Source organism: Lepidothrix coronata, unplaced genomic scaffold (assembly GCF_001604755.1).
Source record: "Lepidothrix coronata isolate B3197 unplaced genomic scaffold, Lepidothrix_coronata-1.0 Scaffold90, whole genome shotgun sequence".
Taxonomy (NCBI): domain Eukaryota; kingdom Metazoa; phylum Chordata; class Aves; order Passeriformes; family Pipridae; genus Lepidothrix; species Lepidothrix coronata.
In genome coordinates, this window is record NW_016690270.1 from 3,651,198 (window position 1) to 3,711,665 (window position 60,468).

Here is a 60,468-nt window from a genome sequence, read left to right on the forward strand (position 1 = left end):
AATAATAATAATAATAATAATAATAATAATAATAATAATAATAATAATAATAATAATAATAATAATAGCAATGATAAAATAATAATAAATGGCAATAATAATAATCATAATAAAAATAATAATAAATAGCAATAATAATAAATAATAATAATAAATAATAATAAAAATAATAATAAATAGCAATAATAATAAATAGCAATAATAATAAATAATAATAATGAAAATAATAATAAATAGCAATAATAATAAATTGCAATAATAATAACAAGAACAATATAATAATAGCTATAAACAATAGAAATATAAATTAGCAAAATAATAATAGCATAATAATGGCAAAATAATTATAATGGCATAATAATGATAGTAATAATAATAATAATGGTGGTAATAATAATAATCACGATCATAATCTGATTCTGTTACATTTAAACAAAAGGACCCACATGGGTAAAATTTTAGCCAACTCTGCCCAGGCTCACTCCTTCCTAGTGGATAAGCAGGAATGACAGTCCTAGGCCAAATGGGAACATCAGGTGGGATTTAAGGGGTCTCTCACTTTATTTTACCACAAGGCCAGGGGAGTTGGAAGTTGCTGCTTCACAGCTTCGTGTTTTCTCTGCTTTCCTATTTCGGGATAATTGCTCCGTGTAGCCCTGTAACTTCCACGCCATGGGTTGTTACATTCTTGCTCCTTATTTTTGCTCTCAGAATATATGATGCAGTTTCTGTTTGTGGACTGTTTTAATAGCGAGGTGGCTGAGACAAAGTTTACTCAATAAACTTGCCTTTCCCCTTGAGCAGCTTTAGCTTAGATAAACTGGCTGTGAAGTCCCCGTTTAGCGTGGGACTAGGACTGTTTACCATCCATCATTGTTAGTTAATTGCTGTTTGGTTAAATATTTAGTTTGGATTAAGTTCTTTTATGCCCCTTTCTTAAAAAATAATAAATAAAGGTGTGTTTAGCAATGCGGTAAAAGGCTTTTTAGAAGGCTTTTCAAAGACACTCTGCAGGAGGGAAGCTCCATAAAGCTTCTTTTGGGTATTTTGCATTTAAATTTTCTTAGTTGTAGTTTGCTGTGCTGTTATATTTGTAATTAGCCAAGCTGAAGCAGCAAGGACGTTGGACTGTTCTCTGGAGTGACTGCAGACTTGTCTTTGCTACCAGTGTCATTCTTTATTCTGAGAAGAAAAAAAATCATAGAATATCCTGAGTTGGATCGAGTCCAACTCCTGGCCCTGCACAGGACAGCCCCAAATAGTTTTCATCGTGGTTTGAAGCCACCAAGTGCAACTGGTGGCCTGCAGATGGACCGTGTTTGGTGTAAGAGGACAGTGGGAAGGGCAGGTTTGGGAAAGGCACCGAGGAGGGACTTCACTTAATACACTGAGCCAGCAACAACCCTCCTGCTTTTCCGGCCCTGTGGGGTTTTACTGAGCAGCAGGAGGAGGAGCTGAGTGTCAGGGTTAAGCCCCAAAGCAGTTCTGTGATTTCAGGTGCCAGGTCCTGCTCCCTGCAGGAGAATGGCACCACGAGCATCTCCACTCCAGGGGCATCCCGGTGCCCCCCACCTGCACAGAGCAGCTGGATCTGGTGGGACACAACTCGGGGGAGGCCTGGGAGAGAGCAGGAAGCCCCCACGGCACTGGGGAGGCTGTGGGAGATCAGTGCCCGCTGGAAAGGGCCTTTTTTGGTACAATGCAGCAGCGGTGACCCGGTCGTTACATAAACAAGGGTTTAATTTTGGAACTTTAATGTTTAACAGGCTCACGTTTCTTGTGCTCAGACATGTTCTCATGCACTGCCCCTTTGACAAAATACTTCTTACCTACCTCATTGTCCTGCACTGGGTTCGTGATCCATTGGAGGGAATCTTCGTTCCCGGGACGATTCCTGTTCTTAGTGTGACTCTGTCAGACTGGAGCAGGGTTTTCTAAGGGTGGCCCTTCTGAGCTCTCCTCTACCATGAACAGAACACCAGAGGGTGTGGTGATGCCCAGAGCAGCAAAGCCCAGCCTGGGCAGTTCCCTACAACAACAGCACCACTACAAGCCAAGGCCCTTTGGAAGGCAGGCACAGGGATCCATCCTGAGCTGGGACCTCTACCAAAAGTGACTTGTAGAACTCACAAACTGTAAGTTATACTTCACCAGCTCCTGCAAGGAGAGAGGCTGGAGGGCTGTTGATCCTCTCTTGCTGCCTGTGGCTTTTCTCTGCAGTCAGCAACCATCCCACACAGGTTGGTGAAGGTAACTCAGGTATCTCCAGGGAGGGAACAGAAGCTCTGCTTGACCCTCGCTTTCAGAGGCAAAGGTGGTTTCTCATCTGTGGTCCAGCCCTTCAGCCTTGACTGTTCTGTTCTAAAACCACCAGAGAAGTCAAGAGGAACAGGAAACAAATTGCACTGAAAGTGCTTTGGAGGAAGGAGTTACCATGGAGATGGGAAGTCGGGTGGTTTTATTTAAGGTTATTAGGAGGCAGTAGGTCCTTCCCAAAGTGGTCTCGATACCACAACTTCTGTCTTTCTTTCTTTCTGAAGCTGTAGGGCATCTGTGTGTTGGCTTTAGGGGTCTCCCTTGCTGCCACTCTCCAGTCATGGAACAACTGCATCTCCAGCTTGGGAGTCTGCAGATACAGTAACCCTGAGCCACTCCAGGCAGCCCCTTGCAATGCCAGGTACCTGAGGGGGAGAGATTTCCCCACCCTGTGGTCTGTGAAATGGATTTAGAATCATAGAAAGGCTTGGGTTGGAAGGGACCTTAAAGCTCCTCTTGTTCCAACCCCCTGCCATGGGCAGGGGCACCTTCCACGTGATCAGGTTGCTCAGGGCCCCATCCAACCTGGCCTTGAACACTTCCAGGGATTTAAAGAAGGAAGCTTTTGTTCTTTGTGCTGTAGGAATGACATTAGTGTTCTGGGAAAGAAACACTTGCCTTTAAACTATGATGCAGCATTTCCTTTATGGTCCTAATCCTTTCTCACCTGGGTGCCCAGGGCGGTGGCCCTCCCACAGCATTCCCAGCCAGGTGGCCGTTTCCATAAGCCACTGGGAGAGGGAATAATGCAGACTTTGCACCCTTTAAATACGTTTTAACGGTGCAGTTCTCAGCACTGGCTATGCTGGGCTGGGAAATGAGCAGGGATTGTGTTTGGCCACGGTGTGGAACTCCTCTGTGCTGTGTTTACCTGGCCTCCCACAGCTTCCCAGCTCTCTGTGACCGTGGGGCCGTCACGCTGCCTGCTCAGCACAGTTTGTCACCCCAGAGGAATGATGCAAATATAAGAATTAGCCCTGCCCTGGGCTGGGACTGCACAAATCCATCATGCCAGAAGCCTGCCCTTCACCCAGAGGGAGCACCCAGGGAGGAGCACCCAGGAAGCTGCAGCCCTTCCCACATCCTGCAGCCAGCTCTCCATGTGCTGCTGAGTTACACCGTGTCCATCACTCCCTGTGTTCACTTAGGGTTTGTGGTTTGGGTTGGTTGTTTTTTTTTTTTTTTCTTTAACCTATCATTTTGGACCTACAAATACTGAATTTAATCAGATAATTTTTTCCCCAGCCACCGCACACCACGAGATCCTTCCTTTGCTTCTCACTGTTTTGCCTCAGTGATTTTGTATCATCTCCAAATGTTACCAGCTCACTGTTACTCCATTTTCCAGAAACTCCCAATATCCTGGCCTGTGTCTTTAGATACATTTGGGCACCAGCATTTCAGTTTTCCCCTGCACTCAAAGTTTGGTGAATGGCTGTCCTAAGGCAGCTCATCTTGGACAACCTCATTTTAACCTCACTCTTCCGAGGCAGGAATGGCTTTAGATAACTCAGGTTTCATCCCTGGGGGTGGTGGGTTTGGCATCAAGGCTGTGCAGAACCCAGTGCTCCCTCCTGCAGTGGCCTCACACACACTTCAGCTGCAGCAGAGAGGGGAAGGAATGATCCATCTCCGGCAAAGGAGCTGCAGGTCTCCAGAACAACCTTACAGAAATCACCTGCTACACGTCACCAAGGGAATTCTAACCAGAAAGGCTGGGAAGCAAAGCCCTGGGAGGCCAGAGCTCCCAGGGGGTAGCCCTGATGAAAGAGCACGTGTCAGAGGGAAGCCTGGGATACAGGTCTCAGTCATTCTTGGCTCATTGATGTGCACATCTGATGGCCCTATTTTCACCTCTCATATCCCATCTCCTTCCCTTCATTCCCCTTGAGCCCCTCTCCTCACCCCATCAATGGGTGAAATAGGGGACCCTAAAAGCCAGAAGGCACTGTCCTGCACATTTCCCCTTTCACAGACTCCTGAATTCTAATTAATGTCTCAGACCTTTCACCCTGCCATAGATGTACCTCTTTGGAAGCCAAACACCCCACAGACCTGCTCTTTCCACAAAATCACACGAGCCACATTCCCGGTGATGCTCCTCTCCCCTGGAGCTGCTGCTGTGTCCATCCACCCTGGCACTCCATCCTCCCGTTGCCAAGGAGCTGACTGTGCTGCTGAGAGCCCTGGACTGTTCCAGCATTCCTGCTCTTCCTCTGCCTCCTCCTCACCTCCCACTTGGCCTCTCCCACAGTTGCGCTGGAAACGGGAATGCTGCAGCCACCACCTCCCATGTCGGGACGTGCACATGGATAATCCCAGTGGTGGGACTGTGAGGAGCAGGGTGTTACTACCACGGGGTGACAGGCACCTCTGCGAGAGAACTCAGGTTGCCATGGTTACAGGTGGAAAATAGGGCTGTGGGTTAACTCGGGCCAGCGACATCCCGTGTCATCCTGGCACACCTGAGGCACTGTGAGCTGGGGTGGCACCCCTCAGAAACCCCTGAGTCCCCACCCAGCCAGGTAGAACTTCCCAAAACTTCCCAAACATGAGTTACTGTGTGCAGCAGCCCCAGGGATGGCATCGGGTTGGGGCAGAGCAGCCTCCTGTGGGTAGGAGCCCGTCCCAGCCTTGGGATCTGTTCTCTCTTCTGGGCACACCCCAAATTTCAACACCTCGTGTAAGCTCTGATTTTCCTGAGCTTTCACACTCTGAATATTTAAGAGGAATTTTCAGTCAGGGAAGCACTTCACCTGGAGACTGTTGTTCCATCTTGGAGGTAGAGGACCAGAGGGCACCGGCACGGGCTCCGATGGACCAGCCAGTGATGCTGTTCCTGGCTCCCAGAGAGACACACCACACAGACTCCATGAACAGGAGGTACAGGGCCTGCTGGAATGATCCCTCTTGGAAGTATTGCATCCCACATGCTGATGGCCCAGCCCTCGGGAATGAAGTGTGGCAGCGTGGGAATGGACCTGAAGAGCAGAGCCTGGAGTCCAGGGCAGCCACAAATAAATTGTGCTCTATTAATCTCTTAATAACGTGGATGAGCTTTGGTGTGCTGTGCAAAACAGATATTTAAAGCAGTCTTAAAAGTCTCTACTGACATCACAGGTGTGATATTGTAATATTCTGTACCTTAATCACCTTACCCCCATCCCTGGAAGTGTCCAAGGCCAGGTTGGACGGGGCTTGGAGCAACCTGGGCCAGTGGAAGTTGTCCCTGCCCATGGCAGGGGAGTGGAATGAAATGAGCTTTAAGGTCCTTTCCAGCCCAAACCATTCTATGATAATATATTTTTATTTTCTTGGGGTTTTTGGGGGGAGGAATAATAATAGAGTCTGTCTTCGAGGCTTAAACCCAGTCCTTGCCATTCCTTAGGGATCCTGTTTGTCCTTCCCACAGAATGAACGTGAATCCTCAGGTCTCCTTTCCCCTTTAAAAGAGTAAAACAGGCCAAGAAGGAGCTGGTTTATGTGGGGGGTTTTTTTTTAAGAGGAAAATAGTTGGCAGGAACATGAGCAAAGCTGAAAGTATTTTCAGCTGTTTTGTTTTGTAATGTTTAATGTTTTGTTTTCTACTTTACCAATTATACAAAGGAATCACTCAAAACAAAGGTCTCCCATTCTCAAAAAGGGAAAAAATATCTATAGTGGGACTAATGTGACTAATGAGAATTGGCCAAGTAAGGAAAATATCCAAAATATCTTGAAAAATGACATATCTATTTTTTCTTCAGAAAAAAAAATAGAAAAGTTCACTCTCTAATTGAGATTTGTTTGCAAAATAATTCCGGGCTGGGAAGAGTAATCAACTCATGCATAAAAACATTGTTTTGAGAATAATTTTTATTTTGTTACTGGTAGCTTGAATTTTAGAACTTACCTGTGATTTCCAAATGATTATTTCTACGTCCCAACTTTTAAATTTGTGGACCCTTGTTTTACGAAAAGCTACGGAGAGAATTGATCAAAAAAATACGGTTTAAAAATAATAAATCTTGGCAGTTTGAGGACAAAACAGCTGGGAAAGGATCCTCTTCCTGCTCCCTTTTTTTTTTTTTTTTTACAAGTATTTTTAAAAGATAACAGCTTAGAATTACTTATTTTTAGAAGGCTCTAGAAGGCTCAGCTGAGCCCCAGAGGCCACTGTGGCTCAGCGCTGTACAAGCAAATTATTTAGGCCAGTTTATCCCCGGCCAAAATAATTTACAATCCCAGTTTCCAGGCTGAGACAAGAGGGAGAGAGAGAAACCTCAGCCAGAGCTGCCAGCACCAATCCCAGCAGGAACAGCAAAACGCCCCGGTCAGCGCCGGCGCCGGCGGATTCAGCCCAGCTGATGAATATGATAATCCCCAATATGATAATTTTCGGTCATAAAAAGCACTTCAGGAATTTTTTATTTATTTATTTATTTTTTTTCTCCTCCAGATAAGAACAAATAATTTGTGGCATCGAGCTTGAAAAAAGTCCTGGGCGTTCCTTTGGCAGCGGGTGCCGGGTGAGGAGCCGGAGGCAGGCGTGGTGCTGCGTCTGGCAGCTCCCGGGCGCTCGTGGGTGCTGAGCTGGGGTGGGAGTGGGGACTGCAGGGATTCAGATGAATCACAGCACATTTCCCAATCTCTGCTGTGCTTATAGAAGCGCTCACTCCAGGCAGGGGCTGGCAGACACACACATTCAGTGGGATGTGCCCTTGTATCCGCAGGGTTTCCAAGTCGGGGCCAAGGCTCTGCACACACACGCGGCATCACCTCGTGTAGGTACAAGAGTGGGCACAGGGAGGAGGGATGGCCTTGGACAGGCCACAGCAGTGCTCTAAACAAGCTGCTTAGGAATGCCTAAACAAATTTTTTCCCCCTGTTTATTCATTTCCCAATTGGAAAATATTGCTTTGTTACATTAAGGTTGGTGAAACTTTTATAAGGGAGGTTTTCGTGTACCCGGGGCGGCAATCCAGGGAGCTGGGAGGTGACAGCAGGAGTGACAGCCAGGACTGTGGGACAGCCAAAAACTGTGCTACAGCATCAGCTGGGATACAGGCTCTGTAGGACTGTGTTCTGGAGAGACCAAACAGGGATGTGCAGGTGGATTTCTGTCAGCTCAGGTGAGCGCCCGGCAGCCCACAGGTACCAACTGCTCTGCAGTGCCTCTTCCTCATTTAATTAAAAATAAAAAAGCCAAACCCTGGATCTGTGTTTCAGCGTAAAGGCAAATGAACCTTAAAAAATGTAAATTGAAATCCTTTCCGATGAGCTGCAAGCAAAAATACTGTTGCCCCCAGCACATCCAAAGCCTCATCCCCACTCAGAGCAACCTGACAGGTGCCAGCCCTGGGGACGACACTGTCGCCAAACAGATCCTGCCTCTGTCATGGCTGTGTCCTGTCATTCATCAGGACTTTGATTTTTAAATAAAACATCCCAACAGGCTCAGCTGGACACCTCAAATGAAATTCATGCTTCTCCCCCTGCGCTTGCGGGAGTTGTTCCTCAGGTAAACCCAAGATATGGAAGGAGTGTTTGGTTACTGCCACAGGAACGAAAAGAAAACCCATAGCATTCACTCCTGGCTTCTGATTAAACAAAACAAAGTTGTTATAGCTGAAGCGATACGTTTTCTGGCTAAATATTTAAATTGGTAATTAACATACTTCCTTTAGGGTGGGAAAATAGTTGTTTGCCATAGTTTCGTGGACTCGATGGGAGAAATAAACCGCCGGAGTTTGCAAAACAGAGGCTTAAATGTGTTTATTTCGTACTAAACATTTTGTAACTCTGCCTGTGAGGAGCAGCGAGCGGGAATGCTGTCCAGGAGGAAATAAAAGCAGCAGGGATTTATGGCACGGCCCCGCTCCGGGGGGTTTAACCACGCCAGCAGCCCTGGCACGGGACAGGCTCCCCGGCGGCTCAGGGAGCCGGGAGGGTGGTGAGGTTTAAACCTTTAAAACAGCAAAGCACACGGTACCCGAAACCCAGCTTTCCAGAGGTTTATTTATCTGGGGGGAGCAGATTTGCAGGCCGGGCGCTGAGTTAAGCCTGTGCTGATCAGCTGGAGCCGAGGGCCGGGGCACTGCCGTCATTCCCGTGCTCCCTCCCAGGACTCCGTGTTCCCGGGTTATGCAATAACGGGCAGCGTGTGCCCCCCGACCCCGCTGCTGCCACAGGGGGCACCGATCCCCCTCTCCATTCACAGCCTCCCGTGCCCCCCACGTGAAACGGGAAACCTGGAAAAAGCAGAAGTGTGGCTGTAATTAGGATTAATCTATTTTTAGCAGGCTGTCTGCTGCCCTGTCCACGCTCCAGCTGAGATGTTTAATTCTGTCCAGCTCGACTCTTTTCTGCAGTGGCACCCAGGACTGGCACAAAAATTTTCTTTGAATCCTTAGATTTGGGGGGTTTTTTTCCTGTTTTGCTTTGTGTGGATACGGTGGTTTTAAAAAAAGTCCTTTTTTTGCCCACGTGTAATAACTGGAAAATCCAGCACTGAAGTAATACAAAGATTGCTGTATTAAAAAAAAAAAAAAAAGTTATACAACGTTTACTATCATTATTATTCATTTTACTATGGAGTTTGGAAACCTCGTCATAGATCAGGAATGTGTTGTACCCTGGGCTGCACAAACAGCACAGAAGGAAAATTGCCTCTTCCAAGCTATATTGGATAAAAACACGCAGTGATACCAACAGGATTTGTGCTAAATGGCATCGGGACAAGATGTTAAAGACATCCCTGAGCACCTCGTCAGTCACTGACCCCGCATTTTAAATATCTGCTGCGCGGGTCTTTTAACCTTTTTGCGATGTATTTGCGAAGGGAACTTCGTGATTAGCACTTAGGGAAACACCCTGGAACACAGTTGGATCGACATCAATCGACTCCTCCGCCCCCCCGGGAATGTTTGGCTTTTGCAAATATTCCTGCCCGGTGCGAGAGTGGCAGGAGTGGCCCTGGGGAGACACGGCCCCGCATCCCCCGGGAAGGGGAGTGGGACCTTGAAGCACAGAACAGGGCAGTGGTCGAGTTTTCCTCGCCCCAGCCGTGCTCTCCCATGGGTGCTCCATGGCCTGGGGGTTGGGAAGATGCTTCCCCTTAGGGAAAAAGAGCTTCCCCCCAAAATCGCAGCCCGGGGGCACGTCCCGCTCCAGGCACGGGCAGGGTGTTGGTTCCTCCGCACCCCACCTGTCCCCCCGCCCGGGCGCTTGAGTGACTCATGAAGCTCCCGGGTGCTGAGCGTGGAGAAGGGCTATTTCCGTGCTCCCACTGCAATCCCTGCTCCTCCGGCTGCGCTGTCAGGCACCTCAGCACCCCCGCCGGCTCTATTCTTAGCAGCTAATAGCTGAAATAATTCCTTTTGTCTCAGCGCTCTTGGCTCCTTAAGGTTTGGAACTGAGTAAAAACCTGCGGCTCCGGGGAGCCTGAGCTGCTCTTGGGACCTCTCCCAGCGCTGGGAAGAGCGGCCGGGGGTCCGGGGAGCGTTGCTGTTCCAACCAGGAATGCTGAACGACAACGACCAGAGCAGAGCTGCGGGCTCAGGATCCCAAACAACTTGAACCTGGCTCCGACACAGCTCTGCTTTGAAGCAGCTCCTGCGTTAATGCAGTGCCATCTCTTTGAAAAGGATCCCGGCTTTTCCAGCTGGAAGTTTCTTAGACTTCACAGGGTAAATTCCAGGATTCCAGGTTTTCAAAGGGAGGGCCAGGTTTTCACCTGCAGGCTCCCATTTCAGAGCCTGCTTTACTGCGTGGGCTGGCTTTGCAGTGAGAATGCAAACGCTTTATGCAAATATGACTCCCCAATGCCAACACATCCACGACAGCTCTTGGGAAACAAACCCACACCTCTGGCTTCGCAGGCTTTTGATCTCAGCACCAGCTGTTCCATCCAATTCCCTTGAACCACCTCCCAGACAGGACTCTGAACCCCCCACCCCGCTCCCTGTGCCATGTCAGCCCTGCACACCCCAGCAGACGCACGGAATCAGCTTTAAAACTGTTTGAGAAGGGGTTTATTGATATTTATCTGCCTGCAGCTCTTCCTCCCGTTGGTTGGGACCCCAGTGAGAGCAACAGCGTGTTCCAAGTGGAACAGGCTGCCCAGAGAAGCTGTGGCTGCCCCACCCCTGGAAGTGTCCAAGGCCAGGTTGGACGGGGCTTGGAGCAACCTGGGACAGTGGGAGGTGTCCCTGCCCATGGCAGGGGGTGGGATGAGATGATCTTTAAGGTCCCTTCCACCCCAAACCATTCTGGGATTCTGTGATTTTATGTGTATGCACTGGGCTGGCAGAGAAAAGGACTCACTGGCCACACCTCTGGAATTCACTAACTGAATTTGTCTGGAAAACAATAAACCTTTCAGAAAAAAACTAAACGTTTGTTGTGACTCTGTAACTTTTCTCCTGTAGTCACAGTAGGAAAAACATTGTAAAATATCCCTTCATGGACTCTGGTTGCTGCGTTAGCAAATATTCCTATTTTGGAATTCCGAGCCTCCAGTTTCCTGGAAATCTGCATGTCCCGGTGGCTGTCAGGGTGGCACTAAAAGACCATGAACTGTCTGTTGTTCTCTATGCACACGTGAAAACAGAAGGAAGGCTTCAAACTTTTATTTCTGCTTTGCTTTGAAAACTGAAAGGAAGTGTCTCCTCGAAATAATTCCTTATCCATCTCCTCCCAAAGCCAGGCTGCTCCAGCAGCTTCTGTCTCACATGATGGTTATGTCTCACTAATTAACTGGGGGCCTTCTGGACAATAAGGACTATAATTAAGAGGCACAACTTGAATAAAATCTGGGAGCAAGGAACGCCCAAACCTCCCTATCAGCTTTGACTCTGATTCCACATACAATGTGGGTCAAATTATTTAACCTTTATTTTACTCAGCCTTCCCATATGCAAAATTTTATTGATTCTAATAAGAAAACACGAAAAACTTGCCTGTTTCCCTAAGCAACAACTAAAATTCCTTTATTTGTGGTCAATGCAGACAATTGTTTTGCTACAGCAAAGAGTTAATTTAAGGGTTTTTTTAAGGATGATTTTTTATGACAACAGTCAAAAGAAAAATTTAAAAATTGCCCACCCTCCAATTGGTGAGGTTTAGGGGAAATAGTCCTGGCAGGTGGGCTACATGTTCCTGTTTCTGAAGATATTCCCTGAATGGAGCTGGCTGGGAATTCTGTGCCGAGACAGATTTTTGTTGGAAACGGTCATTTCACTGAGGTGGTGAGTTGTTTGTAAGGCCAAAACTTACTTTGTTTGTAAGGACAAATCAAAGGTCTTGGAAAAGAGCTCCCCCACATCAACACTTGAGAAACGGACGACTTTGCATTTTAAAGCAACTTTTAGGACTCGGGGTTGGTAAAGGGAAGGAACTTTTGCATTCCCCTGCCCACCTCTGCCTGGTTCTTTGCTCCCTCCCTTTATCCCCAGCCGCTCCCCCGGGGGTGTGCCAAGACATCCCTTCCGTGGGTGCCGAGGTCGGGGGGTTACAGATTTACAGCTGCCCAGACTTGCTGCGTCTCGGGCAGGAATTTGTTTGGCATAATCAGGGCCTTTGGATTATTTATCTCAGCCTTTTAGTTAAACAGGAACATGCCCTGATTTTAACAATGTGTTTCCTGCAGTGGAGGAAGGTGTGGCCGATGGCATTTAAACCAAAAGCCGAGCCAAGGCTTCGCCAGCAGGAAGCTGGAAGTGCGGGCAGGACCACGAGGGTTTCCTTCATTGTTAAAAAAGACCGAGGGCCTTCCTCAGTGGATGGCCGAGGTTATTTTATCACCCACAAGAGCAGCAGTGATGTGCACGAGGGGGAGATGTCTGGAATGTCAGCCTCCATATGTTATTGCTATTAAGGTCATCGCAGCGTGACGGCGGAGAATCGCACGGGACACGCCGGAGAACTGAGGATGAACCTCTAGGTCCAGTTTGGCGCAGAAGCAGTGCAAGCCCACACTTCCTGTGCTCACTGAGGAATTGCTCCCTGATCCTTTCATGGTGCTGAGGAAAACTGTCAATGACAGCAGACTTTTGATGTCTGGGGGTTCCATCCTTCCCACTCTCCTCAAGATAAAATTTTCCCCCCCAACATCCAGCCTGAACTGCTCCACTTATAAGTTGTGAAATCTTGTTCCAGTGTCTACACTATAAAAAGTTTTTAAATTTTTTTAACCCATGGCCCAGCTGTGATCAGCTGTGAGCCCTCGTTTTGGAATGGATTCTTACACTGCCATTCACATGGAAATACTGATCTCTGCTTCCAACTTCCATTTACCAAGCTTGCTTTCTAGCCCAGGACTTTGTACCCTCATAGGCAGTTCTTACAAAACCAAAGCTCTGTTTCCTGCTTTTAGACTTCGGAGGGGGAAAAAAAAAAAAAAAGGGCAAAAAGAACCCCAAAACCAGTATAAAATACGTACATGGGCTCCACTTAGAAGAGCAGCCTAAATTTCTACTGTGGAATCATGGCCTCTATTTCTTTACAGAAAATGCCAAATTCTCACCAACAGCATCAGAACATGACTTTAATTATTTTAGGCCTCATTACTCACATCCAAGTGCTGAAGTTTCCCACTGTGCCAAGTCTTCTTAGTTACACACTTAGTTGTGCACAGGGCAGTGTGGCCTTGAGTCTTCTTGGGAGCCTGAGTGCCAGCAGAAGGTACTTAACAGTCAGGTAAACCTAGAAACATTCCAGGGTTGGTGATTTTTAAATGAAAGCAAACCATAAAATGCATACCAAAAAGCAACCGAAAAGAGATAATTTGAAATAAACCAAACCTTCATTTTACCTTCTTAATATACCACACCACTGACAAAACTGCTGTGAGCTAAAAGCACCAGTCAACTGTCCCATTCCTGAGGCTCCAAGTGCTTCACCTTGCTCATCCAGAGCTCCGTGGGGCTCGTGGCTCCAGCGAGGTGGTCCCCGTCTGCCTGCACCGAGCTGGAGCGGTGCAAACCCGGGGGGAAAACGGGGAACGTGGAAAATCCGCCCTGACCCTGCACGTTGGAGCTTCTGAGATAACTCAGGGGTAACTGAAACCAGCACAGGCAGCTTCCCATGGCAGCAAACACTGGCCTACTTCAGTGAGGGTGACTCATTTCAGGAGCCGGGCGCTCTCGCCGTCGTTAACCGAAGGAGTTAATCCTCGCAGCTTTGGCCACAAAGTGTATGTGCAAGGCTTGAACTCCCATGGGCTCGATTGCATAAGAAACCATGTATTGTGGCATTTAGTTGATCATGCACTACTTCTTCTGGTCACATGGAGGCTTGATTTCCCCTTGCATCAGCTCCAACAGACTTTTTTATATTTTTTGTACTGGTGTCTGGCTGTTCGGTTCACCAGGGTCATCCCCTTCACCCCACAGCGGAGCCTGTGCTGCTCTCCCAGGTCCCTGGCTCGCAGGATCCCGTTCCATTTTCTGCAGAATCATATCTGAGAAACCAGGAGCTTGTAATTCTTCTCATTTGTGTCTGTGCGTAACAGGTGTCATTTTCAGTGTAGTACAGACAAATCCCAAAATAGCTCAGGCTCTTCAGACGCTGCAAAGGGAAAAAATAGTGGTTATTTCAGCTTTGGTTGTAGTGAAAAACCCAACGCTCGCAGTCAGCTCTGAAGTCGGAATTAAAATGGCAGATGTAGGTGTGGAACAGGGATCTCTCCCTGGATTCTGTGTTTTCCAATGGACTTGCTGCCTGGCTCTTTTGTGTGCACAGGCCGACACATGAACTCCCTCACACGGTGCTGCCTCTCCATTAGCTCCTTTGATTCCCGGGAGCTGTACCTACCGTGGATCCTCCTCCACACTCTTCCAGTTTTGAGGCTACAAACCGGGAGAGCTCTGCCCCCCCCGCCTGGCGCTGAGCCCGACCGGAGGCACCGGAGTTAATGTGAGGGATCTGGGGGGCAGAGGCAAGGAGAGAGTGCTCAGCTGCAAGATGTTTCTTGCCTGGCGACGCCTGCTGTGCTGAAATACAGAGCTGCCTGTGGACTGTCTTTGTCGGGGATTATTGGATTCTGGTGACTCCAGGAACGCAGTTATTAGTTCCCCTGCCTACGCTGAGCGTTTTGAATCTGTGTGTGTGATAACACTTATTAATACCGCTCAGATTAAGAAGATTCTATAGCGTTATGGCACTTCCAGTACCTTATCTCACACCACGCATCTGCCCAGCAGCTGAACCACATTCAGATCAATGTCTTGTGGCCTGCAGAGCAGGGTCTTGTGGGGCCAGCAGTAGCCTCCTGCCCAGAAGACCTGTGTTTACTCACAGCAGCAGTTCCTTTTAAGCTGCCTTGTGCTTCGGGGTATCTGCCTGCTGAGGGTTTGCAGGACGTAGGCCTAAAATATTTTATTTTAGGAAGTCAAGCAATGGTTCCTGTCACCGAAACAGTTAATCAAAAAGCACTAACTCTCTACTGGAACGTGTGTGTGCGTGCGTGTGTGTGTGTGTGTTTTTGTTTTTTAGAGCCAAGAAGATTTGCTTTGGTTTTTTAAAGCAGAAACCACCACAAAGTTGGCTGTGGTTTCAGCTGCTCTCGCTCGAGATTTGTATTGCTGACTACCAATCCTAAAAGAGTTAACCTGGTAAGTATGACTCAGAAGCAGAGAAGGAGATGCGAGGCTGAGAGCCGTGGAGGCAGCACAGAAACAGAGGTGAGCAACAGAATAATTGCCAAAAAAAGGTGCAGAGTCCAGGAGCGACGCTCCCTCCGGTCTGCCTGGCCCTGGCACCGCTGGCACGGGCTCCCTGGAAAGCTGCAGTTCCGCTCTTATAACACAGGGAGCAGGCTGGAGAATTTAGAGCTGCGTCACAGAGCTCAGCGAGAGAGTGAGAGAGCAAGCTCCGTCGATAGGTCTACCAGCAACAGCCCTGCTGCAGCAAGAGGGGAGAGAGGCAGCAAGAGAGGCAGAGAGGGCTCCAGAAAGAGAAGTATCACCAACACCTCGGGCTGGGCTCCTGCCACCATCCCCTGCCATTTAGACGTCGTACTCGGGCTCGGTTGGCGTAGGAGGCTTCGCCCATTGACGATGCTGGAGACCCGGCGCGCTTAATCCCGCGGGGAGGGAGAGTGGGCAGACACCGAAAGGGTTAACGGAAAGGAAATTTCTGGAACCTTCTATTCTGCGGCGCTCCACAGCGAGCGGAGGGCTGAGGACTGCGCAGATGGTGCACGGGCACAGCTCTTCGGTCCGGTTCGCCTCTCTCACGTACGTACCCTTTGATCAGGATGGGGCTGGAGCTGCAGCCACAGATTTTATCTGTTTGCAGGGCGTCCCTCTCCCCCGGCGTCCCTAAGTTCGGGTCCCGAAGTGGCTGTGTTATTATTTTGGCTGGGTATGGTTGCTCTGTTCTGCGTCAGAGCTGTTTTCTCAATGGAACGATGGCACAGGTTGCACTAATGTCACTCCTGCCGGCATTGCTGTGCTGCAGAGGAGGGTAGTAGTCGTGGGGGAGAGATGACAACTTTGCAAAGACTGCTGTTTGCCTGGTTTGTTTGGGCTTTTTATTCTCCCCCGTCTCCCTGAGGGCTGGCATGCTGGCGAGGGTTTGGTGGAGGGGTTAACAGGCGCCCTGCGATTCCGAGCTCGGAGGTTTGTCACTGCGTAGTTCGGAAAGTGGCAAACGGTGACGCAGTGATCATTGCAGGGCATGTCGTCCAGTTTTTAAAAGCACTGGGGGGGACAGGTAGACGGTGCCTTCCAGACGCTTCCACACCAGCTGAAAGGGGTTAAAGATGAGTCGAGACGGGAAGCGAGCATTTAGGGATTAAATGTCATCATTTTGGCGTTGGAAAGTTGTTTACCTTGCTCTCTCGGTGTCTCCATGCTGGCAGGCGGCCAGCTCACATGTGATAGTCTTCCCTGTACTGCTGCATCATTAACTAAGTGCCGGAGCCGGCTCCCCATTGGCCGGGGAGGGCTCTGGGCCCGGAGCCGCCGCGCCATTGGCGGAGGAGGTGATGGCAGGTGAAAAGCCCTCCCGGATTGGCCGAGGGCTGGGTGTCAAACCCCGACGCTGATTTCACTTGCTTCAAAGTACCGGCAGCTGCCCGTGCCCTGCCTGCTCCCTGCCCACTGCCTGTCCCCTGCTCGCTGCCCACTCTGCCTGCTCCCTGCCCACCACTGCCTGCTCCCTGCCCACCACTGCCCGCTCCCTGCCCACCACTGCCTGCTCTGCCTGCTCCCTGCCCACTGCCTGCTCCCTGCTCACTGTCCACACTGCCTGCTCCCTGCTCACCACTTCCTGCGCCCTGCCTGCTGCTCCCTGCTTATCCCCTACTCACTGCCCTCTGCCTACCACTGCCTGCTGCCTGTCTGCTGCTCTCTGCCCACTACGCACTCCCTGCCCACCACTGCCTGCTCTCTGCTCCCTGCCTGCTCCCTGCTCCCTGCCTGCTCCCTGCCTGCCGCTCACTCCCTTCTCCCTGCCCACCACTCCCTGCCCGCTGCTCACTGCCCGCTCACTGCCCACCTCATATCCTGGGATTCCAGATGTCCCTCGGGCACAGGCAGACAGGAGCCGGTAACTCCTCGGGGCGGTGGGTGCCAGCCCTCACATCCAGGGGTGCTCCCTGAGGTGTCGTTCCGCCGTCCGGTCGCGACGATGACGTGTCAGAGCTGCAACCCACGGCGGAGGGGAAAGCGCTGGGCTTCAGGGCTTTTCTCCTTGCCTTCTTCTCCCTTATACGGCGGTTGAGTGTTAGCAGGACTGTAATGGCTTGGGGCAGGAATTGCACCTGGAAATTATGTCGTGGGAACAGTTAAAGAAGCGAAAATGACTCTTGCCCAAACTCGGCTTTCGTTTGCACAAGGGTGAGTTTGCCACAGGCTCGGTAACATCAGGGAGAGCCGAGGACTGCCCTCAGTGATGGGTCTGTAAAGGTTTGCAAAGGAAATGACAGCGTTAGAAATCAAGGACCCAAGGACTGGGAAGGACTGGGTAAGGATGAACGGGAGACTGAGGGCAGAGAGCAGCTCCAGAGAGAGGACGAGGAGATAAAGGGGAGAACATTTTTCCTCTTAACCATTTACAACACTATTTTTTCACCTCTCTTCTTAAAGTGACCAGCAATGAAGATGGCAGCTCTGCCTGGAAGTGCTGAGGACACAACCAGCCTTGAGCTTGGTCCTTCTGGCCGAGGAAGTCTCCCGATTATGCAGTGGAGTGGTAACTTTGCTTTCTCATATGGCAGGGAACATTATTCCACAGTTTTTCATCATCCCGAGGCTTAAACAAGTTTAAGGATGTGATAGCATAAGCGTTTAATCTATATTACTCACTCGTTGACATCTCAAGCGTCAGGGCTGGTTGTTTAGCAACAACCGCTGGGCTCAGAACCGGCTCAGACACAGCGCGCCCGCCGTCTCCATCACTTCAGCTGTAGCCTGTCCCCTGCACGGTGCTCTGAGGGAAAGAGAGAAGGGCTCTACTTGCACCATGCCCTCGCCCCGACTGAGTTTTGGGGGTTTGGTGGCGCAGGCCGCAGGCGCTGCGGTTTTCTCGTGGATTCCGTCCGTTTGCGCAGTTCCGCGGAGGGGAGGACGCCATTTCCAACGGCACTGCGGTGGCAGGAACGGGGAGGGAAGAACAGGGCAGGCAGTACGTGCCACTCCCCACTTTTCTTCCCTCTTTCCCATCAGCACCTTTCTTCCTTCCCCTCCTCTTCTGCCAGATTCCATAGGGAATTTCAGACTCTTGCTGCAGTCGTCACAACCCCTCCTGACTCACTGAGCCTTCGCTGGCTGTAGCTGGCTCCCTTGGAGCATCCTTGCCTCCTGCAGCGCCAGATCCGCAGAGCAGGGGAACAACAGGAATAGCAGCGACGACGGTGGTCCCTGCAGCGAGACAGACAGGCATAAATACACACACATGCAGGAACAGTCCGAGGCAGCTGTGGAGGGAATTCTGTACAGCCGGGAGCTGGACTAAGCCCCGATTGCTTGGTTGCATAGAAGACGGGTGGGTTGAGTCTCTTTTCCTGAGTGTTGGCTGCATGGACAACTCTTTGTGGTTTTCCCGTCACAGTTGTGGGGTGGAGGACCCCGTAATTTGTAAAGCTAGTGCTGCTTCATGACATTTCTCAGTGCTTTAAAGGAGGTGCCACTGGCAGCTGGTTCAGTGTTCAGTGCAGGGATGTATCTGATTTAATTCCCTTTGCCACCATCTTTTTGCCACAATTAGTTTAACTGAGAGTGAACACAGGGAGGGTAAGGAGACACAGATAAACGAGGAGTTATTTCAATGTTAAACTTCAGCTGTAAATCTCATTACTCAGGAATTGAGGTTACTGTCAGCAGGTAAATCTGTGGGACTGGCAAGAAACAAGGCTAAGAAGGGGACATGGCATATTTCTGTAGGACAGCAGCGACTGTGTGCACAGGGGTGGCACTGTCACTGCGAGCTGTACGTGGCTTAACTGTTCCATAATCATTTTCTGCATATTGCCTCAAAAGGACTCGGGAAAGCTGTGATTCCTTCCTCCCTCTGACACTTGCGCGTGTGCCATTGTGTAAGCTGGTTCGTTTTTCCGAGCCTGGGTTTCCTTGCTCTGGGCAGTGGGGTTTGCTCCGTGCCTCGGCCCTGGTGCAGCACTGACGCAGCGTTCGTTAACGCGCCGGCCCTCGCCGACAAAACACACGCGATTTTCTCGGGCGTTCTGACCGTTCCAAGGGCCGCAAAATTCGGGCGAGGAAGCTCAGGATTGCAAATGCTCACGGTATGAACTTAAAAGCATCACCATCCTATTCTTTTCTAGTGGAGGAAGGCTCTGTGAGTGACGAGACAGCCACGATCTCCCCCCTGCACTTGTTTTGCCGATGGTCATGTTACATCTGTGACGCAGACGAATTTTGCTGTTGGTTCCTGCCTGTGCTTTAGGGAGTCGGGCTGATGAGGGCACAAGCTTGAATATTGGTTAGAAACATTAATTTAGTATTGCTGTTACAGGTTCAAACCATACCTGAAGGGTCAGAGGTATTGGATCCACCTATTTCACAGCCCCAAATGGCGAAGGAATTCGGATGAACACAACAGCACCCCTGGCCATTTTGTAGCTCGCAGAGTAGACTCGGAGCCTGCAGCTCTGCTGCTGCTGCTGCTGCTGTTCATTTCCATGTTATACAAATACAGCGTTGGGCTCGGTGTCAGGAGCTTTCCTGATGCTGTGAGAAGCTTAAAGTCTACAAGCAAATGTTTTTCTTATTTGGGAAGATTAATTAAAATGACCAAATGCCAAGTATTCTACCCTCGCTCCTCTCACAAATCACATCCAGAAAATTCAGTGGTGCCGTGTATGTTTTTTAAAACTTAATCACGGGGTTTTCTTACAGTTTAATATGGGTGTGGCTGTGGGGGGAAGGTAAGATTTAATTTGGTAAATATCTGTAATGCTGATGTTAATGGACAAGTACGTAGGCAAGAGATAGTTGTCCAAATCCTCTATACATCTGCCTACAGATACAGACGGTCCCAAGCCCAGGTTGTGAAGATGCCCTCGTCACAAAAATGAGAAGGGACCACTCTGGCCCATTCTCACCCACCCAAACGTTTCAGTGCAAAGGCAGCAGCAGGAAAGGCCAAGTTGGAATCTCAATCTCACAAAATGGTTCCACCAGCACTCAGAGATGCCAGCGCCGTTTATACTGGCACGGCTCCGAGAGCGGCACGGCGAGCTGCCTGCTGCAAGGTCATTCCCCTGACTCATGGTCAGCAACCAGTTGGTTCAGGAACTCCCAATCCACTTTTCTTGCATCTGTGGCAGTGCTTGAATCCTGAACTTGAAGGGGAGGCTTGATAATTAGCATTACTGCAGTACTGGACTACTGACTCCAAAACTGTAGCTCCAAAAAAATCCCGTGTCTCTGAAGCATTTTAAAATCCATATCTGTAATTTGCTTCTTGTGCTAACTGCAAAAACTTTGCATTAGTTCCCTCATCCGCTTTTCCTCCAAGACTTCAAAAACTTTGCACTAGTTCCCTCATCCCCTTTTCCCCCAAGACTTCCTCTGGACTGCTGGGAATCAGCAGTGGCGCGTGTTTAAGGAGATACATTCTGTTCCAGAAAAAAAAAGTGTCTGTGGATATTTGCATTTCTGTGCTCGTTAGCAGGTGGACTCTGCAGGCTCTCTTAAGTTCCCCAGCGTCTGCCAAGCCAGTGGTGTCTCTCTGGTGCTTTCAGGTTCAGGTGCCTCAGCTCAGGAGCTGTCTTGTCCCCTCCCAGGTTTCCACATTTTTCTCCAGTGTTCCTATTTCTCCACTGTTTGTCACTCGTATTTTCAGTGGACTCAGGACATCATCAGCTGTGGATATGCTTAGGGCTGGCTCTACTTGTCTCAGCTTCACAGGCAGCAGTGGAGTGGTTAATGCCTCTGAGCAAAATAACTTATTCAGTCCCCAAAGTTCAATTTAGGGGCACGTTAGCTGGCTCCTTTTGAACAGAGGGAGCAGAGCAAGCCAAGCAGGGACATGACCAGACCCTTCCTGCTCCCAGTGTTGTCAACCCACCTCTCCAGGCCCCCAGCCCTGGGCAGCCTCCTTACAATCAGCCTTAGCCTTCTGCATCATTATTCCCTGGTTTCCAAAGGTAAAAACCTGGCTGCTAATCCTGATGCCAGTGACGACTCTGCGCCTACAGGGAGGCATATGTGATGGCTTGTCTGCTAAAAACTGAGCCAACACAGTGTGATTCAGCCCTCCAGCTTTCCAAGGAATAGAGCTATTTCTGAGTTGAGCACATCTCTTCAGCTCCCCACACAAACACTCATGGTGGTGCACAGAAGTCCAGCAGCAGCCACAGGGTTTGGATTTGGCTGTAGAGCTCAAATGTTTCTTAAATATTCTCAAACATAACAGTGAAATTTAAGTGATGGAGTGCTGGAAATCCTGGGAACAGGTACAAACCAGCAGCTCGGGGGAGTCAGTCAGGGGTTTGGTCAATGCTTTTCTCTGGATGTTTTGCCAGGTCCTTTTACTGCAGATCGTGTTAAACTAAAGGCTTGTCTTCAAATATCTGGTTTAAAGGCAGGTTATACTTCAGTGAACATCTGGCAGTATTTGTCTCCTTATGCTCCTCACTGGGCATAGGACATTCTTTTGTTTCTTGAACGACACAAAAGAAAAATATGACTTCCCTTGACATTACCTAAAGGAGCTGGAATGGTGGCCTCAGGGGAACACCATGTTCCTGAACTGACTATACAAATCACAGCAATCATCTCCCTGTGACTGCTCTCAAGCCCTGCAATCAATACTTTATATTCTAAGGTGATGCTTAGGTACAGAAGTTCGGAATAGAAAATGGCTTTTCTGGTTTCAGCTCCTTAGGAGGATCATTTCTTTGACTGTAGTTAGTTTTGCAATGTGCTGCTCAGTCAAGCTGTGCAGGGCTAAATTTGATGAGTTTTCATGGCTGTACTTCCCTACTGCTCTTCCCTGACCTCAGCCACGTAAGGGCAATGCTCTTCCTCCCCTGTGTGAGTTTGCCTGGTTTTACCTCATTGTTCCTTGGGAAATCTGAAATCCTACCCAGGATCCAGAGGTTCAGCAGCTCCTGTGCCCTCCAAACAGGCTGTGGGGTTTCCCTAGGAAAGGTGGAGCAAAACTATGACTCCAGAAAAGTCAAAGCCATTTCAGATGAGCAGAGGGGAATCACGAGATTAGGAACTGCAGCACTAATATCTAAGCACACCCAGAATGATCACCATGCTAAAATTGCTCCCTCCAGTTCAGAACAGCTCTGGGACAAGCAATAGCAAATAAATACTACATATAGTTAAGAGTCTGAACCAAAGGTCTGGGATTTAAAAACACAACAGGTCTTGTGAATAAATCCTCATTATTTTAGTGATGTTGCTCTGCTATGAGCCATCTTCAAGTTTCTCCAAAAGATCTGTAATCTAAAAATTGAAGGTCTCTTGCACTGTTTTTTAGCCTCCTTTTTAGACCCAAGCACCACAGAAAGTGTGGATCAGCAGGGCAGAACCATAAAATGAAGGCTGGTGTGGTCCATCACACCACCCAGAGTGCCTGGGTCAGTGTGTTCAATTATCTCACCCCCAAATGAGGTTTGCTGCATCCAACCCCCTAATTCCTGTCTGTCAATGCCAACTGCCAGACGTGGCTCAGCATTGGAAAATCTTGGTTGGCACCAAACCCATGCTGGGAATGAGCTCTATCACCTCAGTCAGAGCAGCAAGAGTTAACCTCACACCAGTGGGCCTTCAGGGCTAAGCTGCACCTCTCAGACCTCATCACATCCAAATTTCAGCCATCACAGACACTCCTCACCACCTGACCTGCCTGAAATTATCCAGAAAAGCCAACAAGCAAAGAAAAATCTTCACCCCAAACCCATGAACCGTTTTAAAAAGAGGGATCAGAAGGGTGGGCAGCTTTCTGACAGTTCAGCACAGACAAATGCTGGTGAGTGCTCTGACAGATTCCCCTCAATAGGAATTGAAATTAAGTGACTCAAATGTCAAGCAGGCCCGACTGTCCCATTGCTCAGGGTTAAATGGGACACAAGGCTCCACAGGCTTTTACCCCCAGCATGTCCCAGTCCAGTGTTCAGCTTGCCTTGGGGTTTTGGAGGGGTTTGCAGACCCAAAGTGTCTGGCTTTTAAATCTATTTACACTACAGTTGTAAGGCTGCAATAGTAGGACTAAAGGAATAGGCTATGTTCAACTCATGACTGTAATGCAGAGCTTTTATTGTGGTCCTAATTAAGGAAAAATAATCTCCATTATGCTTTAAACTCACAACAGAAGTACATGTTTTTGCTGCCCACACCAGCAGCAGCGTCTCCAGAGGAATTTCTAGTCAGGAGCATCACTGCCTTTCCTGAGCCCAGCTCAGTGCTGGGGACCCACAGGGAGTTACACACTTAGGCCTGGCTCAGACTGCAAGTTCAGGCACATCTGTCCATACCTGACCCACGCAGCAGCAACACAGTACCAGACCTGCACAACAAACAGATGCAGTTACACGCTCCCCCGGGCTCAGGAAGCTTTTTTGAAACCTTAGAAGTTCACTCATTTCAATTCCCCTTACAGGTCACCACTTGTACTGTCACACCCCTCTGTCCTGCACCTGGCCTTGGGCTGACTCATTCCTTCACTGGGAGGATGATGCATCAAGCTCAGACTTTCTCCATGTGAAACAGGAATATTTCTCTCCAGGGGAGACCAGAGTCTGATGAACCACAAGTTTCACCCCGTGATTTGAAAAAGGGGAGGAAAAAATTTATGGTGCACACGGGGTCATGCAGAGATTGGTTTTGCTCACTGTAAAAGACCAGAAACGCCTTTATCTAAAAGGTGTAGGTTGTGAAAAATCAAGTCAGTGACATCCAGGCTTGCCTTGTTCCTGCAGACTAAAGGTCTTAGGCTAGAAAAGAAGTTCCCTTTCACGGGGAAGGCAGGGATTCCCTTTCTGCCATTGTGTCCTATAGATGTGTAAAACAGTGTGAAATCCATGAAAGGCTTTGAGATATTCCTCTGAAAGAACAGCCCTGCTACCAAAACATCTGAAAAGGAGGGAAAACCCAGAGTCATAGTATTGTACTTTTCCTACTATCATTAATTGAAAACCCCAGACCACTTTGACAAAGTCAACTGACAGTACTGGCTTGTCTCCACACGTGTGTCCATATGTACAACACACCCAGCAAATGTCTGAGACAAGTCCTGGTTTATTTTCTTCCCTGGGAGGGTGGGGAGGCCCTGGCACAGGTTGTCCAGAGAAGCTGTGGCTGCCCCATCCCTGCAAGTGTCCAAGGCCAGGTTGGACAGGGTTTGGAGCAACCTGAGCTAGTGGAAGGTGTCCCTGCCCATGGCAGGGGATGGAACGAGATGAGCTTTAAAGTCCCTTCCAAGCAAAGCATCCTGTGATTCCATCTCCCTGCACATGCACATATTCCCAGTCAGGTGCTGTGTATCACAGCATCCTGAACTGCTCTTTTTCTCCTCCTCTCTGCCTGCTGCCTGCCCAAACATGCTGTTAGCTTTGGAAGGAGAACACACACAGATGTACCCTTTCCAAAATGTGTACCTGCACCTTGGCAAAATGGGCTGACACCTTCTGGGGAGCTCGTTAAGGCAACAGGAGAAACTTCAGGTAGCCTGGAGGAAGGCCAGCAGCATCTTAATTATGCTGAACTGAAACCTGGTTTTATCAAAACTGTAAATAATAAATGAGCTATTGGTCTTTAACTGCTGCATGGTATTTCTGGAAAGGTTAGTCTCCTTTGGAGAGGGGAAGGTGGGCATAGGTGTTCAGTCCCTGTAAGTCTCATAATTTGACAGAAGCTCCTGTTTTCAGCAGCACAAAACTAAGTGACATTTCCTCCAACTATTTTTGAAAACCCTGGTAAAGATTTCTTTTTAATGCTTACTACTGAGACAGGATAAAAATCAAAGCAAACCTCACATTGAACCTGTTTCTCAAAGATGCTGCAGTGACTGTGTGATCTGTGCTGCAACCTTTCAGCAGCAGCAACTCTTGGTCCAGCTTTTCAGGAGTAAATCTCACCTGATAATAGAGGGTGCCTCATAAATAACTGTGCCAGCACGACAGACACTGGGGAGGGAACCTGCTTTCCACTTGTCTTTCACCCTGCTGCCCCAGATAATGGATTTAGAAACTACAGCAAATATCCAGACACAGTAATCTAGTACAGCTCTTTCCCCTTCCTCCACCCCTCTTTCTTGGAAGGACATCTCCTTTCTCTGAGCCTTTCCTCTGCTGCCTGTGAGTGTGCATTAGGATGGAGGCACAGGAGCAGATTTTTGGGATGTGGTTACAAAATTAATACAAGGTGTTGCCAAAACCTCAGAGCATCCATGAGTGAAACACTCAACTCCAGTTCTGCCATGCTCGATTCCATTTTCCATCAGCTTCTGCACCAGCACAGGTCACACGTGGTGGCCGGGGTTTGGCAGCTCCTGAGTTATGCACGTGTGTGGTTCACAGGCTTTGGGACACTCCATCCATTCCCTCTGCACTGAGACATGGACACCACTGCTCAGACCTATTCCAGCTCCAGGAACCATCAGCCACTCATTTGCAGACCCTCCTCCTTCCTCACAACTTTCACTGAACCATTTACAGTCAGATTTACCAACGCTCCTTTTTTGTTCTGACCCACACTCAAAGCAGTTTCAATCCCACTTATTTTCACTGTCCCTGCAGAATTCAACAGTTGTCTCAGAAAAATCTGCCAAGCTCTTGCTTATTTAAAGAACTCAGAGGCCACATGAGACATCTGACAGAGGAAGTTCCATCAGGACAGTCCCATTTCCTTTCCTTGTCACAAAAAGCATCTGATGTGCCCTTGTCCTCTCTGATGATGCTGAGATCAGTAAGTGATAGAAAGTGGACAGAATGAGGTTTATAGCCTGGTTTTCATCTGCAATGGCATGGAAAAAGTGTTTCTGTAACAACAAAAACTTCCCCCCCACACCCCATCACTACAAAGAAATGAAACCTGTACTACTATTGCTGGCAAGAATTTCACTGCATTCCACCTGGCTAGGAAAGGAAACAACAGTCACTTGCCAGGCTGGGGGGTTTCTTCATCACCTTTAACTTCTCCTACACCAGCCTCAGCCATTCACAAGATACCAAATAAATATGTGTCCATAACAAAATTAACCCAAAGTTAACCACCTTGCTGTCTAATCAAATTAAATAAATGAATTTTTCTCTAGGTACGGTGGAGATGAAGGATTTTCTCCCTCAGCCTGCAGCCATGCACAAGATGTGTCTTCCTCTGGAAGCTGGTTTCACATGGTGGCTTAGATTTTCCCACTTTGTATCTAGCACCATTTGAAATCAGTGTTCTAGGAGCAAGAATTACAGCGTGGGAAGAGATCAAGCAGCTGCTCACTTCACCAACAGCCTCTGCTCCTTAAACCAGCCCTCTCTCCAAAGGTTATTTTTTTGCCAGCCATCCACTCTGTAACATCATCTGACTTCTAGACACTTCTACAACCCCTGTACACCCTCCCAAGCCAGGGCCACAACAGAACAGCCTCCTTCTAATGTACTTCTACTCAATAAACAATGGATATGAGTTCAAGTTGTCCAGAGTAGAGTGATCTGGAAATTGCATGAAAACCAACGTGGTACTTCTTGCATCTCGACAGGCAGAGTACATTTATTATACAATCTCTAGCAATAACATTTAATTCGCTACCTTAGAGCAAATGCATTTCCACTCTGTGCTTGGGGACTCTACCTCCATAGAATTCTCATTCCACAGCTCCCAGAGACTTGCTCTGCACACACAGAAATTCCCCCCAACAACATAAACACAGAAGTGCCTTCAGCAACCACAGAATCACAGACTGGTTTGGGTTGGAAGGGACCTTAAAGATCACCTTGTTCCAACCCCTGCTATGGCATCCTGGTCATGTCACACACAGAACCCACTCCTTCTGCCAGAATTATTTTTAAATACGTTGCTGGTAACTTCCAGTGATGTTTCACTTCTCCACCCCTTCATCCCAACCACCAGAACAAAGCTGAACTATCTTTGCTGTCCAACATGTCATTACACCCAGAAAAGACGATCGCTGTGTGGATGAAGCCTTTGATCAGAGCTCTGAACAGCCATCTGTAAAGAATCCATAGCTGTCATCTCCAAGAGGATCCTTCTCTGAGCCAGGAAAACGTCTCTTACACAGGCTGACCGATTTCTCTTGGTGTTCAGAGTCTCAGTTTTTGTCTAGCACCATTTGAAATCGGTTATGATGTAGGGGGAAAAGCAACACTAAAGGAAAACTTCATTCCCCCACCCCCCAAGCCATAAATAAACACCATCCAAAGCCCGACCTGGCCTCACAAACACGTGTGGTTTCGCTGTTCTCTGGAGTTACACCCACAGGCCGAGCATCCTGCACAACAGGAGGACACTCAGCACCCCGTTCAAGTCAGGAGGGATGCTTCCAGAAGAGAGCAAAGCATCTCTTCAAACATTTAACTAAGATTCTCCACCTCCAGCAAGCCAGGGCCCAGGTGTGACAGCACAGCCACCCAACCTTCCGACCACTTCTACTCCACGTGCCATTTGTTTGCCTTAACCTGTTCTTTACGCAGATTTTTTTTTTTCCTCTTAAATAAAATTGTGTGCTTTATGTTACTGGGCTCTGTCTGAGGTAGACAGATCACCTGTTTCCCTGCTGGACAATATCCAAGTGCTGCAAGTCTCTTCATTTCAGTCCCCAGCTCCATTTTCACCACCCTGAGAAGTGAGTATTTAGATTCATAGAATGGTTTGACTTGAAAAGGACCTTAAAAATCACCTTGTTCCAACCTCCTGCCACGGGCAGGGTTTAATTTACACTGATTTTAAGCCACCAAGCACTGACACTTCACATGATTTAACACTCAACCAGGTAACCCTGTACCTGTTTTGTGACTCCCACTGTGTTACCAGTAGATGGCAACACCACATTTTTATTCCATGCAGCCTCTTCCCTCGGCACAGAGTTCGTGTGTTCAGGACTCTGATTATCAGTTCCAGAGCCAAAAATGAAATAATCCATGTGGGACTGAGTTTGAGGAAGAATGGTGCAGAATTCATGACAACTGGGGCAAAATAATTTGTAGTGTTTAAGTCAAACTCACAGGATCACAGAATGGAATCACAGAATGGTTTAGGTTTGAAGGGACTTAAAGCTCATCTCATTCCACCCCCTGCCATGGGCAGGGACACCTTCCACTGGAAAACTTGCCAAGCAGCTGCTTATCCCACCAGTGCTCACTGAAATCCCAAAAATTCCTAATGGAAAGTTCTGCAGTCTGGCATCATTTGCAGTCCACACCAACTCATTTTGAGTATCACAACCACAAATTGGAAAAAAAATATGGCATAACAGTTATTTTTCCATTTCACCCTCTGAAAGGCTTCATTCTGCAAGGCAGCTGACTCCACACATTGCTTTGCCAAGAAAATTAAGTACATTTTAAGTGTGAAACTCATGCAATTAATAATCACATTCTACTTAAAATGTCACTTAAAACCACCTAATCTATATTCCCTAAGGATTGCATCTGTCACACACTGGACAAAAGTGCCAAAACACTCACTGGGCTTTGCTCCTGACTCAAGTGTTCCATCAGAACAACCACAGGATAATCTGCCTCTTCTCCATCAAGCTTTTACCAAGTTTTTCAGGAGTGAACACAGTAAAGTTTTAGAGGTTCTGGGGAATTCTCTGCGATTCTAAAAGAAAATCCCAAAAGGCTGCTCAGCAAATTAAATCACATTCTCTACACTACCATTGAGTAACTCTGTGCACAAACTGCAAATTTCAATCTCAACAGTTCCCACCTAATAAAAGTTCATTACAGGAAAAATCATCTTAATAATAACGGGAAAAGAGCTGCTCAGCACATGACGAATGAAAGACAAACACTTACTGCTAAATAATGTAACATTTTTATTTGCAATATTACAAGGCATTACTAAGTCTTTACATCCGGAAAGAAGTGCCAAAATAAGGCCAATTTTTACAGTGATTCCAGCTCAGCTTTAAGTGCATTTTCAGCACGTTGCAGATGCCACACGAAGCAAGCTGAGCTTGTGACCCCCACACTCAACCCCCCAGTCACACCACCCAGTGTTTACAAACAATTCTCCAACTAAGATGTCAACCAGCCCCTGAACAGCAAGTCATCCCGTGGAGCCAAAAGCCCTTTGTAAAAACCACAGACTATTATGAGCTCTAACAATGCAACCGCTGGGATTGTCCCAAAAAGCCCTAAAAAGCCCCAAACAGTTCTCTGTTGCTCCAACAATCAGTTGATGACAGTGGAGCAGTGCCAAGCCACCAGAGACAAGCCAGAACAGTTTCAATGCTGCCCCAGGCATGTGAAGTGAGGCAATTTGGTTTTTTTTTCTGGGAGAATTGGTTCTTAGAAGCTGCCTGTAGGTTGACAGTGAGATTCATGAAGCTAAAACCTGTTCCTAATTAGGCTTTTGGTTTTGATAAGGAATTGGAGGTAGCAACGAGTCTCAACTCATGGCGAACACTGGAGTGTTTGCCAACTCCTGGAGTCACAGTCTGGACTAAAAAATTGTGCTAAGGAGCTCAAGAGAGACCTCATCTACCAGCACGGCCAGCACATCCAGTCCTGCACTCCCAGCACTAAACTGCTTTGGTTTTCCTTTAACATGAAAAGTGAGTCTGACAGGGAAAGGCTTCTGGTTCTGAACAGGTGCATGATGATAAATCCTTCATTACAGAGCTTGATTAACATCACTGTATACAGAGATTTGAAACGTGGAATGTATGATTTCAAGGAAAAAGGCAAGGAAGGTGGATCCACACAGCATCCTTTCTATCCTGAAAAGTAGCAAAGTATCTCCAGAACTGACATCAAGGCTCAATAAAAATCGAGCCCACTAAGGGACTTACACTGTGCTCAGGACAAGTACCACTGATTTCTCAGCAGTACCTTATTCAGGTAACTTCTAGAACAGGCCAACAAATTCAAAGGCAGGGAATGTCTTTGCTACAGAAACCTCCAGTTTTCTACTATAATAAATCCACCGTGGCCTTTGCAGGATTATATCAAAGAGTTAGAAATACATATGGCTTTTTTCCTTCTTAAAAGCAAAGGAAAAGCTATAAAGCTCTGATTTAAAGGCACACTTTAATTAGTTAGATACACAGAAATCAACTCTGACAAACAAAGAGGTAGAGCAGATGAGATCTGACCTATGATAGTTTCAAAAAGACACAGCCTTCAGTGACACCATCTCTCAAGGAAAATAATAATAATAATAATAATAATAACAATACAAGGGACAACATTTAAGCCACCTCAGCCACAGAAAAAGGAGGAGCAGGAGGACACAGTTTTGGTGAGCAGAACCATAAAAGAACAGAGAATACTGGACAGTCTTCTGTAAGCAAAGAGGTAGCACTGACTCCTGCAGACAGACACTCTTGGATGCTACAGCCATGAGGAAAGACAGCAGGCCAGGAGGAAAAGCAGAATATCTGTCTATACAACTGCAGACACACTTTTTACCCCATTAACCATCTCCTCCTACATTTAACCAGCAGGACAAGACACAGCACAAGGTACTCCTCTACTCAATGCAAGTGCAACTGTTTTCCATTTCTGGCAGGGAGATTCCACTGCAAATCCCCTCCCACCCCCCCCAAAAAGGTCATTCATGCTTTACACATCTTATATTCGGCAGTACATGGAGTGCTGTCGCGTTTCCTACAAACAAAAAAACAAGTCAAATCAGAGATTTTTACATTTAAATAGGTTTTACATTTTATACTGAAAGCACAGCCTTAGTTCTGTCATTAAATCAACAGGTAAAAGTCACGAAACTAAGTCATTATTTGTCCTCTCCTTACTAAGCAGCTGCTGGACTGAAGAGATTTTTGCCTCATTCTCTGCTAAAAAGTGTTAAGAACGACCCAAGGAGTAGAAAAGCCTTTGATCCAAAGGGATCATTTCAAGTGATGAACAGACCATGCCTGAGTATTGTCAAAAACTAACAACAGAACAGTCAGAGGATTCCTCACTGAACTGGAGACCACACCAGGGGCACCCCTTGTCACTCATTTTCAATTCAGTTGGTTATTTAGTACATATTTTCTAAGCAGAAACTATCAGTCTGTGAGAATTTTGATTTTGTGCTCTACCAACAGCAAATTTATAATACTTAAACACACAAGAATTACAATTCAAAACAACATTCTTATATATGTTTCAAGATCTTGAATAACTCCTGGTTTGCTTTACCAAAAAAAACAACCACCCCACACCAAACCTCTGTACTATTATTCCAAGTCTCTAAGGAGTTCTACATAAGAAAAATTCAGAATTAACAGTGTTTTCACACACCAGACCAGTCATTTCTCTTATTATTATCACAAGTACAGGTAAGATTCAAATGAAGAACTCTATCTCTTGATTCCTTTTTATCCTCTCCAAAAATAAGCCCAACTAACTGAGAAAACTAATCCTATCTTAATTAGAAACATCTTTCTTCAGAGGTAAAGATGATATTCTTTAATCCATACATTATTTTGGGAGTAACTCCAAGCTTAATCTTTATATATGCCATCTCAAAACTTACCAAAAATACTGAAAAATCACCTGTTCTTCACAAGTCAATAAAAAACAGACCTTGGCATTAAGTTTGAGCAAGAGACACAACCACCCATCACCTTCTAAGAACTTGTGCAATGGAGAAAAGGGACACAAAAGAAGATAATATTTTAAGAAAGTATTTGTAGTGCCAACTCTCTTAAGTTGTCATGACAAAATATTGACAAATATTAATCAAACTAAGCTGTTCTGTCTTAAATCTGTTCTGTTGGAACCAGGTTTGAAGAGCCAGATTTTGAAAGAGCACATTTGACCCCACCCCAAGTGCAATCCCAACCATCATCACTGGACTAAGCACTAGTTTAAAAAACAGAAGAAATTAGTTGCAAATAAGCAACTATATTTTGATCCTTTTTAGGGCTACAGAACTCTGAGAAAGAAACCAAAGAAATTAAAAAGAAGATCTTGTTAGAACCTTCATTTATTTATATTTTACTCCTAAGAAAGAGAAAATGCAGGTGAATCAATAATTCTGAGAGACATGGGATCTGGTTTGCTCTGAAGGGAGGCAAATTTTAAATATCTTTAGAATTTTAGTGTCCAAGGGTGGTTTCCAGCCTCAACTGTCTTTTAATCATAGGGAATTATACTATTAGCTAAGAAAAGTAACAGCACTGGAATCCACTTCACATTATTGAAATGGGTGCAAACATTCTACAAAGTATGTAATGTGTTACTCATTCTTCAAAGACAACTCAACACTAAGAAATGTGATATGCAATCACTGGAAGCTACTGTTTACACTACTGAATGATAATTCTTTATATATGATACCCTATTCTCCCAAAATGAATGAAAGGTTATGATATTCTTTCCTATAGGAAGCCAAGGTTCACAAATTCCACACTTCTTAAATTCCAAGTAAACCCCAATAAAAAGATACTTAAGCTTCACTGCAAAAGTCCAAATGAAGTGGAAAGTGTATACCTTTTAAAGATTCAATTAGTTCATGTATTCAGTGTCTTCCATCTCAGCTGGGGCCTTAGCTTTTAAAATACATGTTTCCTTGCAACTCTCATCAACTGTGTACGAGCTGAACAGCAGAAGGGGAAAAATTTCAATTCTAATTGAATGTCCCATAAAACTGGCAGATTAAACACATATGAGAGAGGGCAAGGAAAGATTTGCTGCCACTTGAAGACCACGGACCAGCAAGTAGGGGGTGGAAGCACAACAGTTCACAAAGGCTCAGCTACGTCAGGGACTCGGAAAACTAAACAGGGAGACAAAAGCCTTAATAAAAGGAGATTAGATCAGGGTTTCCAGACAAGGAAGAGGTTTAACAGTCAGATGTTCACAGAGGGAAGGATAAAGGAAAGCACTAAGCACAATAAGGCTTTGAAATTGCTGCAAAATATTCAGAAATATAACATTCTTTAATTTTTTATGACGTTGCTTTAGATCCCTCCTGCTCTCTGCACCCTGAGAAGCCTCTCCACGGATGAAGACAAAGTGCTGCCCTAATGCTCTGAGCTCCCATGGACTCTTCTTTGGCCCAGACTGCAGGATATCCAAGTCATGGATGAGAAGGAATGGCTCAAAAGCCTTAAATTCCTCAGCAGCACACGGGCACCCTGTCACCCTGGCCCCTGGAATGAACCTGTGCTGCCCTTGTAGGAGGTACTAAGGCTAAAACCTCACTGCACATCAACTTTCTCCCAAGTCCTCTGTGTGTACTTCACTACAGCTATGAACCACAGGAATATTTCCTCTGATTTACTCTATTTAAAGCATCCCTGTCTTGGCTTCATGTGCTCCAGGTAAATTCCAAGAGATTTTGTTAAAAGATCACCCAGTTTTTATGAGATGCTTATCCTAACAATCCATGTGCACCACCTAACTTGCTCTGAATTTTCAGTGTTTTGCATGTTACAAACTGTTTCTCCAGCAAAACAGGCTTCTTTCAAGAAGACAAAAATCAGGCATTACAGCAAGAAGTAATGCACAAAAAGTAATGCATTTAAATCTCCTGCCACCTCTCCATGAAAAAGCACACATAAACCCAGCTGGTTTGAAGATAAAAGTTCAAAACACCCTTTATGTCTCATCAAAAACAGAAGAACACTTACTTATGTATGAATCTAACATTTACAGTTCATTTTGCAAGTCTTTAACACAGGGACACCAACATTGCTGCTGCAGGAGAAAAAAAAAAACCTGAAAACCTTCCAGTAGCACGAGCCCACACAACCAACACTAGCCCTGGTTTTAAAAGGTAAACATGACATGTTTTTAGCAGGTAACAAAAGTACTTCCCTTGGCAGGTGTAAATATGCCAAACACAAGCTTAAGAACAAGGTTTTTCCATCCCTGAAATCAGTGCAAGTGTTAATTAGCAGCTTAGCTGAACAACAGATGCAAAAACAAAAGTCAAATATATTGTTAGGCTTTAGCTTCCATCAGCTGCTGTGAGAAGCTCACACACAAATCAGGCATTTGAACAAGAAAGGGCAGATAAAGCTCAAGAAACTCACACATGTCAGCACAGCTTTTGCTCAGTCATCTGGAAATTTGCAATAATAACAGTAATAAAAAAGGAAGCTTACTCACCCATTCTGTGAAAAGAATTTCTTATAGGCCCAGAAGGCTGCCAGGAGCACCACGATCACCACAAGCACTTCAGGAAGAATTAAAAAAAGAAATAATAATAAAAAAAAAGCTTTAGAGTGATAAAGATCATCTCTAGCTCATAACAAAAGCATCAAAAAGTTTTGCAGAAATAGCATTATTTTCATCCACAGGTTTACAGCACCCCCACCCCCTCAAACAAATCCCCAGCCCAACTTATTTATTAAATAAGATATGCAAATGAAGTATTTGATGCTTTACTCAAGACTCTTAAATCAGCTCAAGAACAATGACCACCAAGATGGCAAAACCCCACCAGTTCAGTAACATTAAAACAGGAAAAGACAAATCAGGAATGATGACAACCCCCTAACAAAACTTCTTACAAGTTTATACAAAACTGGGTAACAAATTCAATGACAGAAGATGGACTAAACACTTCTGTTCAATGGCAGAGTAATTTACTCAGCACTTCAGTAAACACAAGCTCTGAAGTTTATCAAAGAGATCAAGTAAATCTGACCTCACAAACAGAAAAAAACACACATTTACACTAAATTAAACCGTAATTGCTTAGCAATCTTAACTTTTCTTGAATTATGCAGCCTTAACCAAAACTCCAAAATCTGCAGTCACAGGTGACTGGGATCAAAAATAAAATAACATTTCCACATAAAAAAAAGACAATCAACATTGGGTCTCGTTCAGGTTTCAGAAAATACTTACCACAGATGCAGGCTATGACATATCCACCTAAAAACAGAGGGAATCAGTATCACAAGAGGAACACTGTGCTTCTTATTCAAACATTATTATAAAAACATTCACAAAGCTACTCCAAGCAGATCAAGCATGCTTGTCAACACAATCTTTGAAGCAGGTCAGTTTACACCACAACATCTACTTAACTTAAAATATTTCTGTTTTCAATTGATTTTAGCAAGCTCTATTCTTTTTCATGCCAAAATAAAGGAGGAAGTCGCGTTCAATTATTTCTCCCGAATATAAAAGGACATTCTTAAGCAGCAAAGCTTCTCTCAGAGGCGCTTTCAGTGGAAGTCCTTGCAGCTCATACTTACTCAGCTGGCAGGTTGGCACTCCAGGAGACCACTGGTTTCCTCCCATATACCGAATTTCAGCTTCACCTTGTAACGTGTACCCTGCGTAGCATTCAATGGTAATACAATCCCCCACAACATAGGAAGGCTTTTGTCCCACAACTACTCTACCAAAATTTATGACTGGAGTGGAACCAGAACTTATGCCTGGAATAGAACCAGGACTTGTGCCTGGAGTGGAACCAGGACTTTCAGGCCCACCTGGAAAGAAAACAGGGAAAAAAAAGAAAAGCCGTAACTACAGCAGATATTTAAAACTTGTCACTCTGCCTCTGATTTTACCAAGTATGAGTTTTACTCACATCTACACTCTGGAAAATAACTCCATGTCTTCTGTCCCTGACAAGCCACTGTCACCTCTTTAGTGCCATCAGGAAAAGAGCAGCGAGCATTGCACTTTATTTTAACAGACTCTCCTTCATTATAGACAGATTTCAGCGGAACCACAGCTCCGTTTGTGACCTCTGGAGCACCACATACATCTGCAGGAATTAACACATGAATTTAAAAACGAGCTTAGTGATAATAAACTTGAAATCATTTCAGAACTCATTAACTCACTCTACAAATACACCTTGACTTTGTGTGAGAAAATCCCTCAGCATATCTGAGGAGTTTAACTTGACCGAAATTTGAAGTATAAATATTTCCTTTAGAAGACTTAAAGAAAAATCACTGTAGGTATTCATTAAGGTAATGCAAGCTTATGATGTGGTAGCTCTGAAATCCATATTGGTTGATTAGTTTTGTAAGCTCTAGAATCATTTCCAGGTGCCTTATCAGACTCATTCACTACAGAACACTCAAGCACGCTCTCCAAAGCACTTCTCGCTCTTGTGAGCTCATTATTAAACTATGCATGTAAAAAATTCTCTTGCTGTACTGTACAACCATGTCCCCTTCCCCTCTAGCACAAAGAGGGAGGAGAAAGGTTCAGAAACACCTCTGCCATGTTCCCAGCCCTGCAAAATAGTCCTGATTTAGGAATTTGCCTGGTCAAAAATCTAACAATGTGCTAAACACCCACAAGACGCCTGCAAAGTAAGAGATTAAAGCTACATCAAACACAGAGATTTGGATTACTCCAGGATCCTACAGGTTTCTTTATTGTGCACACTCCTAGTTCTTTCTATCAGAATTCAGAAACACATATTTTCTCCTCTATTTACCCTCAAAATCACCAGAACAAACACCACAATCAATAACAGCACATCCATGTCACAAGTTCTACCACGTCTGTCACTCAATTCACCCTCAGCCAAAAACTCTTTGGAGTTAAGAGCCCCTCAAACACCTAAAATGTCACCCACAGATGGCTCCCCATCAACTTCCTCAGCTTCTGATTTACACCTACAGTGTTGTGATTTGAAATTTTAGCTAAGACAAGGCTCACAGCACTCTCAACACCCAAGACAAGTTGGAGTTTTACAGAAAGACTTACTTTTCTCACAGGTTGGTATTGGAGGAGACCAAGTGTTATCTTCTGCACAGGAAATTATATCTTCTCCAACCATGTAATAGCCTGGATTACACACAAACTGGACTGAGTCCTTGTAAGTATAGGAAGACTCAAATCCAGATATTTTGTACCCATTTTTAACTCTCGGGTTTTCACATTTGACCACTGAAAAGAGATAAAAGAAAAACAGCTCTGAAACATTTGTTAACACAAACGTAGCAACAAAAACAACACCCTGTCCCTAACTTGCAAATGTCCCAGTCCTCAAGTTGTTTTGGAGGGGTTTTATAACAATGTTATTTTCTTAAAGGTGGAGAAGGTCCTTGGTTTGAGCTATTGGGTTGTAACAGTACAGTCAAATAAGAAATTGTAATAATTGACATAATAATGTTCCACCTCCAAAAGACACACACCTGCACAGTGGCAGGATTTCAGAAAACAAATTATATTGATTAGGGTTCAAATGGCAACAGGCACCTGGAATTTCTTCCTACATCTGACTCTGTGCTTGCTGGGCTTTGGATTTATTCCTGCACTTCCCTAGTAGCTGTGTTTTCAGGAAAAGGATGCTCCCTTAGCTTTTTACTATTCCTAATCTAGCCTCCACATCCTTGCTCTTTACATAGCTTTTCTTCAGCTCCCCAGGCTTTATGGTCTCTCAGTTCCTCCACTTTGGCCTTGTCACTTCTACCAACAAGACATTCATACATGTATTTTTAAAGTTTTCACTTAAATTTTAGCCATATTCTGGTCTCTCAGTTCCTCCACTTTGGCCTTGTCACTTCTACCAACAAGACAGTCATACATGTATTTTTAAAGTTTTCACTTAAATTTTAGCCATATTCTGGTCTCTCAGTTCCTCCACTTTGGCCTTGTCACTTCTACCAACAAGACACTCATACATGTATTTTTAAAGTTTTAACTTAAATTTTAGCCATATTCTGTGCCATAAGCAATCAGTATCCACCCTGCTAACCTGATCTCCAATGCAACTGTGTAAAACTTAGTACCAGAGGATTTGCTTCTTCTTTTCTATAGGGAGGGTCCATTCCCCACCACACCCTGCTTCGAAAAAAGGGAACAGAGATCGTAACAAATACATATTAAAAAATTAAAAATCCCAGCAACCTCTGCATTGTGGAGGTGGCCCACTCCAAACTCCATTTGAGTGCTCATTAGATGTGCAGAAAATGGTATCTGAGCCGATGAGGGAGAAGGGATGTGAGCCTGCTGGGACATCATCACAGGAGTAGCTCACTGCAGTCTGATACACGTAGTTGGCAGCTTCCGTGTGGTGCCCGTTGGCAATGCTGGGAGGGGGATCACAGGGAATCACTGGAAAGCAAGCACACAGTTCACTCAGAAAGAACACTGGGGGTGTCAGCTCGTTCACCTCAGAAACAGCAAGCCTTGATTTCCAAGGAATTGCACTTAAAATCTGACACAGCTGCTCTAAGGGAAGCTACAGTTGTAGCTGGGAATCTCAATTACAACACGAGGTTGGATTTGATATAATTACCATAACTGGTATTTTTCAGTGGTCATCCTTCAGGCACATCCCAAACACCTACAGAAACCCCCCCCAAACACTCCTATTTTACCATCATTTCTTAGACTGGAAGGTTTATAAGCAGAGCTGTTTTTAAATGAACTACCACCATCTGAATAGAAAATTAATCACAGCAGTGATTTACTCACCTTCACAGAAAGGCATCTCACGATCCCAATCAACACCTTCATTCCTAATTACACAGGTAACCTGCTGGTTTCCAAATAACCTGTATCTAGAGAGGTAAACATTTTTAAAGAGGTTAAACTTAAATCTCTCATTTCTCCAACAAGCACCTAAAAAACTGGTTTATACAATTCTATTCTGTGGTTATGGGGACATAACACACCAAGGTTTTGTTGTAAGGAGAAAAGTATCTTTGTTTGTTTATTTTGCTAACGGTCTCACTTCGAAAACAAAACAGAAGCAATCAGAAACAAAAACAAAAAACTCTGAAAACAAAACAGAAGCAAACAGACATCACTAAAGAAACTGATGGAAGTCACATTTTAAGATGTGACACTAATTCCCTGAAGTTACTAATACTAAAGGAAAGAGAGGAAAAACATTGGAGAGTTTAGTACTCCTGGCTTAATTTGCTATACACAAACAAATGGGCCGTTGTTCAAAACAACAATGAAGGGTGATGAGTATATATTTATTCCCTCTGCCACAGGAGCACTAGAAGAAAGTCATTAGAGGTAACACTCTACTTTTCACTCTGCAGAATCTCCCTAAAAAGCTGAAGGTTGATGCAAACAGCACTTAAGCCACGAATCAAGTTAAATTTAGCTCCAAGTTCATTTGCTCCAGGTAGAATTCAGATTTCAAATCAGAACTGGAATGGAACCTGTACAGAAAATTTGGGTTTGGTTCAGATCTGGTGTAAACACACACACACACAAAAAGGATTCATTAACTTCACCAAAATACTTACCCTTCTCGACAAGAAAAAGTAGCAGTTGAACCAAATGTAAGATCTGTCACATCAACAACACCATTTGCTAATTCTCCTGGGTGCTTACATCTTCTCTCTGGGAGAGTGGGGGAAAAAAGAAAGGAAAAATGTATACCTCTAATTATATATACAAAGTCTTTGGCATATATTGCCCTTACCAACATCAGTGGTTTCAAAAGTGTTGTTTACAACATTGCAAAATACTAATTCTAACTTGCAAAACAAATAAAGTTGTTAAATATCAAAGGGAAAAAGGAAAACGGTACCAAAAAAAGCACACAATTACCTGTACAGAACTGCTCTTTGGGTGCCCACTGTAAGTCAGGACCACACGTAAGAGTTAAGGATTTTCCAGGGATTTTCATATATCCCGGCCGGCAGATGAAGGAGACTTGACTTCCAACAGGAAAACTCTCTGTTCCTCTGAACTTCTCCTCCAGCTCTGCATATATCAGCCTGGCTGGAGCATCACAGGCGTCTGGGAGAGGAAGGAAAAGGGAATACACCACCTTAGCAACAAGAGAAACACACCGAGGTGTAACAGCACAGAAGCCAGGGGAATTCCAGGGGTTTTAAGGATTTACTGGTAAATCCAAGAGGTGACATTCTTAAGAGCCAGAGATATTTTTATATTTAACTAGTTTCCAAATTTTAATTTAGATTTTAGTTGCATCCAAATGTTCAACTCTGTACTAGTACTTATTGTTTTCCCAGGTCCTTCAGGGTTCTACCCAGACAATGCATTTCCTTCCAGATCTTATTTTTTGTCTGCCTTTTTTTTCTTTGAAGTTAAATACACAACTTAACTCACTGTAAACCCATCGGCAGTGAAACGCTTATTTAGCTTGCTGCAGGAAAAACAAACCAGCCAGCCCCATTCAAATAGCTGATAGTGAAAATATGTTATGAAAATATGTCATGTAGCTTTCACAGGAAAAAGGAGAGCAAATCTAAGGAGCATAAAGCAGAGTTTAAAAATCAGCTGCACAATCCAACAGAGACCTACAGACCCAGGGACATTCTGGGGTTGGTTAGAATCACGAAATATCCTCAGTTGGAAGGGACCCATGAGAATCATTGAAGTCCAACTCCTAGAGCTGAAGAGATGAAACTCCTCCACACAAAAGGACTCAAAGAAACGCATTCAAGACCCTCTATATGAATCACCAGACTACATGGATCTGCAAGACTTAAACACAGAGACCAGCACCTCTCGGACACCTATCAATCTTTCCCGATCTATTTCTATTATTGTTTAGAAATTGGCCAAACCGGAAAAGAGAGATTTACCAAACCTCAAGCTCAGCGTCCCATTAGCACCAAACGTTTCTGCAGCACCACCTTCCCCCTCACCTTTTCAGTACCTGAAAGGGGCTCCAAGAGAGCTGGAGAGGGACTGTTTACAGTGGCGTGGAGTGACAGGACGAGAAGGAACGGCCTCAAACTGACAGAGAGCAGGTTTAGATTGGATATTAGGGACAAATCCTTCCCTGGGAGGGTGGGGAGGCCCTGGCACGGGTTGCCCAGAGAAGCTGTGGCTGCCCCATCCCTGCAAGTGTCCAAGGCCAGGATGGACAGGGCTTGGAGCCACCTGGGCTAGTGGAAGGTGCCCCTGCCCATGGGAGGGGGTGGAACGGGATGATCTTTATAAGGTCCCTTCCCACGCAAACTGTTCGAAGATTCAACTCCCCCCAACAACACCGCCCAAAACCTCGTGGTTCCACCGCCACCACAAGCCATTTCCTCCTCCCTCCCCGAGAAAGCCTCTGGGGCTCCCTCACCCCGCAGCACCGCCGGCACCGGAGCGGGGAGGACACCGCGACCCCTCTCCCTCCTTTCCCCCCTCCCCCGGGGCGGGGGCTCCGCGACGCACCAGCCCCTCAGCGCGCCCCTTCCCCGCAGCACCCCCCCCCCGAGCACGGGGGCAGAGACAGCCCGCTCCTCACCCTCAGCCCGCGCTCCGCCGAGCCCCCACAGCACCAGAACCGGCAGCACCGGCAGCAGCAGCGGCGGCGGCCCCATGACGGCGGCGGGGCCGCGGCAGCGCCCGCTCCGCTCTTTCACAGCGCCCGAGACGCAGCGCGGGGCTGGGGCGCATGCGCGGGCCCGCCCCGCCCTCAGCGCCAGGGCCGCGCCCGCCATTATCGCCCTCAGAGGAGGGCCCGTCCCCCGCCGTGCGGGGCAGCGGGAACCGCTCGCTGCTTATTTATTTCACCCCAGCCCCGCTCATGGGCGGTGTTCGACGAGGCCGGCGCGCCCCGGCGGGCCTTCCGCGCCGTTACTTGTGCGCGGAAATTCAGAGCCGCTTCCCGAGCGCAGCCCCGCCGTTATGATTACTTAGTAATTTCCACACAAATTACGTAATGCCGTCCGGCCTCGCCGCATGCTCAGGTGAAGGGTCTGTTTGACCTGGGGCCTGATTTTTAGTATTAAAAGGCGTGGTTTTTAGTATAAAGCATAGTTCCTTGGAATTATGGACCTGTATTCACGGACCTCGAGTGTTTTGCCATGTTTACATAAGCACACATCGACATCTCGATTTACTACATCCTTAAAGCTTGTTAGTTCCACGATGTCCTTGACTAAGGGATGCAGCTTCTGCCTGTTCCACTTATTAGTTCTCCTTTCCTACTGATGAGGCTTGAAAGGATATGAAGATCTTAGATCAAAGAACATCCCGACTTAAGATAATCTTGACATGCTCCAAATTCTGCAACACCCTCAGCCCGTTCCGTGTTGCAGAGCAGCATTAAAATAATAATAAAATAAAAAAACCCCCACCCCGTGTACACATAAACACACAAAAAACCCCCCCTTCAAATTCTAGACAGACCTAGAAAAAGACACAAAATTCTTGTCCAGGGCTCAGCTTTTATTATGTTAAACATTTCTAGAGGAACGCTGCGCGTAAGCGTTGCTGAAAGGAAATACGGAGATGTGAATGCAGCTGTTATTAAGACATTAATTAACATGCTGTGACTCCCACCCCCGCGCAAGAACACTTTAATGGGACTTGCTTATCCATATTTTTTTGGCTTTGCAGATGAAGTATTCTTGATCAGAAGCAGCACAGAGAATTCCCTCTGGGGCAGCATCCGCACCGCGTGCAGTCTGAGTGTCGTTAGATCCTTACAGTAATTAATGGGAGCAGAATGAGCATTAAAGATTTACAGTAAAGTGTCTTATTTTTGCCACAGAATTTCAGTCTCGAGCAGCACTTCCATGCAGCCCTCGCTGTGGAGAACGAGCCAAGTCCCTGGTTAGCGGCCACACGGGTGCCCAGCCTAGGAAAAAGATGACATGCTCGTGTTATAATTAGACTTTTCCTGTTTCCATGCTGATGTCTAGGGATTACATTGTCACTCAGGGAGGGAGGAGAGAATTTCTGGGAAGTGCTTTGTTTCAAAGAAGTGACCCAAAACCAAGCCTCTTTATAGTCAAAGCTGATTATGCTCAGAGCGCTGCTAACACTGAAAATTCACTCTTGGCTCCAACAGATTCAGCATAGAAAGTAGATTCACCTGTCAGTAAAAATATCATCGTAGTAAGTGCGAAAGCAAGAAAAAAAAACCAAAAGCCCAGTTCAGTGTCTTTTTCTGACACTACTGCTGGTTAAGTGGTCTTTTAGAGAGCAAGCTCTCCCATAAACCATAAAAAAATTGCAAGCAGCTTTATGTCAGAAGCACGGACTAGTCTGGAAGTCTGACCTGTGAGCACTGTCCATTCAGATTATAGAAAAGGAAAGACACACGTTGAGGTTGGTGTCAGAAAGAAAAATAGGATGTCTAAAAAAACCCCCAGTATGTTTAAAACAGTCTCTTTTATTCTGCCAAAGAAAACATCTTACCAGAAGATTAAGGGGAAAGAGGTTTCTGCTTGAATGATTACATTAGAAAAACAGTCATTCAAGTAGACAACGTAGACAACAATATAAACAAATAAGCATATAATTGTTGCAGCTATAAGTGATATTTTATGTTGAGGAATATAAATCCATACCTTCTATGGCAGACATGAGCTTTTCTGTTGAGTTACCAGATTCAGAGGGGTTTGGTAATTGTAATTTTCATATGTACGATAATAGCTAAGCAAAAAAGAAAAAAACAATGAACTGTGTTGCTTTGTAAAAGAACATTCAGGTTGGTCTCCTTTCAGGAAGAGATAAAATGACATTATCTCATCATCTCTTCCAGCTTGTTCAGTTTGCAAGCGTGAGCTGAAGGTACAGAATCACAAGACCCAGGCACATTCAGGCAAATATTTTTTTAAGCGTATAAAGTGTACAAAGCTTGGCACTTGGCAACAAAGGACATGAATAAACATCCAGAGGGCTGCCTTACCCTTCCTTCTGCTTGGAAACTATTTTCCAGACAATGCCTGCCCCCAGGAGCAGCAGAACCCCCGCGGCTGCGACTCCTGAGAGAGAAGGGCCCGCATTATTCTCACTGTGTGTTTGAAAGCACACAAAAGACGTAACAAGGTGTATCTGCCAAGTAAGCAGAAGGAAACAGTGCCACTGAGCTAAAGACCTGGCTGCAGGAATGTTTGCAAGCTGCTTACCGAGGCCTAGTGACCCAGACTTGTGTGATGCTGGAGGGAGGAGAAAAAAAGAGAAATCAGCAAACTCTTCTGACAAAATCCAGTGTTTGTCTGCTGTCCTTAATCACTTTACCAATAAACCTTTTAGAATCATAGAATGGTTTGGGTTGGAAGGGATCTTAAAGATCATCCCATTCCACCCCCTGCCATGGGCAGGGACACCTTCCACTGTCCCAGGTTGCTCCAAGCCCTGTCCAACCTGGCCTTGGACACTTCCAGGGATGAGGCAGCCACAGCTTCTCTGGGCCAGCGTCTCACTGGTAAAACTGATTTCTTAAACCCACCATTATATACTCTTTTCTTAAATACAAGAAGTTATTTTGCATGTTTAAAATGCATTTACACGTGTTTCTGTCTGATCTTTGCTTCGTTCCCATTTCACTCACTCAGTTTACAGGGTGGCACAGGAGGGTCCCAGCTGAAATCCTCTTGGCACTGAGTCTGGCTGATGCCTTGCAGCGTGTAACCATCATCACATTCAAGAGTGAGGTTGGTCCCAGAACGATAAGTGTTTCCTTTAATGGCTTTCTTAACACCTTGAACATCCGGGAATTCACATCTGATCTCTGGAATTGGAAGTAATCAAAAAAGGGCATTTAATGAGAGGGACCATAAAACGTGAGAAATACAACTGTGGGTTATTTAGAACACGGTTCTTGAATTCCTTCTGAGTGTAGCTAGGAATTAATTCTTATTCCACAGGGTAGTTCCTTTCCTTGTGGCTGCAGAAGTAGGTAAGGGTCTGCCACAAATGAATATTTGTACAGATCAGCTCCTCCACACTGATATGGCAGATGCAAAATCGTGTGTAGAAGGGGTACTTTGGGAGAAATTTGACAGAGAAGAAGTTATTTCTGATGCTGGGCTACCAAAACATTTGGAGAGGAAAGATGTAGCAGGGAAGAATTCTGTGGCAGTTTTAGAACCAGCTGCATATAAACCACTTCTAGTCTGTAAAAGTCTCTTGCCCTCCAAAGATGTCATCATCAATAATTAATTCATTAATTAGTCCACCCATCTAAGCTATTTATAAAACCAAAGTGAGTCAGTTGCTTCAATTCAAGCATCTCATCATCTTTAACAGTCCGAGACCAAGGATTCTGTTGGAAAAGGTTCTCAGTGAGCAAAGGGGTAATATCAGCATGTAATATTTACCCTTTCTTTTATGTCATATATATATATATATATTTACTATCACTTGTACTACTAATAAAGATACTTCAAAGCCACAAAAATATGGAATGGCTGGCAGAACTTTTCTGAGACTGCTTCCTTTAAGGAGCCTCTGATTTATTTACATAAGCGTTTGGTAGGTTATTTCCTCCCATTGTTATCTGAGATTTTCAATTCTTGAGTCACTGAGGCGGGTGCAGCTCCTTGTGTGGGTAATGATTATGATGATTGTCCAGTTTTTCATGCAGGAACACCCACACTAGGAATCCTGTGACGTCCATGCAATTGGCTTTAGTCAAGTTTGCCTGGTGACTGACCTCGGCAGTGCCAATTCAGAGATACAGAGAAGGGAATAGTTGTTGTCATATACAAACCATCCATCAGAGACACTTTCTCTGATATAATCACTTTCTTTGTTTCCTGTTACTGATAACTGGAGAGTGAGACACAAAAGGCAAGGGACACAAAAACGTTTCTACTCTTCTACTAAAAGTAAAAAGCTGTCAGTGGAGGGAATTTGGTGTACACCGCTTTGGGGCAACAGGGGCAGAGATGGAAAACGTGCAAGAGTTAAAACTGCCTATCAGAAGTGCCTCTGTTGGACTCACATCCTTCTGACTGTTTGCTTGAGGTTCCCATCGTGCTTCTTTACAACAATACCCTTCCCAGGGGTAACAAAGAGTAGATAAATTCCTAGTTAACAGATCAACACTTCCTAGCTGTGACATAAAAGCAGTTCCCAGGCCAAATAAGGGGATGGAATTCAGTGTTAGCTGCAGGAGATCTTACTGCTTAGATTTGGGCCCTTGAATCTCTGAAGATTGAATTTTCTCCCCAAAGTAAGACGTGTATGTCAGTGTGGCTGCACGTCCCTCAGCCCAGTCTGGTTCTGCCACCACAATTCCAAACAACAGGAGCAAAGGAAGCACAAACCCACCTTTGCACTGAGGAAGAGGCTGGCTCCAGGTTCCTGACACCGTGCAGTTGATAAAAGCATTCCCAACAAGTGAATAACCAGGATTGCAGCTGTAGGATGCAGATGCTCCATAGGGAAAAGTGTGAGAGATGTTGCCTTTGAGCTTCCCATTGGTGATGTTTGGAGGATGGAGGCACTTCACAGCTGGGAAGTTGGGGAGGGGAGAGACAAACAAGAGGATCCTGAAGGACTGCAGAGAGTGGCCAAGGCACTGTACCTTTGCAGGCTTCATTTTTCCCTCTGAATTACTTCACCTTGGCTCAGTAACCTGTACCCCTGTCACTCCATCAGGCTTTGGAAATGGTTATAAACCTGATCTTGTTCTTATCACACATTGTGTAGTGAAGGACTCAGATGCAGTCCTTCTACAAACCTTTCCCTAAGGCAAGACTTGTTAAATGTCCTTTGTTCTTAGCTCTCTGCTACAAAAACACACCTTGACAGACAGGAGGAGGATGGCTCCAGGCTCCAGATGGTGTGCAATAAATGGATGCTGTCCCAAGGAGAGAGAAGCCGGGATCACAGATGTAGCTCACAGATGTTCCAGGAGTGAAAAACACTTTTGCTGGGCTGCTGAGAGACCCATGAGTGATATCTGCAGGCTTGGAGCAGTGCAGCACTAAAATTAGAGGTGTTCAGATCAAAACAGGGCTCACAGAGGCAAGAGAGAAAACTTTTGAGCAGCTGAACACTCACTCCCACAGCACTGACTCCAACACAAAGAGCCAACCCTCTGCAAAGAGGGTCAATTATCCCTCTCCCCTCAAAAAAGCAGGACAGGTTGGGAGGAGGAATTAGTGTTTAGTAAGTCTTTCCTCTTCTTAGGAGAGACCTACCTGGCTTTGCTGTGGTGTTGGGATGGTGATAATGTTCTGCCACTCCATCTGGATGCAACACTGAGAGTTTAAAAATGTGGGTGAGCAAACACAATGCCCAAATTTACCTTCATTTCCCATCATCCTGCCTTTACATTTCCAGCACTTCACTCCTCTCTGATAGTCAATGTCCTGCCTTGAAGCTGCCCAATTTCTCACATTCAGGAAATTAAGAGAATGTGGGTTCTGGATTGCAAGAAGCAGCGTGAGAAAGTGCAAATTATGCTAATACTTACAGCATTACCCAACCCCTGGCTCACCTCCTGCACAAAAAGAGAGGCACAAATAAAAAGAACAATTTCTGGGTTCTCCTTCAGGTAATCGGAGCGAACAGGAAAAATAAAGGCAACTTCAGCTTTGTTGAGTGGGTGGAAATCAGGGAGGAATCTGCAGTGCTGATGAGTCCAAGTGCTGAGACTTACCCTGCTGGCAGACGGGGAGAGGCGGATCCCAGGATTTATCAGCTCGGCACTGGGACGTGTGATGGCCTCGCAAGGTGAAACCTTTGCGGCACTTAAAAGTAACAGTGTCTTTGTATGTGTAGCGATATTTAAGAAGGGTTACCCTCCCATTCCGGATCTGTGGGAGTGGACACACCACCTCTGAAAAATAAATTCGTTTTTATGAATATGAAGCCATATTTATGCTTTAATTGGCGCATGTATAAAGTCCATCCTCAGTGTGCTCAGAGGATTTTCACAGGTAGTGCTTGGAGACTCAGAGAAGAATAAATTCAAGAACCGAGGGCTTTTTAGTTCATTTAAGTACCCTATGGTTGTATTATATATCTGAACATAGTTTGTGGCTATGAACAGAATAGTGCAAATACACTATTTGCAACTATTTAATACAACAAATGTATTAAATGGGGTAGAAATCTGTAAGCACTGTTAGCCATTCTCAGGACTGCTTTACTATCCCAAACTCACCTTCCAAAGCAATTCCATCTGAAAGAAAAACTGACTGCAATGATCAACCCCTGCAAATAACAGTAGAGGATTTGGAAGATTTCAGTTGGGTTTTACTCGATGTCCCACTCTTCTACTGCAAAACACATTCCTTCCTTAATTTATTATTTATATTTGTGAAACAAAAAGGGACAAATCCCTGCAGGCATCTCACAGCTCTTCAGTCTACATTTCTATGGCAGATCCAAAGCTTGCATCTGGAAGATTTTTAGAAGAAACCAAACATGCAAGCACCAAAAAAAAACCCCTATCCTAGGGGAATATTATGCTTTAAAAGTCATATTCCTCTAATTCTATTTATTTAAAAGAAATGCCACTTTTTGATTTTAAGGACTTAATTTGCCAGTTCTGGGCTCAATCTAGTGGTGACCTACTTACTCTGACAAAGGGGAGGAAGACCAGTCCATGTGACATCTCGTCCAAAAATCACACATCTCCTGTGAGACTGTCCAACCAGCTGGTGCCTGCAGTTACAGAGACACAAATATCAGCTGATTCCAGGTCATTCAGCTTGGATTTTGCACTCCCACTCTGACACTACCCCCAGAGGTTTCCCTCTGCAGCCTCCTGATTCTGGCTGGTCACCAAGGTGTTTCTGCTGCTTTGACACATGGGAGTGAAGGACACCAAGTTCCTTCTTCCTAGATCCAGGGGGAACAACACTGATCCCAAATGACTCCGGGTCAGGTTGGTCAGGTGCTAAATCAGGACTTGGACCCAGCTGATTTCCAAAGGGCTGGAGCCTCCTTGCTGGCACTCTCAGCTCCTGCTTGGTGGCCATCTGAGGATGCAAAACTGAGACTGAGGTGTGCAAATTAATCTACTGAGCACAGGAAGGGAAAAATGAGACACTTCTCCCTTTCCTAAGCCGGCAAAATTGGAACCAAAAATCCACATTCTGGCTTGCTGTGGGAGAACAGCTGCTCAGAGGAATGGGCTCTGATGCTTCACCACAAGTTGCCCAACACCAAGCTCAGACACAGAGTCAGCAAAGGCAGCATGGGACTTACCCTTCCTCACACGTGTGGCTCACGGTGGACCCCAAAAAGAGATCTGTCAGAACAACAACTCTGCCATTCTTGGGTGTTTCTGGATATATACATTGCTTCCCTGGGAAAGAACAAGGCTGAGTTTAAACTCCTCTCTTGTAGTCGTGTAACACATTATGAGAAGGTATCTTAAGGCTCTGTCCACATTCTGACACCAATAATTTTGATTTCTAAATGGCCAATAATGGCCAAAACTCTGTGACTAGTGAAGCCATGTATGAACCTTTTTTTTTTTTTTTTTTAAATAAGAAACCCACAAATCAGACAATTTCCAACAACACCAAACTGATGGAGCTATTCACTTTTACAAAACTCTAGCGCTTCAGACCACGTGTGGTTTTTGAGGCAAGTCAGAGTTGGGGGCACTCCGGGGCGTCTCACGTATCCTGGCTGGCAGCTGTAGCGCACGGTGTCCCCGGCAGCAAATTCCATCTGATTTCTGTGTTCCTTAGTTAGCTGAGCAAAGGTGAAGTTTGGAGGTGCACCACAGCCACCTACCAGGGAAGAAAACAGAGGGAGAAATAGGGATGTCAACCACACAAAGTGGTTTTAAAATGTCTGTTGAGCACGCACGGGTGAGTTTACAAGAGGAACGGAAAACAAAGGGGAAGGGCTGAAGGATTCCAAATTTTGGCACGGGAAAGGACAAATCCTACAAACTCCCAGACTGTCCATAACTCCCAGCTTGGAACCACAGTGTACCTGCACACCGAGGGAGAGGGAGGCTCCAGTTGCCAGAGTCGGTGCAGTAGATGGATGCCTCTCCCAGGAGGCTGTACCCAGGGTCACAGCTGTAGTTTACAACCATCCCAGGGGGGAAAACTTCCAAGTCCTGGCTGTTGTGATTTCCGTTGTCAATAGCTGGAGGTGAAGGACATTGCAGCACTAAAGAGAGAGGACAAGACAAAAGTGAGAAAAGGGCAAGGACATGATGCTTAGAGGGCTGAAGTGATTCTTCCCTGAAGACGGGCTGAGAACATTGGGGTTGGTCAGCCTGGAGAAGAGAAGGCTTTGGGGAGACCTTAGAGCCCCTCCCAGAGAGATGGAGAGAGACTTTGGACAAGGGCCTGGGGGAATGGCTTCAAACTGGAAGAGGACAGGGCTAGATGGGATATTAGGAAGAAATTCCTTCCCTGGGAGGGTGGGGAGTTCCTGGCACAGGGTGCCCAGAGAAGCTGTGGCTGCCCCATCCTTGGAAGTGTCCAAGGCCAGGTTGGACGGGGCTTGGAGCAACCTGGGCTGGTGGAAGGTGTCCCTGCCCATGGCAGGGGGTGGAACAAGAATCTGATTTTAAGCTTCTTTACCTCAGTGCCCTAGGAAAAGGATCACTATTTCTAGGAGCCAAATCCTCCAGAAAAGGAGAAATTACAAGGCTTCCTCCCACAGCATTTTAAAAAAACTAGAAGCATCTGCAAAACGTACATTTACAAAACTCCAGGGCTTCAGACCATGTTTGATTTTCAAGACATGTAATAGTTGGTGGTATTTGTGGCTCTTTCACGTATCCAGCCTGACAAGTGTATTCCACAGTCTTCCCAACAGGAAACTCAGTCTGATTTTTATACTCCTCGTTCAGCTCAGCGAACAACAACTTTGTTGGTGTGCCACAACCAGCTGCCAAGAAACAAAATGCACATGAGAAACACATCCTTGGTTGTGAAATGCAGTTAGAGAGAAACAAGTGCATTTATAGGCACTGTTAAACCCCGAGGTATCAATATACCTTCTGTGTATTCTGATACATTTGAACACAGAAATTAACATTCAGCATGTAAGGACACATGCATCTAATTTACATGCTCTTAAAAAGCCCCCAAACTAAAACAATGCCTCCAAAAACAGTTTAAAAAAATATGACGCTCTCAAAAATAATTTAAAAAAATAATGCCTCTGAAAAATCCAATGCCCCCCCAAAAACACAATGCCCTTAAAAATAGTTTAAAAAATATTATGTTCCCCCAAAATTTAATGCACCTAAAAATAGTTTAAAAAATATAATGCACCCAAAAATAATTGTTAAAAAATATAATGCTCCCAAAAAATATAATGCACCAAAAAATAATTTTTAAAAAATATAATGCTCCCAAAAAATATAATATCCTCCAAAATAGTTGTTAATAAAATATAATGCTCCCAAAAATATAATGCCCTCAAAAATAGTTTAAAAAAAATATTATGCTCCCCAAAAATACGATGCACCTAAAAATAGTTTAAAAAAATTTTATGCTCCCAAAAAATGTAATGCATCCAAAAATAGTTTAAAAAATATAATACTCCCAAAAAATATAATGCACCCAAAAATAGTTTAAAAAATATAATACTCCCAAAAAATATAATGCACCCAAAAATAGTTTAAAAAATATTATGCTCCCTTAAAATATAATGCCTCTAAAAATAGTTTTAAAAAAATATTATGGTCCCAAAAAATATAATGCACCCGGAAATAGTTTAAAAAACGGAATGCTCCCAAAAATTATAATGCCCTCAAAAATAGTTAAAAAAAAAAAAATTATGCTCCCCAAGAATACAATGCCCCCAAAAATAGTTTTAAAAAATATAATGCTCCAGAAAAATATAATGCCCCTAAAAATAGTTGTTAAAAAAATATAATGCTCCCAAAAAATACAATGCCCCCAAAAATAGTATAAAAAATATTATGCTCCCAAAAATACAATGCCCCCAAAAATAGTATAAAAATATTATGCTCCCAAAAAATACAATGCCCCCAAAAATAGTATAAAAAATATTATGCTCCCAAAAATACAATGCCCCCAAAAAGAGTTTTAAAAAATATAATGCTCCAAAAAAATATAATGCCCCTGAAAATAGTTGTTAAAAAATATAATGCTCCCAAAAAATACAATGCCCCCAAAAATAGTATAAAAAATATTATGCTCCCAAAAAATACAATGCCCCCAAAAATAGTTTAGCCATTTTGGTGCTCTGTACATCCTACACATCTCTGCCATGACACATTGGGCTGTAGAGTGCAGGAATCTTCAATTCCAGTACTTAGAACACCCAAACCTGCCTCCTTTTGGGAAACCACGGGCTTCAGCAATGCCACCAGCTCATTGCCAGTGCCACCAAAGGGGACACGGCTCCTGCACGTGCTGGCAGCACGTTTAGACCCGCGGGTGTCACCGGACACGTGGTTTTCCTGCCACTCGTGCCAGTTGTGGCTGTTGGCAGGTCTGGCTGACCCAGGATGAGCCGAGCGCGGGGCGGATGCTCAGCCAGCCATGAGAGCACGAGGGGGCAGCTGGTCCCACCTGCACAGCGTGGGTATGGAAGGCTCCAGCTCCCCGAGGCCGTGCACCAGATGGAAGGGTCTCCGAGGAGGGAGAAGCCGGGCTGGCAGCTGTAGTTCACCGACGTCCCGCTGGTGAAGTTGGCCCCGAGCTCCGCGCCGTGCGTGGCGTGGGCGATGACGGGAGGCTCAGGGCACAGCAGCACTGCCAGGGCAGGAGCACAGAGCAGAGTTTTAGTGATTTTGCCCGGCAGAGGAGCACATGTAACGCAGCAAAGGACTGTCACACCTGAAGTGGTGCGGGTGAGGCAGAAAGCACGACCTCAGGGCCACTCCAGCATAGCAAGCATAGAATCATTGAATGGTTTGGGTTGGAAGGGACCTTAAAGATCATATAGTACAGGGACACCTTCCACTAGCCCAGGTTGCTCCAAGTCCCATTCAACCTGGCCTGGGACACTTCCAGGGATGGGGCAGCCACAGCTTTTCTGGGCAACTTCTACCAGTGCCTCACCACCATCACAGGGAAGAATTTTTTCCTAACATCTAATCTAAACCTACTCTCTGTCAGTGTGAAACCATCCCCCCTTGCCCTGTCACTCCAGGCCCTTGTAAAGAGTCTCTCTCCACCTTTCTTGTCAGCTCCCTTCAGGTACTGGAAGGCTGCAATTAGGTCACCCTGAACTCTTCTCTTTTCCGGGCTGAACAATCCCAAATCCCTCAGCCTTTCCTAATACCAGAGATGCTCCATCTCTCTTATCAACTATGGACTCGCTCCAACAGCTCCATGTCCTTCCTGTGCTGGGGATCCCAGCGCTGGAGGCAGGTGGGGTCTCACCAGGACAGAGCAGATGGGCAGAATCACCTCCCTCAACCTGCCGGCCATGCTTTTTTTGGGGTGACCTCCTTCTAAACCCACACGTGCCCGTGCTCACCTCGCTCACAGGTGGGCACAGCAGGCACCCAGCGGCCATCAGGCTGGCACTTGGCTGCACGGCTGCCCCGCAGGACGTAGCCCGGGTGGCACTGGAAGGTGACGTTGGCCCCAGGAAGGTACACAGCACTCTGGCCTTCTGCCACCCCTCCATCCCGGATGCTGGGGCTTGTGCAGGTGATCACTGCAAGGGAAAAGTGTCAAAGCAACAGGCTGGGGGAGCAGCTGCCAGAGCTTGTTAAAAACAACCCACCCTCTTGTTTTTAAGAGGTCAAAATTCAGGGGAGGCCGTGAGACCACCGTGGTCTCCCTCTTCCCTGTGGGTGACAGCATTTACAGCTCACCTTCACACCGGGGGTAAGGGATGCTCCAGGATCCAGATGGCAAACAAGAAACTGTTGTTTTCCCGGTGAGGACATACCCCGGGTCACAGGAGTACTTCACTGACATTCCAGGGATAAACACATCCACATCCTTGCTGTCGTGCCGGCCGTTTTTGATATTTGGAGGGGAAGGACATGGCAGCACTACAAGGAGGGAAAAAGTCCTAACTGGTAAAGAGCTGGTACCACAACCCCCCACTGTAGGGTGAGGCAGCCTTTTAACTTCTTTTTTTCCTGTCAACTTGTGCCCAGTAGCTACTAAGGGATGTCACTGAATGATATTTCCATCCTACCCTCACTTACCTTCCAGCCTTCATGTTTTTTGAGCTTATTGAACCAAGAATGATAATTTCTCACTATTTAGGCAACTACAGTGGTTAGTGCCCATCTGTGACCCTGACAGCTTGCTCTGGGCTTTCTGTGGCTGTGAATGAGATCAGACACCAGTCTGGCTCCCAGTCCCTTTGTAGAGTCATTTAAAGAGGTGAAAGTCCTACATTACAAGGGTCTGAATTAGAGAGTCATGGAATCATTTAGGTTGGGAAAGACCTTTAAATTCATCGAGTCCAACCAATAACCCAGCACTGCCAAGCCCACCACTGAACCATGTCATCTGCATGTCTTTGAAATCCCTGTTCCAGTGCTTGAATGGGGATTATGGAGGTGGGAGACAGATCTGGTTTTCCCTTCCAGTCCTTGTGAGCAGCCCCTTTACCTCCAGGGTGAGGTGTTGCACCCTGCCAGCTGCACTCACACAGTGGTTCAGAAGAAATCAGCTGCCACCCTCCACCTCATTTGCACTTACTCTTCTCACAGGTGGGGAAAGGAGGGTCCCACTTGCCCCCAAACTGGCAACGAGACTGTTGAGAGCCCCTCAAGGCGTAACCAAAATCACATTCGAAGACAGCGACATCCCCAAGTCTGTACGTGGTCTCCAGCCCAGTCGTTCTTCCATTCTGGATCTGTGGGCTGTCACAGCCAATTGCTGGAAGAAAAGAGCACAAAGCACTGCTGGGGATGTGAAACCCATCCTGGGTGTGGAGGGACACTGAGCAGAGGCAGTACCTGCTGCTGTACATCACTGTCGTGGGCATGTCAACATTATCAGCTCTTTTTCTTACACAAAATATCATTATTCAGCTGTTCTGAGGGTTCGCACTTAGCGGGAACAGAAAGGGAAACCCTCAGAGGCAGATAGGGCTCCTCCTGGCTGTGGGAGCTTTGATCTCCACCTCTCACTGGAGGTTTGGTCTGCAGCGCTTAGAACAAGAGCCAAGAAGGGAGAAGGGGCCCAGGGAGGATGAGAGGAGCCAACACAAACACACCTTCACACCGGGGCCGGGGCCGGCTCCACGTTCCGGCGGCAGTGCAGTGGATGGAGGCGTTCCCGATGAGGGAATAGCCCTCTGAGCAGCTGTACTGCACAGCCGAGCCCGGGAGGTGCCTGTCCGAGGGCTGGCCGCTGTGCTTCCCGTTGGGAATGCTCGGAGGGGGAGGACACTTCACCTCTGCCAAGGAGAGGGAAAAGGAGGTAAGGAATATGCACAGGGCAAGAAAGAAAATGAAGTAAAACCACATCCTTCTAAAAGCAAAGGAGGAAGGCAATTAACTCCATTAACTCCTGTGGATAAATATCTGTCAGAGCCATGGGATTTCCTCCTGCCAGTGACAACCAAACCTCGCCGGTGGGGACACCCCAGAGCCCTCCCAGCCCTACCTTGGCACCGCGGCGCTGGCCCGCTCCATGCTCCGTGCTCCCCGTCTGAGGAGGTGCAGAGGATGGAGGGATCTCCTGCCAGCGAGTGCCCGGAGTCACAGGAGTAGGTGACCACGTCCCCGTAGGAGAAGGTGTCCCTCGAGTGCCCGCTGTGCGTCCCGTGGGGGATGGCCGGAGGTGGAGCACACACGATCCCTGCGGGCAGGCACAAGGGGACTTTGAGCACTGCAGCAGCACCCAGGGACTGCAGGACACACCCAGGAAAGGAATCAACAGGGATGGAGCCATCTCAGCGTTCAGTGTCCCAAATCATCCAGGAACAAACCTTGCATGGAAAAAAATCGCCTATGGGAAGAAACACCTGCACCCTCCTATGAGCCAGTTCCTTGCTGCCCATGTTGAGGTGGTGGGACAATTCTTACCTCCCTTTCCATAACCATTGGTGACACACTCAGAGACAGACCAGCCACTCCATTCCTACACATGCCCAGTGAGAAATACTTACCCTGTTACAGGGAGTTTAAAATATTACTGTTCCTTCCCAGTTTGGAACAGGATAAATGAAAGACCTTTGGAAACATTTTTCAGAAGCATCAAGCCGAACAATGAAAATTAAAAGGAAAAATTTTACACATCCAGGGACTCGAATCTTTTGCCATAAAATCTTTGGCTTGAAAGACGTTCCACTTGATCTTGCAAACCATCACCAAGGACCTTTTTTCCTCTGGCCTACTTACGTTGGCAGACAGGAGCATCTCCACTCCACGAGACACGTGTGCCAGAGACCTCGCATGTTCTCTGAGAGCTTCCAACCAGCTTGTACCTGGAGCCACACAGAAGGATTTATTAATTTAACAATAAGAGACTTGAGATTCCTTTGCAACCTTTGTAAGTGGAAGCCGAGACTTCTGACTTGGGAACTAAGTTGTGTAAAGCTGAAAATCCACTTTGGCTCTCACCTGGCAGCTGAATTCAGCTTGTGCAAGACTCACCCTTCGTCACAAGTGTAGTTAATTTTGGACCCGAAGAGGAGGTCTGTCAGGACAACAGCTCTGCCTTTCACTGGGTGCCCTGGGTCAGGACACTGCTTCCCTGCAAGGGAATGCCAGCCTTTGGTAACCCCCAGCTGCTACTCACATCCCAGCCAGGGATGCCAGCACAGAGAGCAGGTAAAGAAACCCGTAAAGCTGGGAAAACGTGGAAAGCCAGCCAAGCCTGACACTTTGGGTTCTTCAGCACTTGTAGGACGTACTTTTACAGAACTCCAGCACCGCAGACCACGTCTGGTTCCTGAGGCATGTGATGGATGGTGGCATCCCCGGGTGCTGGGAATACCCCGGCCGGCACACGTATTCCACTGTCCTCCCCACAGGGAAGACGGTCTGGTTGCTGTGGGGCTCCTTCAGCTCAGCAAACTCCAGCCTGGCAGGTGCACTGCAGCCAGCTACCAAGAGAGAGAAGCCAGCCCAGTTGTTAAAAGAGCCAAGAAAAGGCAGATTTGGGAGAGCAGGAGAAGGTTAAGGGTCAGAGCCCTGTTTGAACACTTGCCCTGAGTGCAGACTGGCACGGGTGGCTCCCAGGTGTTATTGGGTTGGCACTGGACCACTCTGTGGCCACGCAGGACAAAGCCTGGCTCACACTCAAAGGTCACGGTGTCCTGGTGTGAGTAGGCAGATCTAGGAGACACAATCCTTCCATTCTGGACCCGTGGGACAGGACAGTTTGCCTCTGGAAAAAGGAAGTGCAGGTCCTCAAAGCAGGCACTTCGGCAGAGCTGTGCGGCTGAGAAGCCACACAGGATTGCAATCCCTTTTAAGACACAAGCCTGAAAATAATTTTCCTGTGGATGATGTCCTGTCTGCATCCAGGGCTCTCAAACAGCACCAGAGAGACCCAAACGGAAAGGTGAAGCTGGGGATGCTGGAGGCAGCGGGGTGGCCCTCCAGCCTCCTGCCCTCAGCTGCACATCAGCCCTTGAAAACCCTGGGGCGAGACATCCAGCTGCCTGGAATTTCCTAGTCTTTCCAAAGTTCCCAGTAGTGCTGTGAGGATGGCACATGAGTATCTGCAGCCACACCCAGCCCTACCTCCACACGTCGGGATGGGCTCGCTCCACATGCCGTTTTCCCCATCCTGGGTGGTGCAGTGGATGGAGGGCTCTCCATGGAGTGGGAAGCCAGGGTTGCAGGTGTATGTTACAGATATGCCATAGTGGAATTCATTCAGCAGCCTGCCCGTGTGCTTCCCATTGGGAATGTCCGGAGGTGGCTCGCAAGGGATACCTGCAGAGGTGCAGAACAAGGCTTTTGAGTTCAACAGCAGCACCAAAGTCCTGGAAATCCCTCAGTCTGTGGGGCATAAACACTTGTTCTAGAGATGGAGTAACTACAGTGAAGTGACCTCCCAGGTGAGGACTCGCTGGCAACAGGATTCCACCTCCCTGGCCAGCAATTTCTGTGGCAGGTAGAAAGCAGACCAGTAAAACCTCTGTGGAGGAAACACCTACACACTTTATATTTTTTACTGTTTAAGAAATAAGAAAGCAAACAGTTATTTTGCATCACTTTTGCAAAATGCTGATTTTCTGCGTGCAGTGCCAAGGCAAGCGCAGGCACAGCCTGTACATCACCTTAGGTTCATATGTACCTGGAGAACATGTGAAATGCTTTAAAACCCCTGTTTTAAAACAAAGCAAATGTTTCTGTCTTCATATGAAACTGTCACCTAATCAGCAACACTACTGAACCATCAGAGAAACACCCGGGTGTAACTGCTGAGGTTCAGCTCTTTGGGTACAAACCAGTTATTTGTGCTTGGAGAGTAGGAGCAAGCCCACAGTTTGGGATTTTGGGATTCCACTGCTGGCACAATACTCTGTCTGTCTCTAGGACTGACCCTCAGTCTCTCTGTGTCTGACAGTAACAGCCCCTAAGCTGAACATATTTTCCCTTCCTTTCCTGTAACAGGCTCTTGATGTCAGTCAGCAGCAGGGTACTCAAGTACTGCTGGAAAAGCTCCAGAGGAGACGTTGCTTTCTATAACCCATTAAGCTCTGGGATCTTGTACCTTTCCCAGAATGTTTTCTTGCAACTTCAAAACCCTCTGATAATTTTCGTGCCCGCAGGGCAGAGGAATTGCCTGTGAAAGCTTTGATTGGAAAGGTGTGGCAGCCTCTGCTGGAAAATATTTCCCAGATCCGTGCAAACCCCTGGAGCTGCGAGCTACTCACGCTGGCAAACGGGTACGTCGCCGATCCATTCAACACGTCCACCAGAAATCTCACACCTTCTGCTGGGTTGTCCAATCAACCTGTGCCTGGTGTTGAAAGGATTGCATGTTCATCCCAAGTCAGTTCAGTTGGAATTGCTGCCTCCCCCTGCCCACCTTGGATGGTGGGGTCAGCAAAGGTGTGGCACTGAAGGAGGGAGTTCCTTCCTCGCTCTGCCAAACCCACTTCAATTATTTATATGCATAGAAAAGATAGTGAACACCTTAAAAGCTATATAGGTACAGAACCCTGCATGGCTTCTGTACAGAATCCATGTGGAGTGAGTGAATAGGAGGAAGAAAAACAGAGACTTACCTAATACACCTCTAAGCAGAAGCCAAAGCCAGGACTTACCCTTCCTCACAGCCGTAGACCACTGTTGACCCAAACTGGAGATCTGTTAGGGAAATAATTTTCCCATTCACAGGTTCACCAGGGTGACTGCATTGCTTCCCTGGGGGAGGAAAATACCCTCATTTTAGCCTTCTGTCTCTCCATACCGTGGCACAACAGATGCAACTATTACTCCAGTCATCTGCCCACATTTCCAGTTATCCCCAAAAAAGGTTTCGAACAGCAAAGAGTTACATGGCTTCACTAGTCACATATCATTTGAGGACCAGATTAACAGAAAGGTTTTTGCAGCATGGACAGAACCTAGGACCTATTCCTTCTTGATCAACGGACACCAAATCAAGGAGCTATTCACTTTTACAGAACTCTAGTGCTTCTGACCACACTCCGCTCTCAAGGCATGTAATAGTAGGTGACATTCCTGGGTGTTTAGCATATCCAGGTCGGCAAGTGTATTGCACAGTCTTCCCAACAGAAAAATCAATCGTATTTCTATGCTCCTCACTGAGCTCAGCAAAGTGTAACCTTGTGGGAGGACCACAACCACCTATTGAGAGAGAAAACAGACATGAGAGCCAGGCAGGGCAGGTGTGTCGGGTGCACACTGTCAAGAGGAAAGGGGTTGGGTTTGCCTTGCAAAACTGTTTATTAATATAGCCATTATTAAACAAACACAGCATATATTCTCAAAGGATTGCAGAGGAACAGGTTCTTATTCTCGGGATATGCTTAAATCTTCCACTCACGGGGTTTAACCACATTTTTCAAACAGGGCTAGGGGACATAAGATAGCAGTGTACCCCAAGGCAGCTAAGTCATTATTTACCTGAAGATTCGAGCCTGTTTAAGGAGTTCTGGTGAAGGAATGATCTCTCACAGACGGGAATAGGAGGCTGCCAGCTTCCATCCTCCTGGCAGGAGACCTTGGCACTGCCTTGCAGGCTGTAACCATCCTGGCACCGAAATGTCAGTGTTTGCCCAGGTGCAGAGATAAGTCCTTGAACATCAGCTTCCCTCCCATTGGCTGCAGTTGGGTTTATGCAGACAGTCACTGGAAATGAAGGTGTGCAAAAGGAGTTGGAGCAAAACAAAGCAAAGAACCACAGGCTGTTCATATTGCAACAACAAAATCAAAGAGACATCTGCTGCCACTGGAGCACAGGGAGGAGGGTGCTGGCTCTAAATTCATGCATCTAAGCTAATTCTTTACCTTTTAGAAAGCCATGTATTTCATTAAAGAGGAATTTAATCCCTCACTGGAGGTCTCAGTGGCAACAGTGAGGGTTCCCCTGTGCTCAGAGCCACATTTTGAGCTCCTGCCTGAGGGGACAGAGCACAGACACACCTTCACAGCGAGGGCCCGGCTGGCTCCAGCTCCCTGAGACTCTGCAAAATACATCAGCATTTCCAACCAGGTAATAGCCAGGATTGCAGGTGTATCTTACAGACATTCCCATGGTAAACTCTGCTTTGCCCTGGCCGTTGTGGTTTCCATTGGTGATCTCTGGAGGCATGGGGCAGGGTCGGACTGCAAGAGGGAGACGGAAAGTCATAAGTCAGTGAGAGAACGGGGTGCCAGGGGAAGAGAGTTGGGGTGATGCTGCATTGATGGGTTAAAGCCCATCACAGGAACAGCTCTGCCTGCACAGGAGCACATGTTCCTGCCTGCATGGAGCCCCTGCCAGGCAGGGCTGCCCTGGGGAAGCAGTGGGCACCCACACTCACCCCTCTGGCAGATGAGCCCTGGCGGATCCCAAGTTCCCCCAGGCTGGCACCGAGTCTCGTAGGTGTCCTCTGCAGCATAA

General features: G+C 46.4%; 1 protein-coding gene and 1 long non-coding RNA gene across 13 annotated transcripts; one reads left to right on the forward strand and one right to left on the reverse strand.

The window, feature by feature from the left end:
• Positions 1–10,511: 10,511 nt before the first annotated feature.
• Positions 10,512–41,274, reverse strand: LOC108500447 (membrane cofactor protein-like). 12 transcript variants are annotated; one of them, XR_001875853.1, is made up of 13 exons: positions 41,064–41,274; positions 39,404–39,595; positions 39,097–39,193; positions 38,309–38,394; positions 37,739–37,945; positions 36,593–36,775; positions 35,454–35,633; positions 35,113–35,352; positions 34,760–34,786; positions 34,016–34,082; positions 21,818–21,905; positions 13,109–13,863; positions 10,772–12,999 (listed from the first exon to the last, which is right to left on the reverse strand). XR_001875853.1 is itself a non-coding variant. In XM_017821370.1 (13 exons), the coding sequence occupies exons 1-12, from the start codon at positions 41,257–41,259 to the stop codon at positions 16,799–16,801; spliced, it is 1,827 nt and encodes a 608-aa protein (XP_017676859.1). In that variant the 5' UTR covers positions 41,260–41,274; the 3' UTR covers positions 13,778–13,863; position 16,798. The 12 variants fall into 12 exon arrangements, 11 of the variants coding, with proteins under 11 accessions (XP_017676860.1, XP_017676862.1, XP_017676868.1 ...); XM_017821370.1 differs by lacking the exon at positions 10,772–12,999 and adding an exon at positions 16,798–17,062 and having other exon boundaries at positions 13,778–13,863; XM_017821369.1 differs by lacking the exons at positions 10,772–12,999; positions 13,109–13,863 and adding exons at positions 15,532–16,044; positions 16,798–17,062.
• LOC108500449 lies at positions 15,419–20,053 on the forward strand. The gene is made up of 3 exons (XR_001875854.1): positions 15,419–15,533; positions 17,388–18,285; positions 19,082–20,053. It is a non-coding gene; the product is annotated as an uncharacterized LOC108500449 (long non-coding RNA).
• Positions 41,275–60,468: the final 19,194 nt, after the last annotated feature.

Coding starts and splice junctions, on each gene's coding strand:
- LOC108500447 (XM_017821370.1), bottom strand. CDS start 41,259: ATGGCGGGCGCGGCCCTGGCGCTGAGGGCGGGGCGGGCCCGCGCATGC. Junction 39,596..41,063: donor CGGCGGAGCGCGGGCTGAGG/GTGAGGAGCGGG, acceptor TTCCTCTCCCAG/ACGCCTGTGATGCTCCAGCC. Junction 35,353..35,453: donor TTATTTTCCAGAGTGTAGAT/GTGAGTAAAACT, acceptor TTTTCTTTCCAG/GTGGGCCTGAAAGTCCTGGT.